The following is a 52065-nucleotide window of genomic DNA, read 5'->3' as shown; positions in this document are numbered from 1 at the left end:
ATGAATTTTAGAGCTAATAATCTCTGAGAAAGCTGACTAGAATCATGTTTCTTCAGGGAGACAAATTTTTCCAATGGAATTATCTAACATTCAAGTCTTACATGTTGTTACCTGTCAGAAATAAATGCTTATCCTTGGACTTCCAAGTCAGCCTATGCCTGAGCTGCTCACTGGCACACACCTCTTGCTCACCCCTTCTGCTCCTGTGCTTCTTCTGACTTGATGCACATGCAGAAAAGTCCACCAGGCTGGTGAACGTGGTCTTGTGACAGCAAATGTTCACACTCCCATCTCCAGACAGTGTGAGTGGGTGTGACCATCACCTGAGCTCACAGTACTCCCTCAAACCTGGAGTCTTCAGCTCTGCTTTTTCACCCAGCTAACCTGCGCTGCTTCCTCTTGGCATCTCATGACAAAAAAGTACCAGGGAAATTCCGGGAGAATATTTTAGTAGTATTCTTTTGAGCTCCATTATTTGCCCCCCTCTGTATTTACAAAAGCAGATACTAGAAATATTTATAAACGTACAAAAGGATGAAAAATTGTTTCTGGCAAAGCTGCTCCAGAGTCATAAAATGAAACCATTTTCTGGGACATGTCCCAGGCAAGAAGCCCACCAAGGGAAACAACGCATGCTTAAATAAATATTTTTGGAGAATCTGCATGAAGTCTCTAGCAGGGTGCCTGCTGCTGAATCCCTGCCACTTTATGGCCTGGGCATATTATGCCTGACCCATGCATCATTAAAAGACCGTCTAGGATTCACTGGAGCTAGGTGTCAGGAAGCACAGCTATTTCCGACTGTGGATAATACTGGGAAGTGCATTCTTCCAAGTTTGATACATGGTCTATGCACCGTAGCCCAGACATGATCTCCAGAAGGCAAGAGGTGCACAAGGGGTAGGGCAACTGATTCCTTAAGATGAAGTAAAAATGTGCTTTAGCTGAGAGTCAGAAGTCGTTGCCCATATTGCTCTTGCCATTGAAACTCAACCCATTGCTCTGCTTTCAGAGCAGAATTTGAGTCTGGTTTTAAGAGTCACAGTATTGCTGGTGGACAGAGAGAACTAAAGTCTACAGGTGAGGCTGACAGACCCCATCCAGGGAAACTGCGCTAAACCAGTCCTGCAGGGACACATAGTCAATACTGATGCCACAATTAGTAGAAAGGAATACTAAAAATATAAGCCTTCCAGTCTCTACTATTCTACTTTCATACCTTCCTGTACTCATAGGAGAAGTGGAAGGCAATTCTCCTGCATCTGTTCAAGAAGCAGAGTAACAGAAAATAATACACAGCATTAATTAATACACAGGTCATTAATGCACAGCAGCCAATCCTCTGCTGACCTGAAGGCAGCACTAGCTATTTCAGGCAACAGGCTCTTGAGCCCATTCACTGCTCAATTCACTCTTTGTTTCAGCTTAATTTGTAAATGAATCTTCTGAGAACTAGAGTTGAGCATCCCTTATAAAACTCCTAAATCATTTATGTGAAGTGCGTTAAAAAACTTTTTTTGCAGATGTCTACATTAAAGCAAATCAGTAATTCCCCTATGTGGACATGCCACAGCCAGATTACCTTGAGATGTCAGAGAAAGATTTGTTTGTTTCTTATTTGCTTCCCTTGGTGAAACTTGTTTGTGCCCAGTTTCTCAGTCATCCATCACTTATGAGAGAGCAAATCACTCACTATAGGATATGCACTGTAGGTGATGCAGACATAGTGTTGCCTTCTCATATGAGTTCTTCCTGCTTGGATTTAGAAGCTGGAAAAAAGGAAAAATATCTCAAAAGGCAGATGTATTAAATTTACCTGACAAACAACTCCTTCAGAGCAAAGCTGAAAAGCCAATTTTTACATTAAGTTTTCTCTTCATGTTTTTGTGAGAAGATATGAAGAAAAAAACCAAACTGATTTTATCATCAGCTTTTGTAGGGTTTCTTAAGACTGTCAGTGTTTAAAAACTAACATGTTCAACCAAACCAAACTATGTGTTTGACTTTAGGGAGGTTGAATTGACTCAACCAGGATGTTAGTGGTGTCTAAAAGTCATTTTATCCTCACTCCAGAAAGAAACATGGTGTGTTTTTAGTTAATGTTTATTTTTATCTGGGGTTCCTTTTTCATGGAAAGTTCCAAGAGCTCTACATACCAGATATGTTAAAAACATAGTTTACAACTTCTTGGTAAATCACTTTGTCTCTGAAGAATTGCTTGTCTTTGGAAGGCATCTTTCTGTAACTCGTTCAGGGTGTTAACTAACTGTGGGGTTGTTGAACTTAGTTACCCTGAAAGTTGCTCTTATTTTCTGAACTGCAGAATTATTTGCAGTGGAAGCATACCAACAGTGGTGACTGCTGGCATTTTGAATGTGGCACATCATTTGTGCTAAGGCATTCCCCTGTTGGTTACCCCAGTAGAAAGCTTTACTGTTGATGATCACGGTAGCGCTCACTGACAGTAAGTTGGCTCATGGCGATGCCCTGTAACACACAGTTAGAACTGCTCAACAAAGAGCTAGACAATAATTTATATTTCAAACTTCAAAATCTGGTTTCAATTTAGCCTATTTAGAAAGAGGTCAAGAGTATATTTTTCATTGCTCTCCATGGAGAAGAGGGATAGGTCAACCAGTTCCTTAGGATGAAGTAACAATGTGCTTTAATTGAGAGTCAGAAGTCACTGCCCATATTCTTCTGGTTTAGCAATCCACCATGCCCCATGGGCTTTCAGATCATGTACAAAGAATTATGAAACAAGAAAAACTGTGGGCACAGCTCCATGTTCTTCCTGGCATTCTTAGAGAGCAATGGGAGTGTCTAAGAGGATTCAGTAAATGCAGACTTTACCACAGAAACAACACAGACCATTTCTCCAGGCAGATGACAAGTCATAGTTTCTTTGCATGATACTTCACAGAGACATTTCCTCTGGCTTTTGTTGCAGCCCTCTTTACTAGCACAATACATAGTGTAGGAGCCCAACTCCTCTCACTTTCCATGTCTCTCAAGAGGAAATCCAACTCAACAACCTGAGATCAGTCAGGAAGACCAACTCAATAAGGAGACTGACTCACACAAGACCAACACCTGGAGCTCCTACTGTGCCTGGTCTCTCATCACAACCACTAGTTTCAAAAAAGAGCTAAGCAGGTGGCACCAGGTAATAAGATGGGATGAATCCCAAACACTGAGGGTCAGTCCCAGCGGTGCTGTTGCCCTCGTACTCCATCTAACCTGTACTTTTTTTTAAAAAGCCTACATGTTGGCAAGTATTTTTATTTTTCAGATTCCCCACTAATTATTGGAAGATAGGTATTAATGGAATGAATTTTGGGAAAGAAAGGACAATATTACTATACTTCCCTCTGTATGTCAGCTTAAAGCCTCAAAGTACATGCCACACATCAATCTTTTTACAAGTTTTATATGAGGAACAGAGACAAGTAAGCATGTATTGTGGCCTATGAACTACATAAATACTGAATCCTTGCGTGGTTTACATGAAAATAATTTGGAGCAACATTTTTAATGTTAAAAGCTACAAGGCAGTAAATCTGCTCATTCTTTCCCTTTATGGTATAAAAATCCAAAGCCCCATCCTAGCAGTTTACCTTATGCATCAGCTCAAGCTTATAAAAAAATTTGCCTCTGATATTTTTTCTGAGGTTCTATATCTTATATATATCTTATATCTTATCTAGATCTTATATCAATTTTATCTTATGTGTGTTTATTTTATGCATTGTGTATCCCCTAGACAAATGAAAGGTTGACAGAAAGATAGAATATTTTTTTTCAACTACTCTAGAACTCTACAAATGATAAAACAGGCAGGTCAAGCATCCTAGGATGAGTTAAGTAGTTTTCTGTCACTAATCAAATAATTATACTGATGAACAGTGATGAACTGCTGCATCCTGCATCCAAAATAACAAAAGGTATAGGTACCAAGCTATTATGATAGTCACTCAGTCATCATATCTCACATCTTGGAATTTTAATACATATAATTGCCTATGGGGTCCTGCAGTTGTTCTCTGTCTTCTGAGTGCTCTCAGTAGATATAAATAGAAATGACCTGCAAGGCAGCTTCTGAAAGTTTCTGAGCAGACCACATCCTCCATCATGTGCCTGCTGTCCTTTTAGCCAGGCTGCCTTGCCCAGTCTCTGTGTATGTTCCAACAAAAATTCATAGATCATTTTCTTATGAAGAGTTGGAATAGGATTTTGGCAAAGCAAGCAAGGACAACAGCGTGAGTTTTGGATGTGCTGAAGAGGAGAGTCATGGCAGAAATGCTGCACTGGAAAAAATTTCCTGCCTTCAGGGAATTTTTAGGACTTCAAAACCTCCCACATTCTGCACCAGGTCAGAGCCGTCTTTCAGGTGTGGGGATCCATCAGACAGAAAAACAACAAAACAAGTAGCAGGTTGATTATTAAGACTCAAGTTGTACAAAATCTGGCATCAAGTTCATGCCTGCAAGCTGCTCCAGTTCTGGATTTTGCCACCTCAGCAGGCCATGGAGCAATATGGCTGTCAGCCGGGATTCAGTGACTTCAGGCTGTTTTTCAGCTCTGGAGAAGCCTGAAAGAAAAAGTCAAGGAGTTGATGTGTTGGCATCTAACGTTGTTCTGAAAATTGTCTGGCTGACATGGCTGTATTGGAACACCACTGAAAGCAAATTCAGACTCTGCAAAATGGTTTAATTTCATGAATCTGACTTATTCATTAAAAAAAAAAAAAAAAAAAAAAAAAAAAAAAAAAAAAAAAAAGAAAAGAAAAAAAGAAAAAAAGCCGACATCAAAAAAACACGAAAACCCAAGTAAGTTTTATTAAGCTTCTTCTGACCAACTCTATCCATTCCCTTTTCCTCCTAGCTAGTCAAAAGCATTTTGTACAGCCATTTTCTGGCCCAGCATGACATCTCTTGTCATTCTTCCCAACCTCACAAACACAGCTGGAAGTAAAGTAAGTAGGGAATATGGTTTTCCTATCCACATGTTCAGGAATATGATTCACAAGCAACCAAAGCAGAGCATGAGCTAGGACTGATGAAATGGCAGCACCAGCAGTGCTCATACAAATCCTGACCACACAGATGTTTTTTATTTAAATTGCGGTAAACGCAGACAAGTTTCTCAAGTTACTGGTTGGCAAGGACTTGAGGTGTTAATTAATCTGTTAAACATTGTTAATCACTGTCTCAATCAAACATGTCTTGCATTACCTTCCTAAAGTAAAAATGCCCTTTTTTCTTTCACTTAATCATTGCTCACTGAGGCAAAGAACACAGGCCCAGTGAGTCACTGAGGCTGTTGCCTGCTGTCGTGGGTAACTCTGCAATTCAGGGTGATTCAGAGGTTGACCAAGCTCTTTACTTTAAAGTATTTTTCTTCATCCCTTGCAATTTTCATAGAATATCTGTTCCAGAAGCCTACTGGTGAGAATCTGTCTTCTGATTTCCAGCTGGAATCTACAGCTAGCAAATTTATGTATCATTATTATTATTTGGTGCTAACATTTTTCTATATTATAAACTACTCCTTTTCTTTCTTTCTCTGCTGTTCATCACTATTATCACACCAAGCAGTACTAGAGAGAATAGTTAATCTCCTCTCAGGTTCTGGGTTTGCTTTGCTAAATAAGAACAAGTTTTAAAATCTCCTGTTGCTTGTGAAGAGATTAAAGTAGGTAGGCATATAGGGATTTAATTTTCCATATGATATCAGAGCCTTCCTTTGCTTTTGTTCCAAAATGAAATCACCTATATGGAATTACAGGGTTTCCATATATTTTGGAGTCTCTTTCTTGTACTAAAAAACAACAAAAAGGTATCATCAGTATGTATTTGCCAGCCTTACATGAGCTCTACTCTGTTTCTACCTCCAGCAACCACCACTGAAAGCCACATGGATCACTATTTGTTAAGCTGTTTTGCTACTGGCAGTCCAGGACAGGAGGTGTCACCAATGGCAGTCACAGCCTTTTTCACTTTGAAGCAAGTTGTCTGTTACATAAGAGCATTCTGAAGCCCTGTGTGCACTCTGAACAGGCTTCAGGATGACTAAGACCACGTTACTGGAAGTTTCACTGCCGCTGATGGTCATCCCAGGTCTACACACAATCTTTGTCCCCCCCGGTCTGAGCTGGCCAAACCCGTAAGCAGCTACATGTGAAACCATTCAGAATTAATATCTGAAGAAGCAATTATGCCATTCTTTATTTTCTCTCCTCTACTTGGCCATTAGGGCATCACCACAGCTCCCCAGTGCAGCCAAGCTCCCATGGCCATATAAACACCAATACACATGGAACACCTCATTTACATTCAAAGTAATGAGTACAAGCTGACAGTAGCTCTAAAAGGACACTGAGCAGTTAAAAAGCGTATGGATTATCAGAGCCGAGGAGGAAATCACAGTTTTCTTCAGCTTAACCTCAAACCTCAGTACACAAACCAAGATGCCATACAGGAAAAACCTTGAGCATAAACAGGACACTGGTGTGTCATGTCCCATATGTCATTATCCCATGCTATATCTGTCCAGAATAGCTGTGCAGCTTTGTTGGACAAGAAGTAGACTGTGGATTCAGTGATTCATAAAGCAGAAGCTTCAGCCAGAAAAAACTTTGTTCAATGCTATTTTACAGTCAAGTTATTCTGCATTAATCACAGTAGAGAAACATGTAATAGAAAATAGAAAATCAACTCCTGTGAAAAAAATATCATCTCTCTTACCGTGGGTTTCATAAAGTTCCTGAATTATTCAGATTTCCTTTTGATTTTATGTCATGTATCAATTGTGTTTCAAAATGTGCCATTTTTTGCAGCAATCAGTTAGCAAATTTGTCAAGTAATATTGCAGCATTATGCCCATGGTTGTTTTAGGTTATTCATAGCTGGGAAATAGAGAACTTTCCCTAATTGCACTAACAGCAGGTAGCAATTTCTTCTTGCTGCTTTGAAATATATGCTGCTTATTATGTGAGACACAAAAATATTTTATTTTTTTCTATATAAAGATTTCACATTGCTTTTTGGTAATATTTGGTAGCTTTTAATAATGGATAGAACAGTTGGCAGTAGCACTGACAACATTTCTGCTGGATTATTTCTCTTAAGCATTTTGCTTGTGAGGAATACATTAAAAGAAAAATAAATAAACTTCTGTAACCCATACAGTTTTGCAGCATTTCTCATGCAATGGTGTTTAATTAAAAGTTCTCAAACACAAGTCATTCAGACCAACAGAAATTTTCTATCTAAGGGTCTTTATACAAGTACATAAAATTAAATCTCTACCTCAGAGAACAGTTATGATGTCATGCAAATTATCATAAAATGTTAAAGTTTCTTGTGAAGGAAAAATACTTATTTATGGGTTTCCCATAGCTCATCCTACTCCTTTGTCAAAAACTGTGATTTTAATGACTAAATTCATCACTTCTACACTAAACTTTCTGAAAATTCTGAGTTGCAAAAACAGTTTGATTTCTGGTCCAAGAAGGCATGGGAGGCAGTGATCACAGTCCCAAAGACTGAGCATGAAATTAGGTCACATATTGGCTTTATTCCAAATTACTGGTTTAGGAAGGATGGTTGGCACATGAGCCATATGCTAAGGGCCAAGTTGGAGAAAGGAGTTGAGACTTATTTTGTTGCAAGCACCAAGACAAAGATCACACTGGGACGCAGATGATGGGGAGAAACATGACCGGGGCTAGGAAGAGGCAAAGACACACACTGGAGCAAGAAAAATGATGAGCAGGAACCATGGGAAAGATGTGAGACAGTAGACACAGCCAGTAACATGCCACACAAAAAACCTCAGGAGGCGTGGTTTCTTCTTCTACCCAATATTGTAGGTCAACTACAAAGAGAAGTCACTGACCAGTCCTTGTGCCCACCACAGCCCATGTTTTCCTAAGGAAACATAGCTGGTCCTTTTAGAAACTTGCCTCCCTGCCATCACCCTTCCCATCAGACAGCATCCTGTTTGCCATCACTCTGTCTGACACTACCTTTAGGAGTCAAGATTGCAGAGAATTATTTGCTGCCAAACCACCAAGAGCAAGTTTGATACACCAAACAGCACCTGAAAATTGTTGGAAAAGTTCACAAATTAAAATTTTCTGAAACAAAAGAAAAAGTTAGTGAAACAAATACAAACTTATATCATGTGTTTCCTCAGCCCATGTAGCTAAACTCTTTCCAAAACTTAGTACTACTCATAAGATTGAGTTGCATACCACGTAAGATGTGATCTAACTCATAAGTGAGCGAAGGAAATGAGGCAAGATTTCTCATTCTGTGGAAAGATTTAGAGTAAGCAATAGTTTGAACTTACCTTTCCCATGGGTCTGCAGTTAAGCTTTTAAAAACACAAAGGAGCAAAAATTTCAATATTCTCTTTTTTTTTTCTGCATTCAGTCAGTGCTTTTTTTCTGATCTTCCTCCTCTTTGTAACTGAAGACACATTTGTAATGCTTAATGGTGCTAGGGAGATATCCAGCATCTGTAACCTGAACAAAAAATCAAAAAGAATATAAACTAGTGAGATGAAAAGATGCAGACAAGATGCAGATGCACTCTTCCCTTGGGGAAGAGTGGAAAGGGGGGCTACAAACTAATCTCTTTGGAATATTCTACTTCATGAAAATGTGTTCACAGATGCAGAAAAGTCATCCTTTTGCCTAAAATGAAGGAGAAATTAATAATGAGAAATTAAAACTTGCTATCATTTCTGAATCATATTTTGCATTCTTGGCTGATGGGGATATCCTTCAAATATTCTAGAGATTATACAAATGATATGCACAGATGTAATTTTGGTAGCTAGACACAATTCCATCAGGTTTTCCCCTGACAAGAAATAGGAATGAGGAAAAAGTCCAAACCAGCACAGGTGAATAGATGGAAATTACATTCTCTAGCTTGCCTGAAAAGCAAACACAGCTTTCTTTTTCAAAATGCTTTTTCTCAGCAATTTCCTGTAAATCCTCCTTCTGACCTGGGAGAGCTGGTTACTCCTGAGATTCAAGAGAATTCTGTGGTATGACCTGTATGTGATATGAAGAGAAAGACAGAAAGACTGTTCATTCCCGTAGTTGTTACGAAATTTTTTTTGGTTGATCAAATTTAGTCTTTTATGCTTACAGTATACTGACACAGCTTTCATCTGTGCTGATGAGTGTTAAGCAGCTCATACAAAAAAGTCTGGCATATCTGAGCTGCAGGACTACAAGAAAACTTTAATCCTGCCTACAGAATAATGGGCGTGTATTCTGCCACGAACAAAAAAAAAAATCGCAGCAATATATAAAATGCTTCAAACAGCATTCTGAAAAAGCACAAACCTTAGCCTTGGACCTTTGAAGCATTGCCATTGCTGAGCAGGCACTGGAGGTCTATACTGCCTCCACTAGTGCCCTGCCTCTTGGCTTGCAACCACTCTGTAATGTCCCTCAACTTGTGCAAAACCACAGATCCCTTTAGGGAGTGGTTCCGTCTGTCGGGCAGCAATCTGACTCCATGATAAGGGGCAAGCTAGACACCAAACAAAGCTCTGCAATTTCGTCTTTCCTTGGAAAGCCACTGGAAAGCCAAAGTACTCTTCCTCCCACCCATGCTTCTCTCACATAGGGTAAGAGCAGGAGAAATACACTTCTTTGCAGACAGTCCACTCACTCTCCTTCCAACCATTACAGGCAAAGCAGGCTGTGGCTGGTCTTCCTGGACAGTGGGCAGGTTGGTTTATGGGACACATCAGTTGCCAAGTCTCCTTAATGTACATTAAAGCAATTGATGTCCTTGGCTTCTGCTTTAAGTCTGGTTTATGTCAAACCCAAAGCTGTCCAAAGTCCTGGACCCTGACCTTACCAATTTGAATTCCACCCAGCACTTTTCATCCTTCAGAGGACACTCCTGTTCTTTGGTTCATACTTCAGGGTCTGGGAAGGATTTGTATTTCCTGCCACTTTCAGACTATGGTAAGGAAAGTCATGCCAGTAGTGTTTACTTCTCCCTCCCCAGGGGAATTGTGGTGGGACAGGCAAGTGCACTCTAAGAGGACACTTCTGAGCCTCCACTTTTCTCAAGACTTTGTATCCAGAGGCATGATAGATTTGCAATTTGCTTGCCTTCCTATTGACAGCCTTTCACCCAGTTAGTAACTCCCTCACTGCACAGAAATGGCACAGTGAGGATAGAAAAAAAAAAAATCTGTACTTACAAGCAATTGCACATGAAAAATCCCATCATCCTATGTACAAACATTGCAGGACCAGTGCGGGAGGTAATTTTTAAAAACAGCCCTTTCAATTATATATCCATTGACCCTTAAGGGAGGATGTCCAAGGTAAAGGATATTCTGTGCCACTTCAATGTCTGCACTTAGCTTTGAAAGTACTTCAGGGTGGTACTGACAAAAAGCCAGCAGTCTCTATAATAAATATTAAGTGAACAAAAAAGGTTTGTTTCATATGGTGACAGTCTCACAGAGCCAGGGTGTGGTGTTAGGGAAACAAGTAGCACTTACTAAAAAATCATCAATTAAGCTTTTCCTTGCTTTGCCTTTTCTGGGGCAGGGTAGGCTGTTTCCCTTGCCTAGTTTCTTTCATTGTTACTTGGCCTTGCTACAGAGAAAAGACAGATATAGGTAGTGCCAAGTTTCTATATTTGCTTAGAGGTTTGTTTCTAGTACTCTAAAACTGAAAAGGACCCAAGCATAAGAGAGGGGAGCAGCAAGGTCCTCCAGAGTTCAGATTTCCAATGTCTACAGGAGCACTCAGTTTCTTAGCTTCAATAATGGCATATGGAAAATAATGTTTTACAGAATTTACATTTTTAATTCTCACATGAAAGGTGGCTCAGAGAGCTGAGACTTGGCAACATCTGCTGTTGCAGTCAGCAGATTAATTTGTGGCTATTCCGCTTCAGTTTTGGGAGTTTCAGAACTGGCTGAAAAACACAGAAACAAAAAGCTTACCAATTTGGGAAAGCAATACTCACATCCCCTAGGAAACAGAAATTTGAAATACTCAGAAACAGCATAATTTCCTAAATCTCAGGACAAAGCAGAATGGTTAACAAAGGATGATGATGTTTTTAAATTAAATAGGATGTGTTTATTTTGTATTGTCTATTTGTTGTTACTTTAACTTTTGAATTTCTCAGCATTTCAGAGTAAAATAAACCCAGTGTATTTTATACACTTAGTCACTGTTCTTTTGTCCCACTCTTCTACAGTAAGAGTGTAGATTTTTTTACTTGAGTTAGGGTATGATTTACCATGAACTGAAAAAACAGTCATGTTCTTAATTGGGTCCGTTTAGAAGAAGTATCTGATTTAGGTGGGCAGACTTGATGTTGAAACATTGTAGGGTAGTGAACTGCAACTCCATGATGGTGTAATGGTTTCACTGAGATAAAAATCTTTATGTTCAGTTTGGTCCCACATCATGATTTTAAGATCAGTATTGCTAAACTCTGTCTGGTGTGCGGGCATACGCTGATCATCTTGGGAACTTTGGGAAAAATAGTGTCCTGTGGTTTGGATTCTTTGTGCTGAAAAGTTTGGAAGTTTTAAGTTTCATTCTTTAAACAGACAGCTCCTTCAGTCCACAGTTATTTTATAGATTAAAACACAGTTTGACAGGCTTCTTTAAAATGCTCCCACTGTGCCTATAAATCAGATGATCAATTTTCTGCTGTTTTTCATCCATGATTATTCATAAATGCACTTAGCAACATTTGTAGTGGAGTAGCTCATCTCAACACTCTATGATGGGTGACATTTTTGTATTAGCATAATCTGGAAATTTCAACTGTCTTGTCCTACTTACCTGTCCTCAGCAATTAATTGTGTACAGCACAGTACACAAAGTATCTGTTTACAAAGTCTCTACAGAAAGAGTGACTATTTGTTTTGGATGTTACTACTAATTTTGTGCTCTAATCTCAAGTTTAACTATTTAAAAATAGACACAAACATTTTGTTAGCACCAGGCATTTGGAAACCATTTCACATACAGGTAAATATCAAGACAAAATTCTTCTGTGTAGAGTATTTCTTTTACCTCTTCATGTTCAGAATGTTTTAAGATTTTTGAATGGTTCAAGAATATTGCTCATTCACTTCACTTCACTTGTTACTAGCATAATGAATTAACCCAAGTGGAAAACACAGGTGATGATTGCTTGCACTACATACAAACTTTTTGTGAGTCAGAATATGTTTGTGTGTGAATTAATAGGTGAGAAAGAGAAATTCAGAACCCTTCAAGATGTGCTTGTGTTAGAGAACCATAACCTCTTTGATAAACACAAGGGAAAAAACACACACACTCCTCTCAAAGTGTTTTATTTTTCAGCTCCATTGTAGAAGTGTTTAATATACAATTTACAGTTCTGGTGTCTCTGTAGTATAAAATATGTTCCTTTTGTATTTTTTTTCAATCATTACTACTACTACTATTATATATATAATATCACATATAATATTTCATGTATTTTTATAGTAACATAATATATTAGTTTTTACATAATAAAAATATATTCTGTATTTTGAAAGCCTGGCTCAACAATGATGATTCAGTTCACTTTAGAAAATGTTATGTATCATTTTTATTCAAATTGTATTGGCAAAAACACTTGACTGAAAAACACAAATTTGAAAAATACTCCCACATGCTTAAGCAAGGAAATAGGTGAAATCACTGAAATTTTCTTTCTTCCAAGCACTGACCCCTTTTCCAAAGATAATCAGTTACTTTCAGTCTCAAATATTGGCAGAAATGTCTTTAGCCGCAAGATCTCGGAGACGGGTTCATTTCTTTCCTGGTAAAAGTCAAGCCCAGCTAGCAACTCCACATCCCGAACACGTGCAGAATGAGCCTGAACTCTTTCTTCAACCCATTCAGAAAGTGTCTTATTTTCCTGTGAAAACAAGCAAGAACAATGCTCAAACTCATAAAATGCCCTCTGTTGTTTGGTGGCAGAGTTAGGCAATTGCCAGTGTTTGACCTGGTCTGACAGACTAAAGGCCTCCAGTTGGCAAAACTTCTTTCAGGCTTTCCTAGGTATCTTTACAGCATTGCTTTTAGGGATCTCATTTAAACAGAATCACTTCTACCCACCTCTCCACTTCCAAAGTGACAGACAAGAAGAATTATGCTGACATGGCAATTGTGACTTTTAACTACAAAATGCATGAGTCACGTTTCAAGCACACACATAAGGATGGTTTTAGTTACAGCACAAATTAGCTGCACTGCTCAGGCCAGTCAAGAAACAGGCACCTGACAACCCACAAAAAGTCCTTACAGCAGCTCAGTCTTGATTGCTGGACAGCAAGAATTGCTGGTTAGACAGGGAAAACAATGGAAATGTAACCAGTAATCAATCCAAAATGTTATTTTCTGTTCTTTTACTACAAGGTATGTTTTGCAAACAGCTGGTAATTTGCTTTTTCATTAACAATATTTGCTTCTGAGGCAAATGATTCATTAAATTTATGTTACTGCCAAACATGATGAATGTAAAATGAGAAGATTTGGGGTTTATTGCTAAACTTTAGAAATTACAGTCAATTTCTAAACTATAATGACTAATTCATGCTACTAATTAGTCAACCCTCAACTACTAAAAGATCTCACTGGGAAGTTATGGATTATCCACACTACAAATGGGGAGACACAGAAGTGGTTTCCAAGTAGGGCAAGCTTGCACCTGTCTGGAGTTATGAGTTCAAAGTTATAAATAAACTAAAATCTGTCTATGAAGACCAGTTTAAGTCTGTGCAGCTGTACTTGTGCAATATATATACATTGAGTTTAGGAGCCTTGTGCAACCCAAAGTTTGTGGAATAGGCACTCAGCTGCCTCAACAATACATATTACACTCAGATCATGTATTTTGTTTGCTACGAGGCATAAGATTCACACTGTTAGTGCTAAGCAGAGATTTAATTTAATTCAAGTATGAATTTTAACTGCAGGACCATCCAAATGCCTGCTGTCTAATTTCTCATGAAGGTGGAATAAGCAACTGAAGGAATTTTCTAGCAACTGAAGGGAGTAACACTCAGAGTCCTCTGATGCCTCTGAAGTAAGTTTATCCTGCAGTCTTCCATAAAGATATGTCATCTCCCTGCTGCCTGTGCTGCTGTTCTCAGCCCTTCTCAGGTGACAGCATTTCCCTGTCCTCTTATCTTACCTTCCTTTCTTCTTCCTTGCTTCCTATCAGCTCATTAGTTTCCAGCTACCTCTCCTGGAGCTCCTTGCTCTTCTGGTGATTGCTTTAACTCTCAGCTCACTCCCAGCTCATGGGGAATGAGTTAATTCCACAGACTGATAAAGATTCTCTGGATGACTAGATTCCAATGGGAATCAGTTCCCAAAGTTCATCGGCACACAAGGAACATAGAACTACACTTACAGCACAGCTTTCAGTGTTGTCAGGTCGATGAGGAATGATAAAAGACAAAGCATCCAAGGACCCCTGACAGTTCAGTGGAGTGTAGGATATGTTCTTGCAGCTTGTCAGAACCACATAGTAATGGGTTGGGACAGGGATTTTTGTATTGTTTACATACCTACAAAACAAACATTAGTTAATGCATTTTTTGAGATATCAAGTATTAACACCACTGATACAATTAGAAATTTATAGGATTATCTCAATATATATCTTTCAATACTATATGACTTAAATTTCTTTTGTAATTGATAAAAATACCTGATGGGATACACAGCCTCACCATTTATTTTATGAACAGCCAAACATACATGGATTACTCTGCGTGCTACAAGCAGTCCCAGTGAAACAGGACTGCTTAACATGGTCAATACTCTATTTTGCCAGAGCCAGAGATTTCTACACCTGGAAGAGTCAGAATAGAGCATCATATTTGCCCTTCATTATACAAAGAATTTCAACCACTTGAATTGGAGGAGAGTGATGAGAAAATTAACTTCTGACTCCTTGCCATTGAGAAGTGCCAGAACAGTGATTTGTGGCTGTGTGCTGTAGAAACCAGTTTAGGATACTCATACTCAGTTGAAAATGTCTTTGCTGGTCTTTCCTGACTATTCTGCAAACCTGCTCACTTGTGTATAAAGAGCTGAATGATTCCCAGGCTTTTTTGTTCAGTATTGAACAAAACACTATCACTGAAATTATTATACTGCTTTGCATGACTGCCTAACCATGCTGACTAAAACATGCTTATTGCAAACTGGAGGCAGCATTATGTGGTCAGCTGGGTATTACAGCATTCTGCTTGGAAGGAAGTTGTAGTCTCCCCTCCCTTCCACCCTCCTACTACGTGGCAGGCTGATTTTCCCATTCTCAAACCATTTTTAACAGATGTGGTCAAGTCTAGCCTGAATAAAACATCTCCAGTGATAGCTTCAGCTGTGCAGATTTCCCAGCACCTTTCTACTCCATAAATGCTCTTAGTGTCACAAGGTATTTTCCCTAATCTAAGTTTTTCTAATTCTGTTTTTATTTCCTTGTATCCTTATTCACTGACATAAATAATTGGTCTTTATAATTTACATGTAAAGATGTCAGATGTTGCAGTAAGCTGTGTAAGCCATAGTTATGCAAAGGTATAACTCAGGAATGTTACATTTTGCATTTCCAGTTATGCGATTCAGTGAAGGCAAACACACAAATCTGACCTTTGATGAAATACATCAGTTTGAGACAATAGGAAGAAACAACAGACAGGTGAGGGAGCACAACATCAAAGTGAGAAAAGTATGCTTAAGCATGTCTTCTGCAGGTTTAAATGTCATATTCTCCCAGCATTTCTGATGCAGAGGCCCAAAACCTAAAATCTAGGCATCACCTTGGAAACTAATTACTAGAGACTAATTACTAGTCTGTACCTGTGCATGTGTATAGAGATACACATGTAATGGTACAGCTTTTTTACTCTTTACTTGAATGTCAACTTCCATGGGACTGTATTTGTTTGCAAGAGCATTTCCTGTTGTATGAGTAATAGTGGATGTAGGATTATAAAGAGAATACTGCATTCTCCATGATACTTGTTTCTTAGTCTTTTTTAAAAATAGGGGTTTTTTGTGTGGAAACACAGTGGAAGTCGTGTGGCTTTTCCATGTACTTACTGCTTAATTTCATCAGGGCTATCAAAATGGCCATCATAATTGTAATCGAACACTGGTCCACTGACAACGTTTACCCCATTCCTTTCTCTAGCATACTTCTGAAGAAGCACATTGTGGAAATAGTCCCATATGTCTGTCATAAAAAGAAAATAAAAGAAAAATTAATATCAATTTAAAGTAATTTCACCACTGAAGAAAAGTAGCATATTTGTGTTTTCACTGTAGATTAATAAAAAAAAGTTCAGAACTAAACTGCCCATAAAATCAACTCTTTGTTGCACAAAATTTGGATTTCATTAGAAGGGGCATACTCCCACTTGCCACTGAAAGAGGTGCTGTAAATGCTATTGTAGTCATGCAAGGCAAATTGCACTACTGGAGTGTATATTTATTTGATCTAAAGCTGAAGCTACAAACCTACAGCTGAGAGGTCATTAATTTCTGGCTGATGTGTCTGTACCTGCAGTGTTACAAATAGTAGGAACTGACATAATGGTTTTGGGAGAGGAATACTCACCACCTGAGTGTTAGTTTAACTGTAAAGAACTCATACCAAACATCACTAGACAATTTGGCTTATTTCACAGATGTCAATCAAGAAAATACAATTTGTAGGATATAAGATAGTGAGATTATTCAAATATTTACAACTGGCATGGCAAAAAAACCTTATGGGTTTGGTGCATTGAGGGAATCTCCTATTGAATTACCTGTTGTTTATGGTCTATAGAAACTTCTTGTTGTTTTCCTTGAAAAATTGGATTTGTCACAGTCTGTGATTTACTTGGAAGATTAAAGACACTTAGGTCTTCTGTATCTCTGGTTTTTATATGAGTGAATGAATAAATGAGGTCTGAATGTATTAGAAAGGTAGTTACATAATTGGGTTTTTTCCAATTTTTTTCTTACACAATTCCTCTTTTTATGCATTTTCTAAGAAAATTAGCCTAGGCCTAAGAGTAAAACAGGATCATAAGCAGCTATAGAAAATTTCTTATCAATGATTACAAACAAATGTGAGTTAGGCTGGGTGGGAAGAGCTTACCACTCTTGTATAATAAAAACATCTATTATAGAAATAGTATTGCAAGATTAATATTGTTCAAGTTTTCTCTTCAGATTTTGAAAAAAGAAAAAGTGCCATTTTCATTCACCTAGAGCATATTCCCAAGGGAATGAGAGTTTCATAACTAGTGTTTTATGTTAGGACAGCCCAGAGGAGATGAAGAGCAAATTGAAAAGCAAACAGGTAAGCAGGGATAAACAGAATCCAGATAGGACTATACAAAGAAAAAAAAAAAAAAAAAGCTTATAATTGTGCTATAAATTTTCAAACATCTACTCCTAAAATGTTTTAAGAATATTTTCACAACATCTGGATATACAGCAGGCCATGCATTAATGTTTTAACATTTTGTTATAGCTTTATCAAATCCAGAACAATAATTATAGAAAATTAATCATAATAAGTCCAAATTTTGCATCCTACCTTTGAAAGCATTATACATGGGAACAATATTGCTGGTGAGTAAGGCATCATACTGTTCAAGATCAGATGAATTGTAGTCTATATAAAAAGATCAAAATATAAGTGAATGGAATACTATACGAAGACCAATTGATTCATATGTCACTATAAATTGTAAGTACAAGTAGTTCAATTACATGTTACATTTGAGCATGAGTGTATGATCCTACTGCAAACATATCCCCAAATTTGTCCAAGAAATCTACTCAATAAATAATATTTACCAAATCTGAAAATAGGAAATGAATATTTATTCAGAGGAAGAGGGACAGCCTTTCCTTCCAGCCCTTTACATCATTCCAACCAGCTTTCATCACATTCAAGTTGTCACATGTTTTAAAAAAACCCTTAAATATTCTAAACCAAAAATATTTAGATACAAGTAGCGACTGCCCTACTTTTGGTCAGTCTGCAAACACTGGAAACCTTTTTCTGCCCAACATGCTGATCCAAAGAAGTTTGTTTTGGTGTTTGGGTATATGTTTAAACATAAACCCACATCCAGCTGATTAAGACTTTCTAAGGTCTCTATAAAAAGAACCATACTCACTGGGAGGATAGAGGAAACTGTGGGTCAAGGTCAGCCCTTCTGGGTAGTCAGAACAATTTTGGCTCCAAGCAGCAGGGATTCTAACATCAGGCCGCAGACAGTCTGAAACAGTGGGAGGAAGAGGAGATGTGTTTTCCTGTGAAAAGGAAAAAAAAATCTTACACCCACGGCTGTGGCTAAGCCAGTGCTTTGTATGGTTTTAACTTTCTAGAATGGACTTCATTGAATCTTCTCCTATTTTCGTAGTGAATCAGGTCAATGCAAGTAATGCACACTAATGTTTTCTGGGTAGTGTTTTTCTTCCACTTCTGTTTTTAGGTAATTCAGGGAAATCCGTATGTACCGTGTAAAACTGTAGCAGCAAAATAAGGTTACACCTTAGGCAAAAACAGACTTCACATTTGACTCATTCGTCACTTCTACATATTTCTGGAAACACAAAGTCAATGTCACATCCTCCTGGAAAGCAGCTAGTATATAAAAATGACACTATCACCTCATCTTGGCATCTAAGGATGCAGTCTCCATAAGAATCTGTGCTGCTGAAGAGTTACAGATAAAGAAATCCACAGTAAATTTTGAACATTTTACTGGCTTTAGTAGCTTCATCAAAATATGTTAACATGCTAAGATCTGGCCAAAAGTGATTCTGATTACTATATTTCTTTCTATAACCTTCACCTTTTTTTTCTATAACCTTTTTTACACACTTTTTCATAATTTTGCAATAACTTTAAATAATCTGAATATTCTTTTTTGTGTTTAACTTTTTTCATCCTCATTTACATGTAACTAATTTTAATTTTGATAAGACTAGAATATATTTTGCACTATACCTCTATAAACAGAAGTTAAACATCTAATTTGATTTTCAGTACGTTGTTTGTTTTGATCAATTAAAACCAAGGAAAAATAAAGAACTGATATATTCTTCTTGTGCCTCTTTGTACTCCTTCATATTATTTCTTTAGTTACTTTTATCAAAATTCAAGTAGATGCCATATTATGATCAGGTTGTATAATAATGGAATACATATATACCACATGGAATGAAATATAAAAGAGAAAATATTCCTTTGACTCCTGAGCAGCTCGTGTGTCAAAAAAATACAACCAACCAACCAACCAAAAAACCAAAACACATTTATCACCAATTTGGTTCCTTTTATTTCAGGTCAAAGAACCATAATGTCTCCTGAAGAAAGCAGTTAAAACTAAAAATTGGCTGTGCCTATCACATCATGAATTGTCCTTTTCAATGCCATTTATTACTTTTTGATGAGCCAGTAATTTATATCAAGAAGCAAGAGTTATTTGCATTTCATGACAGAATTTAAGCATCTGCTGTGCTCTCCTATGTCAAATTCAGTCTTTTTGCAAGAAAATGTGCCTTCCTCCCTGGCAGATGAATATAAAACCTCGAGAAAACTAATGTCCTTCAATCTTAAATTTTCCTTATTCCTGAGAATAATAAGTAATCAAAATGCTGATATCTTTTATTTAAGATCTGCAAGTGTATGTTATTCATCCAGTTTCAAAACTTCCAAATTACACAAATCTAGCAAAAGTCCAGCCTGAATTACCTAGTTTAATATTTGAGCACTTCTTTACAGCTACATAATGATGAGATATACCCCAGCTTACAAATTGTGTAAAGCATTGCACAGGCTGCATCCAAACTAATTAACCCAGGGTACAATAAAAATTCTGTAGGAAGGGCAAGTTTCTGTCATTCCCAAGTATTGCAGTCAAACCTCACTATCAAAGGCCTTAGCTCTATCCCTCTGTCCTTCCACAGGTGTTATAATTTACAAAGCCTATTCCTCTTGATTAGCACATGCAATAAAAAATCATAACGTCAGGTTACTGTGCAAGGTAAGTCAGTGTGTGAGCTCTTACACTCAGAGCCTTTCACTGTTGTGCCTCTGTCACTATTACAGATGATTTACGATTTCCTGTTCTTTCTACAGAAAACATACATCACTGTATTAGAGTCTGCTGTGACCTATATCCTCCAATACTCCACTCAGTCATTCACTGCTTCCCACAATGTTGCATACAGTGCTATAAGAAACTCCTGAAAAATATGTATTTCTCTTAATTCAGATGTTAAGTTGAGCAACAACTTTCTTTATACACTTCCAGTATCTGAAGGGTCCTACAGGAAAGCCAGAGAGGGACTGTTTGTCAAGAACTGTCATGATAAGACAAGGAGCAATGGGTACAAATTGAAAGAGGGGAAATTTAGGTTAGATGTTAGGAAGAATTTTTTTCATGTGAGGGTTGTGAGATGCTGGAACAAGTTGCCTGGGGAGGTTGTCGATGTCCCAACCCTGGCAGTGTTCAAAGCCAGGTTGGTTAAGGTCTTGAGCAATCTGTAGGAGGTGTCCCTGCCTATGGCATGGCTGGATTGGGATTAAATGATCTTCAAGGTCCATTCCAACCCTTTAAAGTTCTATGATTCTTTGCTAACTGAGAATTTATTTTTCAACAAAGGAAAATGTCTGAAAAGTTATTTGGGTTTTTGAGCTTTTCTAAGCTCAATATTAAGAAGACTGCAGCTCTGATGTTATTTTCAGTCTTTTTAAAGCAAAATCAGACAAAAAATACACCCACAATTAACTAGTTTTCAATGGGGTAATGCGCTTTCATTGCAAGGTTTAAGGGCAGATCTTCAGACCTGAAGTATCAACAGTCCTTGTTGAAATGGACATTTGTTTAAATGACTTTCAGCATTCTTACGAGTGGATTCATGATCCTTCAACCAAGATAGTGATGAATCAGTAGAAAGTATGGAGTGAAACTTTCTGAAATACTATCATTTTAGCAGCATACATTTGATTGAAATAATTTCTTCATATTTGTACTGATGAAATAAGAAATCACATAGACATTAATAACAATCCTCTTCAGACAGAAGAATCAACATAGAAACTATTTCCTCAAGGCAACTTAGAAAAGGGGTCAAATTATAAGGGCAAGTAAGCCCATGAATGTCCATTAGTTTACTGACCCTAAAAACTCAGTTTATTCTGGATCCGCATACCCTTGAACGCTCAGAGGTTCATTCAACTATAAATACATTTTTCAGAAATTATGTCATGTAACAGAGAGCAAAGAACACACAGAAATATGCATTAGTGCAAACTGTCTTGTAGAGTTGCATAGAGGGTATTTAATAAGAAAAATATTATGGTACTCATAGAAAAGCTTAAAACTTCTGATTTGGGAAATCACAGCCTGTTTTTCCACAGGAACTGACAGGCATGATGGAGAATTGTCTTGACAATTCTTGTAAAAGGCACATCCCTTTTACAGAACAGGCTTAATAGAACCAGCTCACCAGCTTCTCTACTCTCCTGTATCTTTTGTGTCCCTAACAAATGGTCATTCCCACTTCTCAAAACTTTATTTTAAGATAGCTGAATTTTAAATGATATCAAAGACACTTCTTCTGACACAAGTGCCTTAGTCACTTGACATCCACCAGCCCTTATAAAGGGCTTCTGATGAATGGACAACATTTTTAATCCATTAGATCCCATATTTAAGAGTAGTAGAGATATTTGATAACCTACAGGCTTATTCACAGTGTATGCAGTCCACAGTGGCATCCAGATATCATAGCTGTATCCAGTCACATACTGATGATGGGAAAGGAGGCAGTAGAACTTTTCCTTCTGAAGAACTTTGGGTCTCCCAAATGGCAAATGAGATGAGCTTGCCTTCTTTACTAAAATTTAAATAATAATTATTGACTTATTCTTCTATAACATTTTGGATGGCACAAGGGGTTAAGAGAGCAGACAAAAATTCTTAATTAAAACTTTAGCAAATACAAATAGATACTTAGTCATATGGTTCTCTAGGTTTATAAGCAGAATAAAAAATGTAGAAAATAGTTTTCGTATTATGTTTAACGCACAAAAGTCAATATCAGATTTGCAAATTCTTGTTTCTTTGAAATTTCATACCCATGCAAAAATATATTGAATTTATCTTGCCAGTGGAGTGAAATTTACATCTTATTTGATGAGGAGGCATTACAATGTTTCCCACAATTTTCAGAAAGCCCATAAAAAAGTAGAAAGAAGTATCTATGGGAATTTTTGATCAGAGAAATATAAAGTTATGGATACAGGGTAAGGAGCAAGAGTTATATCACATAGCCTGACAGTGCTCAGATTTTTTTTCAAGACCCTTGAAATCTTTATGGCTTTTTCAAAAATTTTAATGGGGTTCAGATCCTATTTCTATATATACATGCTGCTATAACAGAGTCCCTTAGCATTTTTTAAAGAAATGAAAAGGAAAAATTAAAAAAAATACATGCTTCTGACCTGATTTTCCTACTTCACTTTCAATTGTAATTAACATTGCAAAAATTCCCACTGAAGCCAGTGACATAAAACATAAACCAGGTATAGATTTAAAAATACTGCAGCTCTTTGCATTTTTTGCTACTTACTTTCTTCTGTGGTGAGATTTAACCTCTCGTTTAGCTCTTCTGGTGATGCAACTGAAGTCTGTAAAAAATAAGAGAACCATTCAAAATTATTCCATTGTTTAGAAAAAATGAAGAAAGCAGAACACACTTGACAAAGATGATTAAAAGATGCCAGAAACTCCTATTTACTTGTGTGCAGTTGCATCCCAGGTAATCTGCAGGAGTCAGACTGGAAACTGGACATGAAGAGGGAGATGAGATTTCCTTTGGATGTGAAGGATTGTAAAAGGGCTTCTTTAAGAGGTGATTCAAGCAGCCATGTGTTCCATTGTTTTCTGCTGGTGCTATGTGCAGCAAATCTGTCGAAAGATTTTAAATTTGTAAACATGTTTTAAAACTAAAACAGTATTTTAAAAAGGTATTCTCTTTCCAAATCTACTCATTTCCTAGTCATTTTTTAAAGGTAGAAGAAATAGCTTATTCCATTATTTAAACTATTACAGTAACTATTCCAACCACCTTGCAATTTTCTAGGTGCTAAGGTTCTTTGCTATCTTCCACTGCATCAAGATTTAGTAACTATAGATTTGAGTACTCTTGGTACAGTTTTATACGTTGTCACAACATTCACAAGATTAGACAGTTTAATGCAAAGTAAAAATGCTATTGCAAGTGCATCATCACATTGTGAAACCTAGTAGCCTGTTGCATTTTTGTGTGATGCTTTAAGATATTTGCTGAGGCTCATGCTTCCTAATTGTGCACTGCTGGGACTGCAATGGTCCATCCTAACTCTTGAGCAAGAGCAGTTACTCTCTATAAGATTCTTATCCACAATTCCACAGGCATCAGTTTGACAGCAAACCCACGTGGCAGGTGTGGTTCCCTCTGATTCTAAAGGAATTCTTCTGCAATCAGAAAAAACCTTCAAAACAGAACAACTTCTGGAAGTCAATTTCTTAGCAGTGTAAAGAAGGCCTAAGAGCATGGCTTCAGTGATTTGGCTTTGAATGAATTCACTCAATTTTTAGCCATGCTTCTTTTAGCTCTTAAAACACTGGTATTTGAAAATACTAGAACTTTATAATCTAAAGTAGTTGATTGTTTCTACTCACCACACATAAGGTTGTAAACTTCAATGTTTTCAAAAGCATCCACTTCTGTTTTCTCTTTAAAGCTTGGGCCATATGCTAAGAATATAGCCTAGATGGTAACAGTAATAATAAAAAACCAGCTATCTAAAGAAATCTAAAGTCAAAACCAATTCAATTGCACTTTATGAAAATTGGGACAATGGAACAACATACAGTCTTTTCACAGTTACAGAAGTTAAAAGGATAGGATTGTTCTGGTAAGGAAGGCAAATTTCTGCCATTGCACATAATTTGAAGAAAAATGCAAAGCAAAAATTCATATTTTAAACTATATAATTAATCTTATTTGGTTTTGGGGTGTTTTCTTAATGCCTGTTGCACTCTAAAGTTTTTGGGTCACTTAAGAGTCTATGGCCATGGTTAAAGCAAGGAGCAGGGAACTGCAGAGGCCCATTCAGCAGAAACCTGCATCTGTATCACCAATGGCACAATGCCGTGCTGGGCAGCCCTTCTGGAGCCTGCAAGGCTTGTTCCAGAACACTGATACTCACAGGAGTTTCTACTGCTTTGTGAGCCTCCTGAGCTGTCTGCCAGGAGATAAGGGAAACATGACTAGCAGGATCTGTTCTAAAATAATATTATGTGTCCATAACAGAAAAGGAATTTTCAATTTATTATAGAAAGATGGCATGTTGCTCTCTTCTTAAAAAAAAAAAAAAAAAAAAAAAAGCAGCAGTTGTGGCACCTGTGTAAGGTTATCTATTATTAAGGTTTCCATGGTAACCAGAATTTACCTTTTCTTTCCATACAAATATTCAGCGTAATTCTGATCACTGACATTTGGTTTTAAAATAGTTATAAAGATCTGGATGGATCTGATTCTTAGGCACAGAATATGCGACTTAGAGTGGCATGCTTGACCTTAGTTAAAGGTTCACATCACAGAAAATACATGACACCAAAAGCTGAAGACCTCAAAATATTTTCACTGTAACCAGAAGTAAAAATGAGCTGAAACTGCAACACAGGCTATACTAACACACAGTATAGCTAATTACTTTTTTGCCCTGATGATATGACTAACTCTTGTAAGATAAGCAGCAACAATGAGATTTTGTTTATTTGAGCATACAGGTTTCCAGATGCTCAGATGAGCTCCCAGAGCCTATGGAGATTTTTCAGTCAGTGCCTCAGTGGAAGAATGAAAGAACAAAAGAATTCAGTGGCTAAACATGGTAGACTTGGTTTACTGTGGTCCACCTGTCTGCAAGTAGGTAAGGTAAGCCCAGACTGTTTTTACTACAGGATCCCAAAGAAACAGGCCTTGTACACATCGATGAAAGGCAATACAAATATTTGGACCTAGTATGTGTTTACAGTTTATATGCCTTATGGCCAGAAAAGAAAAAGCGCACTGCAAAAACTATCTTTGTTCTATATTCTGGTGATTCACCTGGCACATCATGATTATGTATATAAGAAAGTGCAAGAATAGAATAGAAATCATCTTACCTCCATACTTTTGAATTCATTGTTATAGCCATGGTTACCTCCATCACAAGATCTGTAACTTTCATCCCTAAGGAGAAACCATCACAGAGTGTAAATAAAACTGACACAAATACAAGCACTTAGTAACAGTCATTGTGGCTCACAGACTCAGTCATTCCTTGAGAACTGACTCTGCCATCATACTGTAGTATTTATGGCTCATCATAGCATTCATTTCCATGAGGACCTCTTTCTCCTCTAACAGAAATTGCTATGGACAGTAATAAATTATCCTAGCTGGCTGTGAGTGTACAGTGAAACAATATTTTCAAAGCAAATTGAAAAAATGGCTATTTTTGAACTGAGGCCTTTACCTAGCTACAGGTTGCAAAACAACTGTAATCTATTTGGAAGAATTCCTACTTATATTCTTTGGCATTTTAACAAAAAACTTACAATGGGAGAACTCTGCTGTTAGCCTCTGTGTCGAATAATATAAATAAGACTTGCAAGGGATTTTGCCTTACAAGACAGCGCATTTTCATCACGGATTCTGAAGGGTGAGGAGACATGGAAAATGTGGGGATGCGTTATGGAATTAACAATGCAACAGAATACTCTGACATAGTGACTAACACTTATTTTTATTTATAAATTGCTAAGACACATAGAAAAGTAAAGAGATAGTCACTCCATACCAATTCAATGCACAGTTGTCAAGTGCAGGCATCCTGTTTTCAGAGGCCCAAGAACATTTGAACACAGTTTAAAATAGAGTGATTATAAGATTTTTTTCAGTGCACATTTCTTTTTGTATGTCCAGGACAGTTATTTGGTTTCACCAAAACAACCATGTTTCCTTTTTACACATAGGATTATTTCAACTGTAACAAACATGGAAAGGTTACAAGCCTAAAGCGAAACAGGAAATGAAGCATCTGTGAAGGAAATTAAAAGGATGAGAGCAGGATGAAAAAAACAGCACAACAATCACACAAATTATGTTACCTCACAGCCAGCCACTGTCGATCCACCAAAAGATGAACTTTATCAATACGAATGTTGTTAGCATAGTGGAATCGTTTGGGCAAGTCAGGGGTCAGGTAGGGCTTGAAGTGCTGAGGGGATCTTCTGCACTGTGCGAGAGGAAAGAGTCCAGTCATGAGTTGTGCCTCAGTTTCAAAAAACGACCCATCATTCAAAATGATCATAAATATCTTCGTGATAGGAATGCAAGCACAAAGCCAATTATTCACAGATAGCTCCTCGCATGACCTGCAGACGTCATTTTTGGCCCCAGAAGCAATACAAGGAAAAGCAACACCTTTTTGGAACTCTTTGAAAATAGACTACATACAATTTGTATATCAAGTGCACAGATACTGTGGTAAAAGTACATCTAAGGCTTAAAGACACTCAGTAGAACTTTTTAGTCTATATTTCCGTACTAATGCCATTGGCATCTTGTTGGTAAGATTACACTTCACAAGAGAAAGTTCCCTGGCAGTTTATTTCTGCCACCTTCTGTCACTTTACCATTCAATAAATAACAAAGCAAGCCAAGTTTACACAATTTAGCACATTCTAGGGTTTTAGCTGCAAGTCTGAACAACATGTAAATGTCCTTTGATCAGCTGTTAGCTAAAGGTCTTAGCTTTTACACCCTCATTTAGTGAGTTCATGTAACTGCTGCATTAGTAGGCATGCCATGGAAGAGCTTGGAATTGTGAGCAAATGATAACCATACGACATACTGCAAAGACTTAATTATATATGGCCATTAGAAGCCATTCCAGCTGGCTGCAAGCATCATGGCAAAGTTTCAGAAGTGTGGCTCCAGATCAGGAATCCAGCACTGGGATAACCCAGAATATCTAAAATGCTAAAGGAAGAGCTGCTAGGAAGCTGGGTAGGCCACAGAAGTGGACCTGTTTTACCACACAGGCTGTACAAACTATACCATGCTTGGAGTCTGGTCTGACATCTTCACTTCTAAATACTAGAATTGTATGCTCTGCACAGGATACAGATTTTAACATGTGACATGGGAGTAACTGTGCCTCAGTAGTCATCAAAGAAGAACATAGGAACATGAAAAATAAGGATTCAGTGGTTTTGCTAACCTGGAAGAAGAGGTCTAATTAAAAGGAAAAATAGAGGAAATCAGCATATGACTTATGTCCATTCATTAGCAATAAAAATAAAACACACAACTCCCTTCTCTGCAAAAACCCCTCATTCTAATAACTTGACAGGGACAAAATACACCAGCCGTTTATGAAGAGGAAAGGAAAGAGGGCACGTCCTAGTACCAGACTATTCCCATAAGGCACAAGATGTCACATCTCTGTAACTATTAGCAGTAGCAGTTTCAGCTGAGGGTGAGAACATGCAGATTGTGATATTCCCCTCATACCCATGCTCTTTGATGCAACAGACTCCGCATGATACAGCGAGGCGGGGCGTGTAGCACTGAGAAAGCTCCTTCAGCTATTCCCAGCCATTGATCCTACTCCTGCAAGTTCAACAGATTAACGGGAGACCTCTAGTGGAGATTTATCGGAAACATATCCCTTTGGGAGCCCAGGATTTTGGCAAACTGAGAGCATTTTTATAACGGTACCACAATACCTGTCTACTGCTTAGCACAGGACAAGCCACAGAATAGAAAACACACTGGCAATGAAGAAAATAAGGGGAATTTATGACAGCACACTGAGAGTAAGCAGTTTAAATGTTTAACTCAGTGTAAATTGTAAAAGGAAAGAAATATAGAAAGACAACTGTCCTACAATTTTTTTAGTTTGGCCAGCACATTCATCCCACATGTATTAACGTATATCTTGAACACTACAAAAAAGTGACAGAGACTGAATTATCTGTCTAAAAGAGTATAAGGAAAGAGGAAAGAACCGTGCACTATCACATCACCCTTTAGTAAAAGAAATAGATTTGGTCTTTCTTTCTTTTGCACTCTGTTCTGCACTTCTTTTTTTGTATCCTTTAGAACTCAGCTGTCAAAGTGTGCCCACATGGGAGACACAGGCAAGCTTGGACCTGCCCTCAAGTGCTACATCCATTCAGCATGGCTCAGTTCCAAGCAGAGCTACCAGCATGGTGCAGCATATGTAAAAGCACTGCAACTATTTCAGTGATATGTCAAAAGATCCAGAGTGATACTGCCTGATGCCAAAGGCCCATCTTGCCCAGTACTCTGTTTCAAATCAGACCTCCAAAATTCCTAGAATCAGACACTTAGAGAAAGTGTGTACAAACAAGCCAAGTATTGAATGAAGTTTCTTTCTGATACCTGCTTAGTTTCTTCTAGGCTTCAGGGACTTTTTAAGTCAGATGTTCCTTGTGGATCAGGTCTAAAAGCCCCTACAGTGCTGTCCTGCATTAACGTGTGTGTGTCCCCCCCCCACCCTTCTACTATTTCCAGCCTCTACAACACTTTATGGCAATGTACTCTACAATGTCATTATCTCTTGTGTGGAAAAGTTACTTTAGCTTATCCTGAGTGCAGCACTTGTGTTCCAGTGCTAACAGATGCCTATTGTCTAAAGCATGTCTGTGCAGTATTCTCTTCTATCATGAAGATATACCCAAGTTTCTGTCCCCGAAGTCAGCCCTTTCTCTTTCAAAGCAAAGTACAGAACAATTTTCTCTGAAAATTTCTCTCCCTATGGCAAACCTTTGTGCATCATCTCTGAACAACTTCCAGAACTGCTTCCCAAGATACACTGGAGTCAGTACACTATTTAAATTGGCACCATAGTCTCATTTTTTTACAAACTGTGTTTTTTCCTCAGATTCCTATTACAAGTAGCTATGAGTAAAAGTTATGAGAATATTTACTCACTGTGAGGTTTTTAACGATTCCATCTGAGTCAACTGTTAAAAGAAAAGATGAGTTAATGTACATTTGAATGGCTGAAGGACAAAGCCTCATGAGAAAAACTTAAACATGCTTTTTTGTCTATAAGGTCTTCTTTATTAGCTTGTGAAGATAGTGGCAACTATAGCCTTCCACAGGCAGGAATGTTATGTTTCCAATGGTAACTGCCTTTAAGTGTGCGTGTGAAAGTAACTAGAACACTACAACTTTGGATACATCCGGACAGACTGTAGAAAACTGCCATGGTGATGACTGTCTACCCCTAAAGCTGACAGACCCTCAGACCTGAGGTTTTTTCTCTTATCTAACCCCTGTTTGAAGTACAACCTTTTTTTCATTCAACAGAACCCAGAGAACTTGTCTTGTATTTTGTTTCCAGCAACAGTCACAGAGGAAATTTCAATCTATCTTGATATTTTCATCTTGCACATTTTGAAAGAGTACTTTAACCATTTGACATTAACTTTCTAAAAAGCAAATCTGAGCACTTTATGGAAGAAAAATTCCTACAGAAAATCTAAGACTATTAGAGGAAATGAGTCAACAGTTTTATTGAGATTGAGACACAGAAAAACCATGAGTATTCTTTCCTCAGCTCATTACTCTGCTTTTGTATGACTTAAACCAATTAAAGTCTGCTTTATATCATATAAATATTGTGCCTTCAAGCATAAGTACAATTATAAAATATGAATAAAAAGTACAGCGGGATCCCAGCTCTTATTTGCAACCTGCAACAACTATCCCTTTTACAATACTTTACAAATTCTTTGAAGTCAATAAATAGAGCATTTCCACAATTTTATCTCTGGTTCTGGGAAAGTTCTGGGATTTTTTTTTCCAGCCTGGTAGCATGGTATCTATTTCAAGTCAGAGTTAGCTCAAATAGTTTCAATTTTCTGTTCTTTTGAGATACTACCTAAAGGGCTTAACCAAGGCTTAGATTCCACTGTGCTAAGGTTCAGACTCTGTAACTTGGTACACACAGAAATATTCGTCACTTCAAAAAGACTGCCAATGTTGCACAAGAAATCTGTGAGGAGCAATGCACTTACGAAAGACCTGAATTCCAGCTAAAACAAAAAAATACTACCTTTACTTCATCTTTCCATGTCAAGAAAATGCAATTTAGAGTCTGCAACAATCTTTTCTAACCTTCAAATTCATCTAAAGTGGTCATTCTTCAAAAAAGATATCCCAAACAACTTCCATGGATGTTGAAGCCAAATTAAGGGAAACAGACAGCTGCTCACACTGCTGATTACTACTGATTATCCATTTCCTTATTTATTTAATTTTTTGTTTATTTATTTATTTCCTGCTGTATTCATTGCTCAATCCCAGGATTGGTCCACACTTACAGGTAAAATAGTCCTTTGGAACATTCTTTGCTCGAATGCGAGCTGCAGGCCCAGCATACAGGTAGAAATCCACCTCTTTGAAGTAATTAGTCATATATTCTAACTGCTTGCAGTAGGTCCTCTCCATCCCTAAAGGGCAACATAGAAACAGTACTTTTCCATATGTCAAGGAAAGTGATTTATAAAATGGATTAACACTACTAAGTCCACATATTTCACACAGGAAGAAAACAGTGACTCAGTAAAGTTAACTTGAAAAAAGAAGTATATACATTACCATGATCAGCTAAAACAATGAGGTTTACACATTTGTGCAGGTTTCTTTGTTTAAGTCCATCCATGAGCATCCCCACTGCTTTATCTGCTGCCTGTAAGGCTTTGATTACCTGTGAGATAAACCAGTTACAGATCCTTAAAGGCTGAATTTTTTGCCATCATGCAAGTAAAAATGCAATAGTTTTGGGATACAAATTAGTAAACATTGCAGTACAGCGTATAGGAATAAATAAAAGACAGCTCTGAGGATTTGCCAGGCCACACGCTTCTAAATATCACATAGTAATACAATTAAAGTTCAGTCTAAATATAAATATTAACATTTTTTCTATTGGTATGATCTGAAATTATTTTGTGCCAGTCTGTTTGGTTAATGGTTCTTTTGATTCACACAGAGTGTGGGAATCATAACATTAGCCTCAACCACGAGCAAAAGTTCTTAACAACAAGTCATAAAACAGTCATGGCAATTTTACATCTACTATCCTTTCCAGGTCTATGAACTGGTTAAGTTCATAGTGCCACACCATTTTAAGTGCAATTAAGTGTAAGAAAAATATAGAAACTACTTACACCAGCACTAACTGGTCCAAATGAATGTCCAGAAGAATCTGGTTCTTCAATATATAAAGTGTATATATCAGGCCTTGAATTAGAAATAAACAAGAATGGAACATTATGAGAATTTAGAGGCAGCACCTAAAGAGAACACTTTGTTTAAAAAAAAAAAAAAAGGAATATTAAATTACATTTTAAAAGGAATTATAAATAACTTCTTTAAACTTTGATAACAGTCAATACAGCAAGAATAATCATTCAACTTCCTCTGAGTTTTGTAATTAATCAACATGGGCTCTTTTTGAAGTTACAGTTTCAGAAACAATATCCAGTGTCTTTGACAGGTAATCAGAAATCTCTCTGGAAAAATTCAAGATCTCAGACACCAGAGCAAATAATTCTTTTTGAGATGTAAATGGAAGTACCACGTGAAAGAGCTCCTCCTGACTAAGCAGTGAGACTCTAGAGAGCATCTCCTAACTGCAAATACATTAGGATTTTATAAGCAAATTGTCATATAAAATATTTCATTTATTTACACATCACAAAGTTAACACCACGATCAGCGTTGACATTTACTTTTCATCCTGAATTACTTACTGCAATTACTTTCATGTATTTAACCTTTCTTGTGCAATAGCCTTCATATAAAATCTTTCTTCCACACACTTAGACTAGCAACTGAATGTTCAATGTTTTCTACAGGACACGCACCAAGAAAAAAGACACAACCATCAAATAAAACGCATACAACAGTACATCCTGTTCAGATATCTGTTCACTTTTTAATCTTTTGTGCTCACAGTCTTATCATAGCTATGATAAGATACAGAACGGGCTTAAGTCCAGCAAATAATAATGTAAAATGGTGAGGAAGAGTCCATGTTTCACAAACACCAACATAAATGTCAATTGCTAAGCATTAAAACCTTTCTAAGCTATAGTCTCACAAAGCAGGTACATATTACAAGGTGTTACCTCTCAGGCTGGGCATTATCAAGCCACTTCAGTACTCCTGAAATTCTCTCTTCATATGGAATTGACCTGAAAAGGAAAAAAAAAAAATTATGTCAACAAAACTTTCTGACTAGCACTTATATTTCCCAGATACAGAGAAAGTGTCCATACTCTACTCATATACCAAAGTCACAGATCTGGAACTAAGAATGATGCATTTCAACAATTCATTTTATTACTCTCATTTTTAATTGAATGTAAGCCAGTTTAAGTGGTAAATTAGACAGACCCTGATTCTGCAAACAAAAACCCGTTGGTGGAACTACTCATATATTTAAAAATACAAAAATGCAAAAAAAAGGTATTTTAATTTGAGGAAATAAACCTGAAATACAAGGTAGAATAATGTTTATTTTTCCAGCATGTATAAGCCTTGGACTTTCATATTTTAAAAGTAAGTAATAACCTCATCAAAGTCTTTGTGAGATCATGCTTTGTTTCCTGTGAGAGAATTCACCCATTAAATAGCTCTGCTTTCCCTCAAAGTCATGCACAAGCTGTATGGTAGTTACAGTACTTAGGTCTTTTCTGAGTACCAAGCCTACACATCACTGCAAAGCCTGTTACATGCAGAGACTTATGGTCTATGCTTGCTTTAGATTATCTTTTTAAAGAATCATGGGAAGTACACTGCAATCATCACAATCATCAAAATCTAGAAAAAATTTACTAATGTCAATGCCTTCTGTAGCAAAACAAACATACTGGAAGAAACACAAACAAAAACAAAACAGAACAAAAAAACCCACAACAAACAAACATAATGCCACAAAAACTATGAAGACAATTGGTACTTCACATGTGCAACCTTTGAATGGACTAGAAAAACCTCAACAAGAACTATGATTTGACAGCTGTGTGCGCATTATCAAACATGCAAGCAAGACCAGAGGAAATTTAGAGCCCCTCTTCTTTCAGTATCTTCCCTATCTAGCAGTCTCTCTCCAGTAATTTGTCTCCCATAGCCTCTTGCCATGGCTCCCTAGTTTGTGTTTGTTGTCTTAGGGTATAGGTTATCTGTCAGCTTATCCTCAAGTGCAAGTATTTTTAGAGTGCTATATAATAGCTGTTGATTTTATGCATGGAAATATGGCAATCATTGGTGCAGCTTAGTAGTGGCTACTAATCATTTCCAGGATGCTCTCCTAATGTTTTGCATTTGGCTAAGATAGGAGAGCAGAATATACAATACCCTTTGACTTTCTCATTGTGAATCCCCTCAATGATTTTGAAATTTTCAAGTATTTTTGGTCATTCCATGGCATAACCAGGACAACATGACATGGCACTTATCTGTTAAGACTTGTTTAAAAATCCTATTTCATTTCCTTCAACTATCATACAGCAGTTTGGGGTTTTGGAGTAATCTGCAGGAATTTAGTACAAGTTGTATCAGATCTTACCCGTTGTATATGGTGTACAAGGTGGGGTATGTTCCCCCAATTGGAACATCAGAGCCTGGCCAAAAGAAGGTGCCTGCTTTCAAATTTTGGGACATTGCTGTCAGCCAGACCTTTGGGTAAAGATACAAACAAATTATTTTTGGCCACCACTGGAGGACTTCAGATCACAAAAGTAGAAATATGTGCTGCAAGCATGCATTTTTCCTTCTCCTTTCACAGTTACCTAAGCATGATGTTGTCATTTCCTGAGTATTCTCAGCATAGAAAAAAACATATAGGTATTTCTAGAAATGCCAATGGGCACGATCCTTATTCCTGTGGCAAAGCCCAGGATCATGAAGCTGGAAGAAGCTGCCTTACGGATATTCAGACTTGGCATTAGGAAACATTTTATTACACATACAACAATGGAACAGGTTTCCTAGAGAGGTTGTTGCTGCCCTATGTCTGTCAGTGTTTACGAGGCATTTGGACAACACCTTTGAAAAATGTGATCTAATGTTTGGGCAGCCCGGAGTTGGTCAGGCAGCTGGACTAGATGATAACTGTAAGTCCATTCCAACTGAAATATTCTATTCTATTAGTTTCATTTTGTTTTGTATCTTTTTCTATTTCAGATATAGATTCTAATTATATGATTTTATTATAAGAGGGCCTATTTCTATTAATCCTAAAAAGTGCCGTTCTGGTTATGTTACAAACCTGATGGAATCCTTCAGGAAAAAAAAAACCAGCACCAAAAACTGGCTATTTGAGTATATTATAAACATTATTACATAGACACACAGACACAGACAAATACATATAAATGTATATTAAGTAACTACTACATAATACTATTCATACTATATATTGCATATATTTAGGGGGTTTTTTGGCACAATTGTTAGAGCTTGATATTTCTAGGAAATTAATAATATTAATCATAACCATAGGTACAATTCAGGGTTGTTATGAAATGTGCCATACGTTATATCTAATTGACTTTTTTTTTCATACTTTTTTTTGCTACTCCCTTCCTTGCTTTTAAATGCCTGGACATTTGCAAATAGATATGTGTAAATAGATGCAATTTGGAAACCAATTTCATTTTGTAGCAAGTCATCAAAAGACAAGCAAAAAAAATACCCAAAATCGAATCATACTGAAAATTTACTGTGGCTCCCTGTGGCAAGAAACCCATTCCAGTACTAGATTAAATATTTCAGTCTTTTTTTACTAACTGCCACATTAAGTGCATAGTTTAAGTCTCAGAATTATTATTATTTTAAGAGTCCATTTACTTTCATAACAAGCAAACTCTTTTGTAGGCAACATACAATATGAAGCCTACAGGTTATCAAGTACTTTCTGCATGCATATTGCACGATTTTTAATTTTATTCCCTTTTTGTGTTGTTTTATGATATGACACAAACCACTCTGGACATAAATACTGTATGACAAAACAAACCTACTGGTTGCCCTTTCCACCATGCAGGTTTGAATTTTTCCTCCCCTGAGAGTGAGAAATGCGCATTCAAGCCTACATCATACATGTTGTTGTCAATGATACCATGAGATTCTGGATACAATCCCTGTAAAATGAGAATAAACAAAATAAAATGCTTAGTCCTGAAATCAAATGAACCCTAAACTATGTTTCAATGCACACTGCTACAGTGTTGCAATTTTTAAATTTTTTTCTTAGAAGCAGAACGCTTTCCTAATTCACACAGATCGTCTTCCTGCCAATGAATTCAGCATGCCCATCAAATTCCCTTTTCCATATTTCCTTCCCAGCCCAATTAAAACCTGATGTACTACAGATTAAGCACCCTGTATGTCCCGTGGCTGTATATCAGCTGCCAAATCCACCCTGACAAATGCTATCATCAAAAGGCTGTGTCCTCACCCATCCTCACCCATATCCAATTAAACTGACAAGGATCAGGAATAACCAGCTCACAGGCCAGGGACAGCCAGCACACATATAGCCACACAGATCATGCCTATATGTACCATCTCAGCATCTCTATCTCTCTGTGACACCTACAGCATGAGTTCCCATGTCCCACAAAAAGACAGGCACCACAAAATCCTTTCTGTGTTATCCAGATAATGAAAAGAAGAAACAAAAATTCTCACTTACTGTGACAATAGTATAGTGGTTTGGAAAGGTTTTTGTGGGGTAAGCAGCTCTCATGTATTTTGAATGTGTGCCACATGTTTCTGCAACAGATCAGGGTATTAATATAAGTTTTCTTATATTTTTTAAAATTGAAAGATAACAATCTTAAAAACAAACAAAAATCACCACTATCAGTTGCTGTGGTTTTAGATGGAGGAATGTCACCCCAAAACAAGACTCATACAATCCTGGTGTCTCCTTGTGAGCTAAGCCTACTGTCCCATTGCAGTCAGTGGACCTGGATGCCCAATTCAGCTGCCCAGAGGCCTAAGGTCCTTTCAGAAATCTTTAATGAGCCTGTCTGGCCTTCAGATGATCCTCCCTCCATCCTCCATTTATTTGGATTGGTCTGCCAATCCAAATAAATTTCTCAGATACTTCTGAGATCCAAAATGGCCTAGCTATATATACATATGCAATGAGACTGAAGCCTGAGGTCAGACCAAACAAGGCACTCTGCAGAGCTGATTGGTGACAGGCAGGGAAGAACTCAGTTGCTTAAGCACTGGAGCCAAGTGCCATTTGGGAAACCCTCTGATGTCCAAGACATCTGCATGAAAGCTGACAATTTTGATGCAAATTACTTGGAGATCTGTGTTCTGAGACAGCTGCTGAAGGCCATGGCACTCTGAAGTATACCAAAAACACAGATTAGGGCAACAATTTGTCCCGTGGCCCTCTCTGTCTGATGATTGAGCTGACTTGTCCTCAAGGCTCTTGCACTGTGCTGTGCAGGCTATATTAAACATAAAGGCGCTGACTTCAATGAGTATATAATCATCTCACATGCAGACATCTGCAAGAATATGTCTAAATGCAAGTGTTCTGCCCTGGAGTGAATCCTGCCCCAGGTGTCCTACCTGTATCTCCAAACATTGCATTCATCAATCAAAGGCTCTCAGCACACAAACATCTGTAATATCTAAATTCACTGTAAGAGTCAACTTATTTACCCACAAAACAAATGCATGAAGACTGGAAGATGCCTTAATGATGGTTTTACATTTAACTCACATGGACAAAGTTCTATATTAAGCTGTAACCAGATGATTATTTCATTCATGCTCAAACACACTTTATTTATTGATGTAGGGCATTTCAGCCAAAGCAAGAAGCTGATTTAAACTAAGCAACTAAAACAACGAAAGTGTGAAATTTTCCAATAAAACTGTTCCAATGTGATACAGAAGAAAAAAAAAAAAAAGGCTTAAAGAGTGTTTGAAGAATGACTGAATAATTGAATAATTGAAAGATACAAGAAAATCAGCAAAATTTTCTATGGATTTCTCTTGCACAATAAAGGATCTATATTCATAGTGTACATATTCTATAAGCTTGGTTACCTTTACTGAAAGTTCTATGTTAAAGGAGTTAATAGAGAGGAAAGATTTTATGTTACAAATCAACATTATATTTTTGTTCTTTTGCAAAGAAAGAAATTTCCCTTTCCTGTAGATTTCTGAGAAATATAAGCATGAATGTGCATAAATAATTGCTCAAGTTGACCACAAATATGAGCAAAGCTGAATTAGATCGGGTTTTGTTTCAAAGGATTTCTTGGAAACATAGACATAGAGTGGTATTTGTCCTTTTAACCTGTCTGGCATTCCCTTTTCACCTTGTTTCAAAAGACTGGAACTGACTACTGACTTCAACATTCATGACCCCTTCACTGATTCAAGTTCCTTCCAGTCAGAATGATGTCACAGAATAAACAATTAGCCCAAGAAGTTAGGTTTGCACATTAGTTCAAGCTCAGGTTTCTGGATACTCTCATTATCCTCAAACAAGATTGTTAACTATTTGGTAAATGTAGTACTTCATAACACACGTGTGATGTTTTCAATGAGCACAACAGAAACATAATGTAACATACTCAGGACTGATACAAATACTGTCAACTTAGACTATTGCTGCTGAGAAGAAATTACTAAACATGGAGACATTTTGTCCAGGTACAAAGTGTCTGGAGATCTGAGCTCTAAAATATGCAGGAATTTTAACCAAATATGCACTAACAGTCCCAGTTTTTAGAGCGCTTTAAAGCACAAGCTAAAGATCTTTCAACTTTCTTTTCCTCACAATATTCAGAAATGCTGGAAAATGGTTACTTGAGCCTTACTGAAATAATGTCAACATACTAACATCTTAAAATATCTGACTTGAAAAAAAATTCCCCATAACTCAACGTATTATACACTTCAATGTTCCACTCCTTATCAGCTATTTAGTTATTTTTTAATGCAGTATTGAGGGTGCAGGAAATGCTTATCTGGAACTTTTTCTCAGTTTTAAAAAGTATTTTAATGTGTATTTAAGAAAAAACTGCTGACCAATATTAGAGGCCTTGTTAAAAAAAAAAAAAAAAAAAAAAAAAAGTCATGTTTGCTGTGCAAATACAAGAAGTAATGCAGAATATATATAATAATGAATAGATACAACTGATGAGAGGCCTGATTTGTGATTTTTTTACTGCTGAGCAACACATATGCATGACAGTAGCAAAAGGGACCAGAGAGGTTGCATGCAGACTTTCAAAGAAAACGGTCAAAGGACCCTTGGTAACTTACTGAGTTTTTCAATATTTGGCAGCAAAGAACTCCAGGTTTCCAAATATTCTGCTCTAAACCCATCCATTGAAAAAAGGATAAGTGGTGGGAGAGTAAATCTACAAGAAAATATAAATTTATTATCATAAAGGAACTTGGAGAGTTGCTGACTAATTAAGATTTCTAACAATATAAATTCAGCTTTTATAAGCAGGATCTAGAGTATTCATATGCATCTCAGAATGAATAACACAGTGTGAAATAAAGAAATAGTTCAATATTGACAGCAAATAATAATAATAATAATCCTTCTGGTAAGAAACCAGAAGAGGAATAAAATACAAGTAATCATTTCAGTGAGAATATTTTAAAAAGTTACATATTGACATCAGGCAGTAATCACTGTCCCAGTTTGTTCTTATTAACAGTGGTCTTTCCAAAACACAGAAGCACACTAGCGTCAATAGTTTGTATAAAAACAGCCTGCATAAAACAGCTTACTGATTTGAATCTGAAATTAAATGGATATCTATATTGCAATGTGGTGTATAGCACTTAAAGCCCCCCTCCAATGATTTCCAAGATTTAGCCTATGAAACTGTGTTACCTCAGCAAGTTATTTGTTAACCTAAAAAGCGTACTTTGGTACCTATTTTGGGAGGTGAATGCAGGAACCACAAAGAAGTCACAATGCTAATGGTCTTAACGTTATAATTAAACTAAGTTGGTAGTAAAATAAAATAAAATAATGGATAATGTCACAAATACCATAACTGAAGCAGAAATTAATTCATCTTTCTTCAAGGACAGCTTTTAAATGTTGCTTCTGTCTAGCCTCTACCTACTATTCTGAAATCCTGCATAAATAGCAAAAATGTTTTCAGCATTTGTAGATATATATCTATGTCATAGCTATCTTTCAAATACACCTTTCTTCCTGCAAGTAATTGGAGCAAAAAATCCCCTGAATGATCCTGTTGCGTAAAGAATTGCAATCACAGATTCTATCTGTTGTTACAGACTGCATAAGGTGATTTATCTGAGTTGTCAAAGATACAATATGGTAACATAAAATGGACTATGAACAATTTGTGATAAATGAACCTTGAGATAACTCTAACAATTTTTCCAGGTCTTTGCTGAATTTCAATCTGAATCTGAACTTCTGTACTCTGCTCTAAACTGTAAATGATCAATGAATGACAAAGGTTTTAAAAAGAACAAACATTCCTAGTCACAAACCATTTCTACAGAGTATTCCTCAGGACAGGGACTTTACTCTTCATAAATATGAACACCTGTTTCAGAACACTGGAGTATTTCTGACCATTGCAAAGCTTTTATTTGCTAAGAAGACAAATTCCTTGATCATACCCGTCTGGACACTGAGGAGTTTCAAGTGACACACATGGTTCTTCTACCCAAGATGTTTCACCTAAAAGGAAAAAAAATACTGAGTTAGCACTGAACCTCCACCACCACCAAAAAAAGCAGCTATCTGGATGATCTTTTTAAAGCTCTTCCTGTAACATTTTCTGCTTCAACAGAAATCTAGGGCTAAAGACACCTTTACTTTAGAAACAATTTGGTGCAACCTAATTGTTTCAAACACTGAAAGGACTAATGCTCACAACTGTAAGTCAAAACCAAAGAACATATGCTACACAGAAAAGGAAAGAAACAAAATGAAGAAAAAACACTATGAAAGATTAGCCTTTTATTGAGTTTTAAATTAAAAATATCCAAACTGTATCCTGTCCAAACTGGGCTACTTTCCTTTTTCCTTTTCTGGGTACCGCTGACACACTTAGAGACAAGCCCAGGAGCACCCTTTAGTACTTCTTTTCTTTCTGTATGTTGCAGTTTAACTCCTTTTAGCTTTAATCTGCATTTCATTAACAACTACAATTCTGCAGGAGTTGTCTCAGACTTATCCCCTCCCACAATGCAAAGGAATTCTGATAACAGATACCATGACACCATCATACTCCTCAAGTGTCATTCCTGTAACTGAATTATACCAGCACTATTCCTACGTGTTTAGCTGGAGTCAGCATGAAACAATTAGTCATGAACAAAGATATCAAAAATTAAGTAAAACATACAAAATCCAATCTGAAACCAGATTTGTAATGAAAGGGATGGGAAATTTTAAACTAGAGATGACTACTACAATATATACTTCAGATTATCTCTGTCTATTTCTGGAGGGAAAAAAAGGGGGGGAAAAAAGTAAAAAGGAAACAATCCAAAGCCCCCACGTGGTATACTTCTGCAACATTCAAATCATTCTGTCCTTCTCATGAGTGACACAATTCACAGTGTTCTTCAGGAAAGGTGTTTTTCACAGTCAAAAATACCAATTCAAAACATATTCATTTTTCAAAACGCCAGTCAGACTCCGGTCTTGAGAAACAAATTCATCTTCCTTTATAGTTTCAATATTTGCCCATCTATTTCATACAAAAATTTATATGTAAAACTTTTTTATTTTGATTTACCTTTGCAAATGCTGTAGTAATTTACACAACAGTCTTTTTTCTGCAAGCAGTCATCAGAACAAGAGCAGTAACTTCCAGGTATTCTTGCCTCACCACAACGGAAATTAGTGCACTTCCAAGACCGGGCTGAAAATTTGAAGGGAAAAAACTATTATTCAGTTCATCTCATGTGAACTTCTTTGCATGGAAATCCTTCAAACAGGTAAAGAAAAACAAATTGTTATCTCTATGTACTGTTTGAGTTGCTTTAGAAATTTGCTCTGGAAAGAAAACTCAAGATTTCATTTAACGCAAAAAGCCTATTTCTTTGGCCATTGAACAGTAACACAGAGTCATAAAAGAAATCCCCAAAGTCATCTCCCTCAAACTTTCAGTCATCTTCCTCAAAGCCTTCCATCCTTCCAAAAATATCTAGGGAAAAAAAACTAAACAAAACAAAACCAAACCAAAAAAACCCCACCACTCCTTATTTCTTTTACAGAGAAGAAAAAGAAGCAAACTGATCTTTTTCATGCTCTTGCACATGAGTTCCAGCAGAGAGCAAAAAAAAAAAGAGAAGTAAGGGCTGAAGTGGGTAGTAAAATCAATAAGGATGAAGAAATACCTGAGCAGCTGCTGGGAAAGCAGAGACAGTAACTGGAGAGGAGCCTGGCCTCAATGCAGAACCAGGCTATTCCCCTGGAAGACAAGTGGACTCCTCCAGTCCCAGGCACCCACCGACATCTGCATGAGGCTGGAGAGCACAACTGACTGGGAAACACCCCCTTATTTTCAAATGTGCAAGAGGTATGGGCACAACAGGGCTGCTTCAAGGGCCCTGCTTAAAGATAACTCATTATTCCTGCTCATCCTCATTTTCAGATTCATATGTGCCATGAAATCTGCATGGCAAGTGCTTTGGTCATACAGGGGGCTGATTTGAGAAAGATGCAGGAAGATTTTGTGTCCTGCCAGGTCACCAAGTTACAGCTCTCTAGCCACCTGACCAGAGGCAGCTTGGCTCTGTCGCATCCACCTGAACAGGAAGAATAATTTTACTCTCAGGGTGACAGAGCACTGGAAAGGTTGCCCAGAGCGGTGATGGAATCTTCTTTTCTGGAGACATTCAAAAGCCACCTGGACACAAGCCTCAAGAGTGTGCTCTAGGATCTTGCTTGAGCAGGGAGGTTAGACTAGAATACCTCCGGTGGTCCATTCCAACCTTAACTACTCTTTGATTTTGTGATTTTTGTAACATTTCCCTCCTGAGGAAATGTGACATGACTTCTGTGTGTCTGCATAAACATGACAATTACCCATTTTCTATTACAATCACGTGAAGAAACAAATTCAAAATCAAATGGACGCCAGTGAGCACTGCCTGGAGGGGAACTTACTTGGCTCCACACAGGTGTCCTCATAGTCCCAGCAGCAGTCCTGACGCTCCTTGCAGCTGCTGTCACACTGGCAGCCGGGGACATCTTTCCTGTGTGGCTCATTGCACTTGTGTCTGCAGCTCACTGTAGGGAGAAGGCAGCGAGACTGAGTGCTCAGATAACCCTGTCCCAGGTAGGTCAGTTAAACAGACCATGGATATGGGCTGCAGGGAGAGATGTGCTGAATAATTTCCCAAATCTTATTCCCTAGCTGTTTGCCAATATGGTCACCAGCACAAGGGCCAACACGGTGGAAGCAAGGCTGTAGGAATCCTTCTGGGAGCTGAAGGTCTGACAGCTGTTGGGACCATGCTGACCCACAGCCTGGGGCAGGGCTGTTTCTGCAACAGGTCTCTGCAGAACCACTGGCACAGGACGCAATGCCAGGGTGTCCCACTCTGCCAGCATGAGGAAGAGGAGACCGGCATCTCCCCTGCTCATTTCTTGGTCTGAAATAAAAGAGGAAGAGTGATTCCCACTTTGGATGTTCTGTAATAGACCTGCATGGGACAGAAGCTCCCTCAGGGCAGGGTACCAGAGCCATGGGGGCTCCCCAGGGGCAGCTGGGCAGGGACCAGCAACCAGGAGCCATCACACCACTGCAGCCTGAAGCAGGGGAGCTGAGGCAGCACGGGAGCAGCCCCACACCACACTGGGCACTTCCATGATGACAGGGACAGGTCAAGGCCAGGCTGTTGGCCCATGGGTGGGACTGGCTCAGCAGGACTCATGGCTGGGCATGGCAGGACTGTGGCAAGCTGGAGGCCATCGCTGCTGGGCCAGTGCTTGGACAGGGGCAGTGGCCCCTGGGCAGGATGGGGACAGCCCAGGGGAATCTCCTTTCCTGGAGACATTCAAAAGCCATCTGGACAAAATTCATAAAGCTTATTGGAGCACTCAGGACTCTGGCAATATCTCTGCTACTTTATTGTTACCATGTCCCTTAAAAATCTGTAGGTTGTACTGTTCTAATTAAAACATAGAAAAGGGTCCAAATGATGGGCCTGGCGTTGAAAGTTGAGACAAGTATTCCTCAGCACAGCTCTGACACCTTTGAGCAGGGTGAAGGGACAGCTCTAACCCCAAATCTCTAAAGATCACTCGCAGTTCCACACCAACCTCCACATGGACAAGCCTTGTATCCACATTTTCTGCACGCCACTTTGTAGAGCCAATGCAGAGATAAAATAATTTTCAAATTATCAAAAACCATTTACGGTTCCACTTCATCTTATTTGCTAGGGCCCATGCTATTGAAAGTCTTCAGAAGAGTCTTAGACTTGATAAGCCACTAGGAAAACAAGTACAATATGTGTTGATTAGCAATGAGAAATGTGCAATGAGAATGTGCTTCCTTAAACTCCTCCAGAAGGGATTACTATTTCTTTGATTCCAAAGGAAGTGTTTTATTTAATTCAGAGTGTCTTGCGTTTGTTTGTTCTCACCTAGACTGATCCCCTGACATCAAAACATCACTCTTTTTTTTTTCTAACTAAAAAATACCATTCCACTGAATCAAGCCATTACCCCCTTTTTACTGTAGCTTTACAGAAACTCAAGTTTTCAAAGAATATTCATAATCAGTTTTAGCATCAACCTCCTGAATTATGCCAAATATACTGAAGATGATCCAATGATATTTCTTTCACAAAATATTGTTGAATTGCATTAATTGCAATAATATCCTATTATATTATATATAATAGGATAATATCCTATTATATTATATATAATAGGATAACGTCTCAAATTTTCTGCAAGTGTTAATGTAATAAAACTTTCAATGTGCCATGAACTAGGTTTCACACATTTGGAAAGATCAGCAAGGCACTTGGTGGTTTAGAATAGGTTTTTCAAGTATAGATTGTGAGTGTTCAGTTTTTATATAATCAAACTCGAAAAATGAACTTCTCAAGAACTTAATTTTCAAAGGGGGTGACTTTTCACAGATCATTTACATTACACTATAAAAGAGCCTTTGCTGAAAGCCTTTGCCAGATACAGATTAGCAATTATGCTGCAAGTATCATAAACATACCTTGCTCCTGGTTTCCACGGTTGAGTCCTAGTCCTAAACCTAGTCCCAAGGATATAACCACCAGAGAACACAGCAGAACCTGTCACACAGACACAGGGAAACCAACATTCACAACTGTGATAAATTGTTGTGTTTATTAGAAATTAACTCTTATTAATATTTCTATGAATGCATTATTTAAGAACTAATCATTTCTCTGAAGTTCTTAATCAAAAAATTGAGTTTGAAGGTAGGAGAGGCACAATAGTTATAACCTTAGAAGCTGCACTTTTAACCTATGGCCAGTTGTGATATTGTAACTGGGGAAATCTTTGCTGGAGAAAATAAAGTAGGAAGTAATCAGTGTATTTATCTGTTTTGCAGAGGCTTTGCCTGTACAAATAAAGGCAATCACTTTTATTTATCTTCTGTATTTACCTGATATGATCACAAGGATTTCTTGAAAAATTTATCTGGATTGAGGCTGCAAGTGTAGAATTTTCACCCACCAGTTTCTTACAATATCACCCTGTTAGTAAGGTTAGAGGAAATTGGAAGGAGACTAACAGCCCAAGGAAACTCCCTAACAGAAAGCAGCATATCTTTTGGGAGACTGGGGGAGAGCTGAGGAAGCTTCTATCAGCTCAATAGACAAAAAGCTCAATGACAAATGGCAACTCATGCTGGCTGAAAGGTGCAGTGAAAAGTGACAACCTTCTCAGAGTATTTTGTGATATATGCACTTTCCTCTTCACTAAGATAATAATGGGAAAGAAAATACATATCACAGAAAAAATCACCATGAAACAGCCCAGTTTATGTCCCATTTTTGCCTCAGAGTTTTCTTTTGTCTTCTGCCATTTCCAGGAACCAATCAGCTGATTCCTGGAAGTACTAAGGTTAAAAATAAAGTAGAAATGAGAGAGGATTACTCTCAAGCTCATTATAATTATAATGGAGCCTCTTATCTGAGACTACAGCAATTTTAAGGAACTGAGAACAACTGCACGTGCGTCCCTGATCTTTGCTGCTGCTGCCTATCCTGCCTTGCAGGTGCTGGGCAGAAGTGTGGCAGCAGGAAGGGCTGCTCAGTTCTCAGATGTGGGTGTACAACTGATTTATTTCTCTGGTAACACCAAATGCTAGCAATGCCATAGTTACTTCCTTCATACTTTCTCCTTCTCAACTTTACTTTCTTCCTGCTACTTACTCACATGTTTTTGTACAAATGTACCTCAAAAGGAGTGGAAATGGGATTGGTGAGAGAACTGGATGAGGGAGACAGATGGAGTAAGGATGTGTGGAAAGATTACCCAGAAATCCTGAAATCCCTTGAAGAGAGATTGCAGGTGTGAAGGCAGCAGTTTAATCCCATGTCCAGTCAGCAGGCTCTGAGAATAAGGGCGTTAGGGTGTTCTTTTGGGCTAGACCAGCAGTCACTCTTTCTGGGCAGGGAGGATAACACTGCCAAGTGTTTCACTGAGCACAGATAAGCCTAATCACCAGGGCATGTACTTTTCACCTCAAAGACACTATGGTTTTACCCTTAATTTTGACTAAAACTCACACTTGTAGTTGAAATAAATAGAACCTACTAAATTGAAGTAGAAATTAAAATACAGCTGCTACAGCAACAAACATTCCCCCTTCTTCAAGTAATAAGACAGCTGAAGTAAAACCCAAAAATCCCTATCAGGTATACAGATAAGGTGATGCATTTATTATAACATTTACACAAACACCCTTGATTTTGGGACATTCATTCTTAAGGTGAAATAACGTTGGTAGCACCTATTCAAATCCTCAGGCTTTCCAGAGCTAACTTTTATGAATTGTTAGACAATTCAGAATTACAACTACTTATTCTTAGAAAAGTTGTTCCTAGCTCATATGCTCTGTTTGCTGGAGGACTTACTAACAGTGTGACCCCTATTCTCTGCCTAAAGTTTCAGGAAGAAGTTGCCAAGAAAGTATTTCATGCATTAGATTCAGCAAAAACATAAATTGTGTGGAATATTAACAGTTTACACATCCAAAATGTAGATTGTGAGTTTTGTATAGGCAGGCATTTGAAAACTAGTGCATCTGAAAGAATGAATACATTTTAGGATACTTAAATTTCTCACTTTACTCTTCCAAGTACCTCTTGAAGGTATAATTTACTTTCCTTTATAGTTATGCAGTTTTCCCACATTCTTTCTCATGACTCATTTTTAACTGATGACTTTAGGAAAAATACGTCTGTCATTTCATCTTCTTTTTTCACAATTTTTCAGTATTTTCCTCATATTTTATGCAATCCTTGCACAATGCAGCATTAAATAGGAAACTGTACTATGTGAAATTGTTCTGATGACATAGAGCTGAAAAGCTTGACTCTTTTTTATAGGGCTGTTTTCAAAATTAAGTTACAAGTTTTTCTAAAATCAGTACTTGTAGTTTTCTCTACATTCCAATTTATAAATGCAAGAGCTTGTGCAAACATATATACATATTTAATGTTTGTTTCTATTGTGGTCACAAACAGAAGATACATGAAAATATTATAAAAACTTAACAAAAACCTATGCTTTATTGTTTACACGGCAGCTGCATAACTCTTAAAGCCTCAGGAAAGAGGTGAAGAGTAGACACCATATTTGAGATGTGGGACTGACAAAACGTTTCTGTACTGTACAAAACGTAGTTTTTGTACAAAATGTTTCATTAGGCTTTTCCCATGCCTTGCTTCCTGAGTGTTTTTTGCCAACGACTTGCCTACAGGTTCTGTTTTGTTAATGACAAATATAAAGATACAAAAGTAAAAAGAAAGCGTGATTGCTTTGGCCACAAACAGATCTGTTTTGAGACAATATCTAAAACAAAGTATCAAATCAATGTCTTCACTATGCAAAAGAACTGTCAGGTTAATGAAGCACAACAAAAAACTGCCAGTAAAAAAAATTGCTTCCCAGGTACCAGAAGAACTTTAGAAATGTGCCAGAGAAGCTCGTGCTGTTTCAGTGGCACACTCATGCAGTAAAATTTTAACTACTAATTACTAAGCTACCCCGAATGTTTATACTCATACAATGAAACTTCAAAAAATCCTGCGGATTTGAGAATTGTTAAAGTAGCAGCCCTGAAGAGCAGCACCTACTTACAGCACAGATGACTTTGTATTTCAAGACGGTTTTTTTCTTCACATACTCTTCTGATTTTAAAGATATCTCCTCTGAATATCCCCTGTGATCTTTGCTTGTATCATCCTCAAGCTCCATTTGTCGAGATCTCCCACTCGTCTGCGTCTTCTGCCTTCCTCAGCCCCCCCAGCTGTGTTAGCTGTGAGTGAGATGCTAGTCCTTCTTCAAGAGTACTTTGCTCATGGGTCTTTTTATGAGATCTCAGCTCTTGCATCCGTGTTAGGTTTGCAGGAAGCCAAAGCAAGCAGGAAAACTACTCTGAAAGGTCAAAGGCTGAAAAACATTTATCTGTGTTCAGGGAACCTGACTGTTCAAGATAAGAACGGCATTAGGCAAACACTTAAGTGAAGATTAGAATTAAAGTGTTGCTAAGCAATAAAATGCTAAAATACTCAAGTACTCAACTATTTGGTTAAAAGCTTGTCATCCAGAGAATTTATCCTCAAAGAAAGTGTTAAGTATACGAAACCAGTATGAAAGGAGATGGTTTCTTATTTCGTGTTCTGTGTCACGCCTATGTATTCGGATCTTTTCCCTTATTTAGCATCAGATGATTTCTCCCTGTTAGTTTCAATCCATTTTTGTCTCAACTTCTTTCCCCTTCTTACACTGTTTTTTTTTCCCAGCACTTATAACTGTGCTAATTAAAAACAAATTGTATACAGCCAAATCAAATTCAATAAAAAATTAAAAGGTTTTGCTTAAGCATACTTTAAAATCTATTTGTCTACTGGAAGACAAAATTTAAAATCTATAAGTCTACTGGAAGGATTGGCCGTTCTGAAAATGTACCTTCATAGCCTACTAGGACTATGATGAAATTTGTAACTATTCAGATGTTGATCTGATTCTAAATTTGAGCATCACACGAGCTGTTACTTATAATAATTAAATTTATAATGTTTATAATTATATTTTAAAAAATCCAAAGCATGAATCTATACAAGCTGGTGTGAAGAAAATTAACTCCAATGCAACCCAAATCAGTAATCTCCTTATTCAATACAATTTGTGTTATGCTTAAGTCACACATTATCCAGTACATCCCCATTAATCACACACACACACATCATCATCATCATCCTTTTATTTACAGACAGATATCACTCCCTTACTCTACAAGATGTTTTGCTCCTGTAAAATGCCCATTGACTTCCCTTCTTCCATGACCAGGGTTCCATCTCTTGTGGTGATTGCTCAGGACAGGACGTGTGTTGTGTGGAGCTACTGGTTGCCAAAACCTAATCAGGTTGGGTCAGATCTGTAGGGATTCTTGTGAGGCTTGCCCTCTGTTCAGATGGCTTCTGCTATGGTGCTTCCCATACAACAGGCAACTCAAGCAGTGAGTTACAACACTTAGACGTTGTATCCACTTCAATTTCCGCACCTGGGCCCCTTGAAGGGGGCTATAATGTTCCTCAATTAACTTAATTAGCTTAATTAACTTAATTAACTCCTCCTCTTACCATACTGGTATGGACTTACTCCCAGGTTGTAGCCTTTCCCTTGGTTGGAAAGCTGCTCTGCAGAAGAAGACCTTAGGGTGTTGCTCAACAGCAGCTGGACGTGAGCCAGCGTGTGCCCAGGTAGCCAAGAAGACCAGTGGCATCCTGGCCAGGATCAGGAATAGAATGGCCAGCAGGAGCAGGGCAGTGATCATCCTCCTGTACTCAGCACTGGTGAGGCCACACCTCCAGTGCCATGTCCAGTTTTGGGTCCCTCACTATAAGAAAGACATCGAGGTGCTGGAGCGTGACCAGAGAAGGGCAGTGGAGCTGGGGAAGGGTCTGAACACAAGTCTTATGAGAAATGACTGAGGGAGCTGGAGGTGTTTAACTGGGAGAAAAGGAGGATTAGGAAGGAAATTTATCACTCTCTGCAACTACTGAAAAGAGATTGTAGCCAAGTAAGCCTCTTCTTCCAGGTTACAAGTAACAGTACAAGAGGAAAAGGCCTTAGGTTGCTCTTAGGAAAAAATTCTTCCTTGGAAGTATTGTCAAGCATTGGGGCATAGCTGAGTCACCATCTTTGCAGGTATTTAAGACATGTACACATGGTGCTTAGGGACATGATTTAATGGTGGACTTAGCAGTCTTCTCCAATCTAAATGATTCTACAATTCTGTTACTCAGAGGTGTAACTGCTCCACTATGGACATACCCACAGCCCCAGATGCTTTGGGGTATACCTGGTCCAGCCCGGTGTTAATCAGAGCTCACAGCCCTTTCAACTTGAGTTCAGACTATAGTTACAACATGCCTACAGCAGTACAGAAACAGCAGCAATGACCAGGCCATCTGTCAGCCCAGGCACGTGGCCAGTGGTGTTATCAAAATGTTCCTAGGCACAGGAAAGTGGAGTGATAAGCACTACAGCATATGGCAACTACAAGCAGTCACTCCATTCTAATATAGAGCAAAGCAAGCAGGTTCTCCTGTGAGAGCAGCAGCCTGCCAATAAACAGCTCAAAGAGCTGTAAATCTAGTGGAGTGCATTCTATCAAATCTGTCATTATCTTCAACCCCTCTGGTCCCACACTGGGTGCCAAAAACCACACTTGTGGGTTAATCTGAGCAGGCAGCTCAGCCCCACACAACCATTCACGCTGTTCCCTGCTGAGGGAAGCAGGAAAGAACAGGAAGGGTAAAAATGAGAAAACTTGTGAGTTGAGATAAAGACAGTTTAATAGGTAAAGCAAAGCCACTCACATAAACAAAGCAAAATCACTTCATGGCTACTTCACATCAGCAGGCAAGTGTTCAGCCACTTTCAGGAAGGCTGGATTCCACCACGTCGTGACTACTTGGGAAGGCAGACACCATCACTCTGACCATTCCCTATGCCTTCCTTTTTTACCCCCAAAGTTTTATTGCTGAGCGCAGCATTATATGGTGTGGGGTATCTGTTTGGTCAGCTGGATGTCCCAGCTGTGTCCCCTCCCAGGCTCTTGTGCACCCCATGCTACTCAGAGAGAAGGCTCTCAGTCTGTTTCAGCTCTGCTCAGCAACAGCTAAAATGAACAGGATGTGATCTCATATATCTGATTTTGCTACTTTTACCCAATCATTGCTCTAACTTGACATACTTTATTGCCCTCACGATGAATTACAGCATTCTGGAACATTTCTCACCAATAAAAATCGATTATGAAACTTAATAAATATTAACCAAGAACCTAAAACTTTCTGTTTAAAGATCAAGGACCTCATATCTTATTTTCATCCCTACCAAAAGAAAATTCGCACTAAAAAACCAAAACAATCCATATGATCAATACATAAGACTAAAAAAAAACAACAAGGAAGAAGGAAATAATTATCCTTTCTATTCTCAATTACTAAATCATAACTTTGAGTGACTGTTCTGTGTACAGACTGACACTATACCAATGCAGAGTGAGGGTATGAAAAAACCCATTCCCCCATAGTTACACTGCAGTCCTCAGTTCATCTGACACTTTCAGGAAGAAGAAGGAGTTTTAAAAGAACACAAGCAGGACATCTCCACCATATACATGTTAACAAGCATGTCAGGAAAATAGGGAGAGTAATTTCTGAATAGCACTGTGCTGTAGACAATTTCAATTTTCACTGCTAAGAAGCCACAAGTCTTCCAAGGAAGAACTAGGAAGTCTCTATACACCATGACACTAATTTGTCATCTATCTTCTAAAATAAATGGCACTCACTCAGGAAAAATCATTTCAAAATTTACCCATTTTTCTCACACGTTTCTTGTCACCCACAAGCATAAAATGGTTATTTTGATGAAGGTGTTTTTGCTAGAGTAATATGATATTTACAATAATTCTGAAAAGTGCATTGCTTTCTCTGTGTGTGGGTGAAGAGGGTCATTTCATCCTCACCCAAATGCTGCTCTTCTGCCTTGTTTGGTGAGGTGTGTGGCTCTGTTACTCAGCACAGTTTCACAGTGGTTCATGCCTTGGCAGACACACCTGGGTGCAGTCGCTCCAGTGTTAATTAACTGTACTGTTTCACCTCCTGGATACTTGGCTCCCTTAGGCAAAGCAGGAGGAGTTTTGCTTAGGCCTGACCTGTCCCAGCACCCCTTGCTCCCAGCTCCATCCCAATTACAAGGTTCTCTGCCAAAGTGTGACTGAGATAAGTTAGTCAGGTCCTCAAGTGTGCCCTTCCCCTCCCCTTCCCACACCCCTCTCCTTTACAATTGTCTCCGATGGGAAACACGATTTGTCCTAAGATAAGAATACAAAAGTGAGAATGGTGCTAAGATAAGAACACCCAGTGAGAATTCCAGGAGGAACTGTGTGGATGTTCCCATGATGACAAATTTCAGAGACAGGGAGGTGTAATGATTTCAACTGAATTTGGCACACATGAGCCTGTAAAACTGTTTAAAATACTGCTGGAGACTGGGCCAACTGGGCAAACTGGTCTCCCAGGCTGCAGGCATCTTCCAGGTAGATCCCCCTGTCCTGGAACGGATG

General features: G+C 38.0%; 1 protein-coding gene across 2 annotated transcripts; it reads right to left on the bottom strand.

The window, feature by feature from the left end:
- Positions 1-12363: 12363 nt before the first annotated feature.
- ENPP3 (ectonucleotide pyrophosphatase/phosphodiesterase 3) lies at positions 12364-47848 on the bottom strand. Of its 2 annotated transcripts, XM_041423758.1 has the most exons (25): positions 47562-47848; positions 44440-44518; positions 42363-42485; positions 40987-41112; positions 39860-39920; positions 38507-38604; positions 35898-35977; positions 35224-35343; positions 33768-33877; positions 32326-32391; positions 31363-31435; positions 30791-30899; positions 30514-30642; positions 29117-29148; positions 26263-26390; positions 25276-25342; positions 23785-23872; positions 22859-23028; positions 22691-22748; positions 21801-21955; positions 18223-18358; positions 17634-17711; positions 16145-16277; positions 14445-14601; positions 12364-12944 (listed from the first exon to the last, which is right to left on the bottom strand). In XM_041423758.1, the coding sequence occupies exons 1-25, from the start codon at positions 47676-47678 to the stop codon at positions 12771-12773; spliced, it is 2667 nt and encodes an 888-aa protein (XP_041279692.1). In that variant the 5' UTR covers positions 47679-47848; the 3' UTR covers positions 12364-12770. The 2 variants fall into 2 exon arrangements, with proteins under 2 accessions (XP_041279692.1, XP_041279694.1); XM_041423760.1 differs by lacking the exon at positions 14445-14601.
- Between the last annotated feature and the right edge of the window lie 4217 nt (positions 47849-52065).

Source organism: Onychostruthus taczanowskii, unplaced genomic scaffold, assembly GCF_017590055.1.
Source record: "Onychostruthus taczanowskii isolate IOZ18803 unplaced genomic scaffold, ASM1759005v1 scaffold8, whole genome shotgun sequence".
NCBI lineage: Eukaryota > Metazoa > Chordata > Aves > Passeriformes > Passeridae > Onychostruthus > Onychostruthus taczanowskii.
Note: the sequence above shows the minus strand (reverse complement) of the source record. Positions and strands in the feature narration are given on the sequence as shown.

Coding starts and splice junctions, on each gene's coding strand:
- ENPP3 (XM_041423758.1), bottom strand. CDS start 47,678: ATGGAGCTTGAGGATGATACAAGCAAAGATCACAGGGGATATTCAGAG. Junction 30,643..30,790: donor CATTGTTTTAGCTGATCATG/GTAATGTATATA, acceptor GTTGCCCTTTAG/GGATGGAGAGGACCTACTGC. Junction 23,029..23,784: donor AGTTTACAACCTTATGTGTG/GTGAGTAGAAAC, acceptor ATCTTTCGACAG/ATTTGCTGCACATAGCACCA.